The sequence below is a fragment of the Humulus lupulus genome, chromosome 4, assembly GCF_963169125.1.
Source record: "Humulus lupulus chromosome 4, drHumLupu1.1, whole genome shotgun sequence".
NCBI classification, from domain to species: domain Eukaryota; kingdom Viridiplantae; phylum Streptophyta; class Magnoliopsida; order Rosales; family Cannabaceae; genus Humulus; species Humulus lupulus.
This window is the reverse complement of record NC_084796.1, coordinates 156,421,400-156,493,488: the sequence shown is the minus strand read 5'-3', so window position 1 is coordinate 156,493,488 and position 72,089 is coordinate 156,421,400. Positions and strand designations below refer to the sequence as shown.

The 72,089-nt window shown below is 45.1% G+C and overlaps 1 protein-coding gene and 1 pseudogene across 1 annotated transcript; both read right to left on the bottom strand.

Annotated features, from left to right (window-relative positions):
- Positions 1–50,187: 50,187 nt before the first annotated feature.
- LOC133829232 (putative 3,4-dihydroxy-2-butanone kinase) lies at positions 50,188–53,174 on the bottom strand. Its single transcript, XM_062259080.1, has 7 exons — positions 53,068–53,174; positions 52,206–52,289; positions 52,027–52,100; positions 51,845–51,957; positions 51,677–51,772; positions 50,467–50,951; positions 50,188–50,270 (listed from the first exon to the last, which is right to left on the bottom strand). Exons 1-6 carry the CDS (start codon positions 53,106–53,108, stop codon positions 50,826–50,828), a joined length of 534 nt encoding a protein of 177 aa, XP_062115064.1. The 5' UTR covers positions 53,109–53,174; the 3' UTR covers positions 50,188–50,270; positions 50,467–50,825.
- An 81-nt stretch (positions 53,175–53,255) lies between these two features.
- Positions 53,256–55,173, bottom strand: LOC133832617 (serine/threonine-protein kinase BSK5-like; annotated as a pseudogene).
- Between the last annotated feature and the right edge of the window lie 16,916 nt (positions 55,174–72,089).

Below are 72,089 nucleotides of genomic sequence, written 5' to 3'. Positions count from 1 at the left end.
TCATGCATGCTCGAAACGACTGGAGAAACAACATGTATGTCTTTATAAATATCCCCATATCTGTGGTTGTAGTTGAAACCGTGTGCAAATAGCCCTATTTTTAAGGGATCTTAATTTAAATTAATACATTTAATTGTATTTTGTGATATTTGGTTGTATTTTCAAATCAGATACATTGTAACTTCCCTAAAATTAGAAGAAGAGTATTGTAAACCAAGTCTATAAATAGTCTGGACCATAGTCATTTAGGACTTACGCACAAATTTGTGCTGAGAAGTTCTGTGAAATTGCTCTCAGAATCTTTAATGCAGAAGATTTAACTACTGAAGCACGTAAAAATCTCTCGTTCTTTCTTTTCTTCCTATTTTGTTTATAGATGCTTAATCGCTCCTATTTCTTTTTAGTTGACGAAAAACGTGGTCAACAACAAGTGGTTAATCTAGGCCCATTGGGCCGACTTAAGTGTACTAGAGCCTTACAGCTACCCTTTGTACGTTGGCATAGACTGATCCGCGTAGGCTACCAGGAGGATCCTAGGGACAGGGTCTATTAGAGTAGTGGTTGTACCATTTCCTAGGAACATTGTACGTTCCATGCGTACCCCATTCTGCAGGTTAGTTAGGGAGATAAACAACCGAATTTCTTGGGGACAAGTCAACTATAAGAAGGACTGGGCTTGTTCTACCCGGATATGTGGTCTAGGTTCATTTACCACAACCCGAGTTCATTTACTAGGGCGGACATCAGAATACGATAATAGATCGAAGGACATCCTAGTGACGGGTTAGAGAATTTGTGATGGACCCAGAGACTTCACCTGGATCCCACTCGATAGGATCTGTCTCCTAGAATGGATTGTGCATCACCATAATATAAATCCTGGAAGATAAAGATTGGGTACACCCTGGAAGGTGGTTTGAGCCTGCATATCAATTCCAACCCCCTTACTATGCTTGTGCTACTCGCTAGTTATTGGGATCGGCATGGTCTGGGCCGATAGGGTTCGGTTGCTCATTGTTCACTGGGCCCTGGTTGGTCTCGGGCCTCTCCTAAAATCCCATGTAACCTGTCTGGCCATGCCATGTGTCCAAGGGGGAAAATATGGATAACATTTACCCCCAAGTCTTCATCCATGTCCGCACGATGGAGACTTGTCTTCTTCATCTCGAATCAAACACATGTATCCCGGTTCATTTACCAAGACTTAGGTTGATTCACCTAAGTCCAGGTTCATGTACTTGGGGGCCAACTGACTAATCCTAGTCCTTTCGAATTCCCATTTTCCTAGACACGTGTCTCTAGGTAGATGGTACGTCTGTGTCACTTGCACCCAAATAGTCTGGGGAAAAACCTTTGATGTCCTAGGCAACTGATGGATGTCAACGCATTTCCCGAAGCATCCCGTCTATACGAAAAGGTGCTTTGAGCACCCGAGTATGCTATTTAATGCTTCTGCATTATCTGGAGCCGTCAGATGGGGACTGTCTTGGGATTTTTGATGTAGACCGTTGGATGAGGGAAGTGTGGATCGTGGATTGAAAAATCCAAGATTTAGCACTTGATTGGGCTAGTTAAAGCCTTCGCGCCGTCTAGGACCGTCAGATGAGGATTGCTTTGGGATTCTCACTATGGACCATTGGATTGAATAGGAACTTTTCTTCCTATAAATACCTCAGTAGGCTCCCTTTCACACTTTTACTGATCCCAAATTTTCAAACTAAATAGCAGAAAGCTAAAACCCTGAATGTCCGAAGTTGCAAACAAACTTTTCTAACGGATATTGCATTTTTGTGCCCATCTGTTTCTGACGAAGCCCTTTTTCATTTATCAAGAAGACAAATTTGTCTCGGCCAACCCGTCTGAGAGCGTTGACGAACTACTGTATCACCTCCTCAGGTTCAAGGCTAAATTTCTACTGGCATTGTCGTTTGTACCTCAACAAATTCTAGATCCACGTTTACTCAGTAAGTTTTTTGGTCATTTCATTATTTCCTTTCGTCATTTTTATTACCACGTTGTTTCTGCGACCGTGTAGCCGTTAGGGTTGCGACCACCATGTAGGGTGATTCTAGGTTGTGGTAGTGGTATAGATGAACAGTAGGAAACTTTCTAGGTGATACTCCATTCTATAGATAACTTGATTGATGGAGCGGGCTGGATTGCTCTGAATCAATGAACCTGGACGTATCAAAATTGTCCGGGTGAATTAATTTCCTTTTGCACCAATATTTAGCCTTTAGTTCCTGACTCATGCTTCTGGGACCTTAATTGTTCTCGGATCTGTGTCCGGAGGGGACCTCTCCAAGCAGTTTTAGGAGAATCCCCATACCTTAACTAGTTTTCTTTGGTTTTGGTGCTAACTGCTTGGTTCTCGCTTTTCTTGTTGTCTCCAGGTCTTTGATTATGGGTCGTGGCGTCACCCTCTATGCAGAAGATGTAGTGAATGCGAGCCTGTCGTCCTAAAGGGGCACAAGCTTCCCACTAGCAACATGTGGGAATGGACCGGAAGCAAACGAGTTTCAGAACTACCAGATGATGAACGTTCTAGAAAAATCCTTCGGGATAGAATCGACTCCAGAGCTCTTCTACAATAGGCTGGCCTGGAAAGAAGAGAAGGCTCACACTGGAGTGGGCATATTCGGGGCCTGGAGCATAGGCCATATCAGTGTGGGAGCCATTCTCCCGCTTCATGAATTTTTCGCGTGAGTCCTCAAGTTTGCGGGGATCGCGCCGTTCCATCTCATACCCCAGGTCTACAAGTTGTTGGCAGGGTGGCGTATATTTTTTTCCTCGCAGGAGATCGCGATACCCACCCTTGCAGAGGTGTTGTACTATTATCGATTGGAGTCGCAGGTGAACTCCAAAGATAAGATGCGGGATAGATTTTATCGGTCGAAAAGTCGTGGTGTCATTCTGGCTCCGTACAACTCTTGGAAACATCACCCATATGTTAGACACTACTGGTTCATGACATCCGGGTTCCTTCAAGAGAACAACGCCACTTTGGTGCTGGACTTTCAGCGTGTGGGTAAGTTATCCTTCTTCATCCTTTGTCACATCCTTTGTTTTGTTGATCAGATACTCACGTTCCTGTGAACAGGCTCGTACGCATGAACTCGACTCACTAAGTCAATCCTGGACCATAAAAAGTTTTATGCCACCCTCAGTGCCGAGGATCTGGACGTTGGGGGGGGGGGGATTCGTGACTATGGAGAACCTTCGATTGGTCAGACTGATTGTCGGCCATCAATCAATAGATGCCCGTAGCCTTCGAGGACTACAATGTTAGAGGGACCTTTCTCTGAGAGAGGAGTTGGCCCTCATTCATATTGAGGTAGTGAAGTTCACAGTCAAGGCAGACATAGAGAAACTGAAAAGACGGAGCAGACGCGTCGTGCGGAGCGGGCCAAATCTGAAGAGCTAGAAGCCCTTCTCAAGGGGAGGCAGTCCAACATTGGAGGTCCCGGGGCCAGCATCTCGGGGCAAGGTAAAATGCCTCTGATTTTAACTTACACCCCTCATACTAAGGGCTTTGTTAGGAATAGGCAACAACACCAAGATTATTTGACCAGGACTGTTAGCAATGTGAGGCTTCCTTGCCCCATTCCCGTGGACACGCTGACCCTTATGCATTCATCCTAGTTCCTTTAGTTGGTAGCTTTTTGGACCTGGATGACATGGGGGATCAAATTCATGCTTTTGTACTAAGAGAATTAAGTCAGTCCCATTCTGTAGATGAGGGTCTGTCCCGAACGACATAGACTTGCATGTTTCCTTTGTATTTGTCTCTCAATCCCATTTCATTATGTTACTAATCTATTTTTTATTCCTATCTCAGGTGAACTGGACATGTCTAATCCCGTGGCCAAGATGAAAGAAATGATTGAGGCCAGGCCTGCTGCAGCCAAGGCCTCAGCAAAGAAAGTCGCAACTGGACCGACCAAGACGAAGATCATTGATATGATACTCGGGGACTCAGAATCGGACCCGAGGGCTTCTGAGGGAGTTCAAACTGTAGCCTCGGCCCCAATGGCGCTTGTTGAGCAGCATCTATCTTGTTTTTCTCATCTCCAAATCATTAACTTGGAGCAGGAGCCTTCGGAAGGAGGGGGACGAATAAAAGGAAGGCAGACTCTATTGCCGCAGAGTCCGCAGAGCGAGCCAAGAAGGCCAAGACAAAGGATTTTGCTATGACCAAGGAACATTCCTATGGCGAAAGTCTTATTGTTACGCTGGATCTCTCGGATGCTCCAAAGCTTCCCATCAACCCGACCCTTCCTGAGGAAGAGGAATCAATCATCTTGGAGGAGATGATGAATATGGCGTCTCGGGCTTGGGACAAGGGGCGTGATAAATAGGATGAGGTGGCTCGGTCCTTGATCATTCATTGGAAAGTGGAGTTTTCTGGACGTCCAGAGGCCTTCAATGCCCCCAGCAAATCGTGGATCGGCTGGCAGCCGAGATTGGATTTCGGCCTAAGTTGGGGCAGGGCGCGACCCCTCTTGCTGTGGACTTGCTAGCTCGGGTGGGGATGTCCATGTCTACCCTTCAGCTCAAATTCTATGCCACCTTGGCTAGCAAAGATGCCCTCTTCATCTCCTAGGCTATCTGTCATCAGGCCATTGCAGTAAGCCACTTGCCTGTCTCGTTTCTTTATTATCGTTATCTTTTGTGTTATTTCTAACTCTGCTTTGTTCTAGGATGCCTTGTTGGGTCACAGAAACGTGGACTTGGTGGTCGAGATGACCATGAAGCTAGAGATGGCCTAGATGGAGCTGGAGGGGGCCGTCATCCAGCGAGAAGCTGCTAAGGACTGCCTTGGTTTAGGCTTAGCATGAGGAAGCTCTGTCTAGGAAAGATGTTGACCACAAGAAGTTGGTGGACAACCTGGAGGCGGAGCTGTCCCATGCTCTCGACTCAGAAGCTTTGACCAAGGCACTCTTAGAGGCGACTGAGGCCCAAATTTGTCAAGAGCGAGAAAAGGTGGCATCTTTTGGGGCTTGAATCCAGGATTTGGAGGCCATGGTCCAGCTAGAGATGAAACGGAGCGAGGAGGCTCGCAAGGAGAAGGAGCAGGCTGATGAATTGTTGGCGGCCACTTTTGACAAGGCCATTTACATGGCTCGGCTCCAAGACAAGAATATGAATCTTCTCTTCTATCCGGATTCAGCTATAAAGAGAGCCAAGTTTGAGGCTAAGGAGAAAGAGGACATGGAGCTTCTTGCTGGGGATTAGCAGGATGAAAACGCTCCAGGCGTCCCGGATCAGAACGAAGCCCAGGCCTGAACCTTTGGGGATTCCTCTCTCCTTTTATTTTTTTGTAAACATATTTTTTATGGGCGTGGATGCGCTTAAGACAACTGCTTATCTTACTATATTGCTATTATATTGGTTTTTACCCTTGCACAATGATTTCCTGCTTTATATTCCTTTTTCTTTTTTTTCTCAAAAATCCACTAAGTGTTTTACCACTATGCATGAATAAGAATTAAATGTGGAATCTTGGTTCCAATGGCCAAGACCATTAGGGGAAAGATTGTATAAGGTAATTAATTTGTCTCAAAACCAAGGTTCAGGACCGTTATGGACTTTTTAGACATGACTTAATTTTAACGCCCTGGACCATTAAAGATATGATAAGTAGAAATTAGTTGATTAAACCTAAGATTCAAGTTCCAATGGTCCTGGACCATTATAGGGAAACAAAAGATAAGGAATAGACTATCCTGGACCATGTTAGGTCTGGACCAATCTTTTGGGACTTGGGTTTTGAACCCCCCCTACTGATTAGGACTGGGCTTTGAGCCTTGTGTCCTTTTTGGGGAGTTGGGTTTTGGACCCCCAATCTATATAAATCTGGATTAAGATTAGGCTTTGAACCTTGCATCCTCTTTTGATTTTAATCATGGATTGTATAGATGGTCCTACCCCCCAAGTGACCAAAGAGTGTAGTATTAGGTCACTTGTTCGTGTAAAAATTAAAGACGGACATGAACTTTTTCTTTCCTTAAACATTCCTCTTGGTATTTTGTTCACACCATTTTCATTAAATAAGAAATGGCCCTGGGGCGTACATTACTTTAAAGTAAAAATGTTAGAAAAAAAACAAGGTTAAATCCTCTCGACTACTGATAGTACCGGCATAAGTGTTATGCGTTCCAGGCCCTTGGGACCTCTGTTCCGTCTACCCGCTTTAAGCGATATGTTCTCGGACATACCTTGTTTTGGATTTCATAGGGTCTTTCCCAGTTAGGTCCTAGAACCCCCACTCTTGGATCTTGAGATGCAGGGAAGAATCTTCTCTAGACTAGATCATCAGTTCCGAACCTTCGACTCTTAACTTTTGAGTTAAAATGCCTTGCGATCTTTCCCTGATACATCTTTAGCTGCACTTGTGATTCTTCTCAGATCTCTTCAATGAGATCTAGGGATTCCTATAGTAAGGTTTGATTCCAGACGGGGTCGTACATATCTCGTCTATCAGATGGGAACGCAATCTCTACTGGGAAGAGTACTTCGCATCCGTATACCATTGAATAGGGAGTATGTCTAGTCGATGTTCTTCTTGTGGTCTGGTAGGCCCATAGGACGCGGGGCAACTTTTTCGGCCACTTGCTCTTGCAAGCTTGTAGCTTTTTCTTTAGTGCCCCCTTCAAAATCTTATTCACGACCTCCGTTTTCCCATTTCCTTGAGGCATTACGACTGCGGAGAAGCTTTTGATGATTCCATGTCTTTCATAGAAGTCGATGAAGTGGATGCTATCAAATTTCTTTCCATTGTCGGACACAATTTTGTGACGGAGGTCGTATCGGCACACAATATTGTTGATGACGAAATCCAGGGCCTTTTTGGAGGTAATGATGCTCATTGGTTCCAATTCGACCCACTTGGTGTAATAGTCGACGGCTACAATGGCATATTTTACTCCACCCTTACCGGTCAAGAGGGATTCTACCAAATAAATTTCCCGAACTGCAAAAGGCCAGGGATTGGTCATTAGGGTTATCACTGTGGGAGGAGCACGCGAGATTTTCGTGTACCATTGGCATTGTTCGCACTTGCAGACATAATCTATACAGTCCTTCTTCATGGTTGGGCAGAAATATCCTTGCCTTAGGATCTTCTTGGACAAGCTGAGTCTGGCTGTGTGATCTCCGCAAAAGCCTTCGTGCACTTCGTACATGATTGCACTCATTTTAGTCCCAGATATACATCAAAGATAGAGCATGGATAACCCCCTGTGATAGAGCTTGTCATCCATCATGACGTATATGGGGTCCTGGTACTGAAGCTTCCTAGCGGCAACCCTATCCATGGGCAATTCCCCAGTGGTTAGATACTGGATGAGATGCCCCATCCAAGACATTGTGTAACCGATGGCTTTGATGATTGCGCATGCATGAATACTAGGTGCGGGTAGATGGTCGATTGGGACTACCCCAGAGAGTTCTGCTTCAACATCCATGGCCAATTTTGTCAGTGTGTCTGCAAACAAGTTCTATTCCATGGGGATCTGGTGGATGAAGTATCTTTTGAAATATTGGAGTAACTCCCAAGTTCGCATCACGTAGGTGGCAGTCTTCTCCCCCTTAGTTTGGTATTCTCCCAAAATCTGTCTTACCACCAATTGGGAATCGCTGTGGACTTCAATGTTCTCAACCCCCATTTCCCGAGCTAAGTGTAATCCAGCCAGCATGACCTTGTGTTCAGCCTCATTGTTTGATGCTTGGAACTGGAAGCGTAAGGCACTTTGCAATTGGTGACTCTGGGGGGATATTAGAATGATCCCAGCCCCGACCCCGTTCTCATTGGAGGCTCTGTCAACAAAGATTTTCCAAAAGCCACTACAGAGTCAATAGGCTCTTTGTCCTCAGCAATCCCAGTGCATTCTGCGATGAAGTCGGCCAGGGCCTGTCCCTTGATGATTCGGGTTTATGTAACACTTGTCGTAGGGCATGGTTCGTTAGTACCTTGATGGCATGGGCCTTAAAGTAAGGTCTTAACTTCCTGGAAGCGGTCAGTAAGCAAAATGTCAACTTCTCGATCAATGGATGTCTGGACTCCGCGCTCAACAACCTCTTGCGTACGTAATAGATCAAGAATTGGACCTTTCCCTCTTCTCGCACTAAGGCAGCGCTTATGGCATGTTCTGACACTGCCAAGTATAGGTACAGCGGCTCCCCATCCACCAGCTTCAACAAGATTAGTGCTTGGGCTAGATGCTCCTTCAATTTTTGAAAAGCCTCTTCACACTCGATTGTCCACTCAAACCTTTGGTTCCCATGAAGTATGTTGAAAAGCGGGATGCACTTGTTCGTGGACTTCAACACAAAGCGACTCAAAGCTGCTATTCTTCCCGTCAGGCTTTGAACATCTTTGTGTTTCTATGGCAATGGCATGTCGATCATTGCTCTGATCTTATCCAGGTTGGCTTCTATCCCACTTGATCTTACTATGAAGCCCGGAAACTTCCCGGACGCCACGCTAAAAGTGCACTTATTGGGATTTAACTTCATCATGTACTTTCGGATAATGGCGAATACTTCCGCCAGGTCGTCTGTGTGTTGGGCCAATGTCTTGGACTTGACCAATATGTCGTCTAGGTAGACGTCCATTTTCTTCCCGAGTAGGTTCTGGAATATTCTGTTGACCAGTCTTTGGTAGGTGGCTCCGGCAATCTTGAGCCCAAAGGGCATGACAATGTAGCAGTATACACCCTTGTACGTCTGGAAGATGGGGTGTTCTTGGTCTGCCATATGCATCGAAATCTAGTTGTAGCCGGAGTAGGCATCCTTGAAGCTTAGCAACTCATACCCAGATGTAGCATCCACCATCTGGTCTATCTAGGGGAGAAGGAAGAAATCCTTCGGGCATGCCTAGTTAAGGCCCATGAAGTCGATGCAAGTCCTCCACATCCCGTTTGGTTTTGGCACCAACACCGAATTCGCCAGCCAAACTGAATACAAGGCTTCTCGGATGAAGTTAATCGAGGATACCTTCTCAATTTCTAATTTGAGGTCCTCTGCCCTTTCCGCACCCAGTGGCCTTCGCTTCTGCCAGATGGGAGTTGCATTCTTGTCAATGTTTAGGGCATGAAATATGACGTTGCTGTCAATCCCGATCATATCCAAGTGGGACCAGCCCAGGACGGCCTGGTTTTCTTTTACTCGGGCAATTATGGCAGTCCCGACGTCCGGATTCAAATTTCTTCCAACCCGGATTACTCTGGTCGGATTAGTGTCACTGATGCACACCTTCTCAACCTCCTCCATGGGCTCTAATGCCCTGTCCGCCTCTATTCGGGGATCCAATTTGTCGTCTTCCCGGACCACCCTCCGTACTGGCTGTGGTAGTGGGATTGGTCGATGTTTTCCTCATCGAGAGTGTAACACCCTAGATAACCAAGACCGTTAGACTGTGTGTTTAAATTATTGCTTAACCTATTAAGCAAGTTGTTTGAACTTCAAATGTGTAATTAAAAAAAAATAAGTCAAGGTTAAGTAATAAAAGATTTGGTCAACAAAATGGTTATTTTTCATTAAAATATTAAGTTCATACACGAGATCCCAAAAACTAGTTTACAGGTTAAAAAAGACAAACAGATACAATTTAGTCGTTCTAAGCAGCAAAAACAGGGTTTAACCCTAGTTCCTCCCAAGCTACCCCAACCGTGGCGATCAGGCAGGACGCATATGTACACACTGCCCCTGAAGCTCTCCAACTCATGGCTGGTCCAGTAATCAACTCCCTTACCTGCACCACGTAGCACCCATGAGCCAAAGCCCAGCAAGAAAACTTTAAATAGCATAACATCATCAATAATGATAATTAAATAATTCACAAGACAGTTAAACAGATATTCAGCAGGCCATAGCAGACACATAATCAATAATGACAGTCAATATATTACCTGTCATTCATTCAGATATTCAACAAGCCATAAGTATCAGATTAACAACATTAACCATATCTATATTAGATAGTTTATCACAATCGTCATACAATACTCAGGGTCGATGCCCTTAGGCCGCACCCTTTGTTCAACCAACTGACTCTGGCTCGCTTAGGCTGAGTCCAGTGTTTATCTACCTTACCCCAGCTCTTAGTGGCTGAGTCGCGTCCTGTGCACAAATGATCAGCCCCGGCTCTCTTAGGTCATATATTTTATGCTCACATGGCATTATCATAGTCATACAACATATGTATTCAAATACAGGGAATCTCAGTCCCGGCACAGTCACTCAAGGGTGCAGTTTTCTTAGCTTTAATTCCGAGCGGAGAAAATGAAATGGTTCCGAGCATGATCCTCAGCCTCGAGCCTTGGCGATAAACCTAGTCCCAAAGGCCAATGGGTATCCATCAACTTCCAATACAAATAAATATTTAGGAGATAAAAACCAGCCTCTGAGACCTCAATTTCTACTAAACCGGGTAGTAGAAATTGTCCCGAGCCCCTAGGTTCGAACCCCTTAGCCTTACCAATTCTAGAAACCATTCTAAGGCTAAAATCCCTAGGCGGGTCGCAACTTGGCTTAGTGAGTTGCGACTTGCCCCCATGTCAGAGAGCAACCACCCAAGCCAAAGAGGAGGCAGGTCGCGACTTGACCTAGTGGGTCGCGGCGCGCCCCTAAGTCAGAGGCCATCCCAGGCCAAAAAGGCCACACGCGTCGCGGCGCCCTTGGGCTGGGTCGCAGAGCGCCCTCCACGAACTTGGAAAATCTTGGCTTTTCTCCTCGTTCATCCCAACCAAGAATCTCAACACTTAACCCAGAATTTTTACCAAAACAAACCTCACCAACCACAACCAAACTAGCTACGAATTCAAGATTAATTTACCCATTTTAGACACCAAACCTTAGCTATTATACTTTAATCACTGCTTCAATTCAACCAGAATCACTCAATACATACCCAAGAACCCATAATTTGACCTACTCTAAGCTTCAAGATTGCTCAGCTCAATTCTACTCAAATAAACTAAATTCATCAACAAATTAAGAGACCAAAACTTACCTCAACTATGTCTGAATCCACACAAGTTCCAGCTTAATTCCTCGCTTGAATCCTCTCCAATTTCCTTCTATTTTCCTTCGATTCCCAATTGAACTCCCTGTCTTCCAAGCCCCAGTTCAATCTTCCCTTCCCTTCCCTTCAATTTTGCTTCCAAGAATTCCCAGATTAAGCCTAAGTTCCCTGCTCTTTCTTTCTTAGCTTCAAAGCACACCAAGTGAGTGAGAGAGATGAGAGAAAATGTGAGTGAGAAGAGAGAGAGAGAGAGCCTAAGTTGTTTCCACATATTTATGCCTTAATCCTAAATAATTATGAGCATATCCCTTTTATGAAAACACTGTTATGCCCTCCCATATAATACTTAGTCCTTCAATTAATCTAAGGGTAAAATGGTCATTTTCCTCCGTTCCTACTAATTCCTCAAATGTTCCTAATATTTACCAATTAATCTTTTCATCCAATTAATTACCAATTATTTATTTAATATCTACTAATTCCCAACATATTCTCTAAATTCCCAAAAATACCCCAGGCTCCCCCAGGCCAGGTATTAATTCCTGTTGTGACTATTTTGCCAATCCACTCAATAGGACCGTCTCGAGCCATATACTACAAATATATCCACATAATGATGTGGTCTCAACAATTTATCACATATAATTACATTTAAGCCCTTAACGAGCCAAAATTACAAATATGTCCTTATAAGCTATAAAGGGCCCACATGCATATTTAATACTCATAAACATGCATATAATATATTCATATAGTCATACCAATCGTGCATGCCACATAATCATGCATTTAACCATTTAAACATATATATATATGAATCAATTATGCCCTCCCGGCACGGTGATCAAGGCCTAAGCCTTATTAGCAACTTTTGGTCGGTACAACTATCCCCTCCTTATTGTAATTTCGTCCTCAAAATTTATTCAAACACTTTGAGTATCAAATCTTGTACCTATGACCGTAGCCTGGCATTCATCACTGTGAATATTTCATCATGGTACCATATTTGTCTTAATGTCCCAAACACTTGCACATTCAATGCATAATTCTTTAAAATAACCATTAATTCTTCAGATTGCCATTATGTCTGAAGATAACCAATAATTCTAGGTTTCAATTTTATTCCCTTCATTTTCTATTTCCTTTCTAGAACTTGGAAAATAAAGGGTCTCAACCCGACACTATCAAATACCATGTTACGTCACCCGTTCACACAAACCAAAGTGTATTAACTCGATCTGTTGAGTCGCAACCTTCCATGTCCAATCATTTTACTTGCCGTCTAATGTGGCCCAGTCTTATGATCCACCACTATACCAGTTTATTTTCCAATATACGAATTTTAGATCTTAACATCCATTTAAACTTCATGGTTACAATATGCCTAAGGAGGTAGTACAATGTTCATCTAGGATCTCCATTTCAATACCAGGTTCCATCGGATCACTCATCCGATCATCATATCTTAATTCAGACTACGATGATAGGATTCTTAACCATTTTCACAAGATCCTCTTTCTGAATTTCATTGTCCATAAAGATATACATTTGTCCACAACCAATCGCAGGTTATATCAATCTTAATTGTTACCTTGTCTGACCTTACGGTAATCTATGGCGTCTTATCCAACTGAGACAGATCTTCCCAAGTTAGGAGGTCAGCTTCGATATTATTTTCCCCTTGTGCAATTAAGGGTTTCCAATATAAATCACCCATTAATTCCCACTACGTCTTGGTCTCAGGGTTATTCCTCTGCAAATGACCAAACGCTCAAATTCCTTACGCTATGCCTTCACTTCTAACCCGTGGATGCCTACACTGTACTTTAATCGTGGCTATCAAGCATCACCATCAACTTAATGTTCCATGTATCCCAATCATGTTCTCATTCTTTAACCTACCGCGAAGCACAATCCACCATCCCTTCAGTGTATATCTGGACGCGTCTCAACCTTTGACGCATCGCATTACAACTTCATGTCTTAAACAAAGATAATGTACTTCACGTTACCCTTCCGTATCCATCCATTACACACGGATTCCAATACCCTAGGGTGCTACAATCATAATTATTCCTTCTGAATATCTGATACAAAAGTATCCATTCAGTCTAACTTTAGGTTTTTGTGTCATCCCAATATCGGGTGTAGCTGTCTTCGAAGATACTTCAACTAATAGAAGACGTGTCCACCGATCTCACTATACTTCTCACCCCTCAGGCGCTCTATTCCTTTGTAACTTCTGATTGAATCTCTTCATGCTTGATCCCTTCTCTTCCTAAAGCGTGACCTTGAATACCCTTGGATAAATCGAAGCTGACACCTTCTCGAGCCTTACTTGAGACCTTGCTTCTTCAGTCTTAGTATCATCAATATAGTAGTCAATCACATTCTCCTTCTATTTGGGAAGTAGTCCAACACATCCCTAACGAACCTGGATGTGACTCATTCATGTCGTTCCTGTACTCTCTGCTTGTCGAACTTACCTGTGTTGTTTGAAGCATAAGTCAGTTAAGAAGCTTCACTGGTAATCCATCGCATCCCACTTGGTACAAGTAATGATTCCTAAAATGTCTCTTTCCTTGATCCTCAGCTAGTAATAACCAGATCAAAGATCAATTCCTGAAGACATTGTTCAGTCTTGTAACCGGGCATTTAAACTCTTCATCCTTAACAAGCGATGTCAACAAATCCCACGATATGATGCTCTGTCTAATCTATCCCTAAGTTTAATACTTCTTCAACTAAACTGTTATTTCTTTCCACTAAGCTAATATCATTCTTCATGATCTCCCTGATAATGGGTCTATCAATACCCAAAGCCTGAAAAGTACCCAACAACTCCTTGCGTGCCCATCTGAAACCCTACTGGCCAACCCAGTTTCCATTCAGTCCAACAAATATACTTTAAGTGATGTCCCCTACAATCCATGGTTGTCCTTTATCTAACAAATTAGCTCCCACTCAGGCTCATATCAAGGCTCTCATATGACGAGCTCAATCACTTTCACTACAAACCCCTTTACTACTTGTATTCCAATTCTTCTTTTAGAAATTGCTAACTCTCCCCCAACAGGCACTAATATCTCAAGCCCCTATGTATAACAACCTTGAGGCATGTACTTCATATCTTAATCTTTCTTGGGAGATATGCAACACTGAACTCTTCCAACTCATTATATAATCAAGAGCGAGGACTACCAAGTCAACCGGTCACCTCCAAGGAGCTAGCCTTGGGCTCTGAATGTAACATGGCATTCTAGTCTTCCCTTCTCTAATCTCGGGCAATCCGCCCTAATGTACTGAACCATTCTATGTAGAAAACATTCCCTTACCTGGCGTCTTCCTAGATGGTGTCTCCCGCCTCTAGCGCACACTAAATAACTTCACCAAACTTCATCACCGCCCACGTGGTTAACCTGTAAACTATACCCCTTCCTGCCAGAACAAGAACAAGGAGTAGTAGAGCTATCAAGGGTCCTTCTTTTCTGGTTACTGGGCATCTGCCCCTACTTAATCCTACAAATAGTAATACCATCATCTGCATTTCTTGTCCTACGACATTCACGCTCCATACCTCATCTCTTATGTCTTTAATAACATGGCCCTCCCTGCTACCCAAGCACAGATGAAAATCTCATGCATTGGAGCGACCCTGATGCTCTGGGCCATCCTAGAGTTTAATCCTTAAATGAATCATCATTTCTGACTACATCCGCTTGTATCAACTTCCAAAGCAGATTAACCAACCCACCAAACTTATTGACATACCTTGTCGTTGTCTTACCATTCTAAACCGAGTTCATAAACTCATTAGTCTCCGCAGTTCAAACTACATCATAGTAATCTCTTTTATCAAATCACTATCTGAATTCCTCCCAACCCATCATGACAACATTTTGGTTCTGAGTTACACTTCCGAGAATTTTTCTGTCGCATATGCATGGCGCAACTACTCTGATCACGACCTTCCATCTTCATAATATCAAGGACGGAATTAGCTATGCCCATCCACTAATAAATTCTTGAGCAAGCCCAAACCTTTCTCAAAACTAGAGGATAATGCTTCTAAAGCCTTCCCTACAATAATTCTTATTTGTGTCCACCCTCAGGTTAAACCAACATTGGTGCCCTTACTGTCAAAATATACAAAGCAACTTTTCCCCCAGCGAAACCCGCTGTTTCAACCATCTAATCTACTCTATCTAACTTCACAACTTTACTCGCACACCAACAAACGTATTCTACGAATTCCAAGGGCAGATGGAGGATTCCAACCCTAGCTATCATCTACAACCCTCACTATAACAATACCAGGTCCACTTAACCATTTTGAGCCCATACAATTTGAATTAGTCTGCAATCAATGACTAAACCCCTTAGCCTTGATGTTCATATCCAGAACCATCCCATGGGCAGGTCCAAACAACCACAATAATCATACACACATTCAATATCAAACACCAATCTACATTACTAGCATTAGTTATCAAATTTCACTACAACCAAATATACTCATACACATCATGCTTTCCATGTACCAACAAGAAGATAAGGCATATAAATTCAATTTAAACAATTAATCACATAATCATGTCATTAGATACCTAACTGTGAGTCGACCTTATCTTTAGCGGTGAATGTACACACCCAGCCAGTCTTCAGGAACCCTTAAACCTAGACAGCTCTGATACCAAGTTGTAATGCCCTGGATAACCAAGACTGTTACATTGTGTGTTTAACCTGTTAAGCAAGTCGTTTGAACTTCAAATGTGTAATTAAAAAAACTAAGTCAAGGTTAACTAATAAAATATTTGGTCAACAAAATGGTTATTTTTCATTAAAATATTAAGTTCGTTCACGGGATCCCAAAAACCAGTTTACAAGTTAATAAAAGACAAACAAATACAATTTAGCCGTTCTAAGCAGCAAAAACAGGGTTTAACCGTAGTTCCTCCCAAGCTACCCCAACTGTGGCGATTGGGTAGGTCGCATATGTACACACTACCCCTGAAGCTCTCCAACTCATGGCTGGTCCAGCAATCAATTCCCTTACCTGCACCACGTAGCACCCATGAGCCAAAGCCCAGCAAGAAAACTTTGAATAGCATAACATCATCAATAATGATAATTAAATAATTCACAAGACAGTTAACCAGATATTCAGCAGGCCATAGCAGACACGTAATCAATAATGACAATCAATCAATCACCAGTCATTCATTCAGATATTCAACAAGCCATAAGTATCAGATTAACAACATTAACCATATCTATATTAGATAGTTTTATCACAATCATCATACAATACTCAGGGTCGATGCCCTTAGGCCACACCCTTTGTTCAACCAACTGACTCCGGCTCGCTTAGGCTGAGTCCAGTGTTTATCTACCTTACCCCAGCTCTTAGTGGCTGAGTCGCGTCCTGTGCACAAATGATCAGCCCCGGCTCTCTTAGGCCGTATATTTTATGCTCACATGGCATTATCATATTCATACAACATATGTATTCAAATACAGGGAATCTCAGTCCCGGCACAGTCACACAAGGGTGTAGTTTTCTTAGCTTTAATTCTGAGTGGAGAAAATGAAATGGTTCCGAGCATGATCCTTAGCCTCGAGCCTTGGCGATAAACCTAGTCACAAAGGCCAATGGGTATCCATCAACTTAAAATACAAATAAATATTTAGGAGATAAAAACCAGTCTCCGAGACCTCAATTTCTACTAAACATTGTAGTAGATATTGTCCCGAGCCCCTAGGCTCGAACCCCCGAGCCTTACCAATTCTAGAAACCATTCTAAGGCTAAAATCCCTAAGCGGGTCACGACTTGGCTTAGTGGATCGCAACTTGCCCCCAAGTCAGAGAACAACCACCCAAGCCAAAGGGGAGGTGGGCCGCGACTTGACCTAGTGAGTCACAGTGCGCCCCCAAGTCAGAGGCCATCCCAGGCCAAAAATGCCACAAGCACCGCGGTGCCCCAGGGCTGGGTCGTGGCGCGCCCTCCACGAACCTAGAAAATCTGGGTTTTTCTCCTCATTCTTCCCAGCCAAGAACCTCAACACTTAACCCTGAATTTTGACCAAAACAAATCTCACCAACCACAACCAAACTAGCTACGAATTCAAGATTGATTTACCCATTTTAGACACCAAAACCTTATATTTTATACTTCAATTCAACAAGAATTCATCACTCAATACATACCCAAGAACCCAGAATTTGACCTACTCTAAGCTTCAAGATTTCCCAGCTCAATTCTACTTAATTAAACTAAATTCATCAACAAATTAAGAGACCAAAACTTACCTCAACTATGTCTGAATCCACACAAGTTCCAGCTTAATTCCTAGCTTGAATCCTCCCTAATTTCCTTATGTTTTCCTTCAATTCCCAGTTGAACTCCCTATCTTCCAAGCCCCAATTCAATCTTCCTTTCCCTTCAATTTTGCTTCCAAGAATTCCCAGATTAAGCCTAAGTTCCCTGCTCTTTCATTCTTAGCTTCAAAGCACACCAAGTGAGTGAGAGAGATGAGAGAAAACGTGAGTGAGATGAGAGAGAGAGAGAGAGAGCCTAAGTTGTTTGCACATCTTTCTGCATTAATCCTAAATAATTCTGAGCATATCCCTTTTATTAAAAGACTATTTTTCCCTCCCATATAATACTTTGTCCTTTAATTAATCTAAGGGTAAAATGGTCATTTTCCCCCATTCCCGCTAATTCCTCAAATTTTCCTAATATTTACCAATTAATCTCGTCATCCAATTAATTACCATTTATTTATTCATTATCTACTAATTCCCCACATATTCTCTAAATTCCCGAAAATACCCCCAGGCCAGGTATTAATCTCCGATGTGACTATTTTGCCAATCCGCTCACTAATACCGTCTCGAGCCATATAATGCAAATATATCCACATAATAATGTGGTCTCAACAATTTATCACATATAATTACATTTATGCCCTCAACGGGCCAAAATTACAAATATGCCCTTATAAGCTATATAGGGCCTACATGCATATCTAATACTCATAAACATGCATATAATATATCCATATAGTCATACCAATCGTTCATGCCACATAATAATGCATTTAACCATTTAAACATATATATATATAAAAACCAATTATGCCTTCCCAACTGTAACACCCCAATTTTCTAATAAGGTTTAGGACCTTGATTAGCGTGTGTAACGACCCCAAATTCGCTATTAAGGCTTAAGGGCTTGGAGTAGTGTGCCTGGAGGGCATAATGGGATTCTGTGCGTGACTTTTATGAATTTAATGCATGATTATGATTTAATGCACGTTATATGACTATGTGATTAATTGTGATGCATGACTATGTGAATTAGTATGCATGTAGACCTGATTGAGCATATTTGTAATCTGGCCATGTTGGGCATGACTATGTTGATACCTGTGATCTATGACTCGAGACGATCCTAGAATGAGCGGGTTGGCGGAAAGTCAAGCGGGAACCTGTACCCGGCTTGGGTTACGCCTGGGGAGTTTAATTGAGAATCTGGGAATATATTTGATGATTAATCGGGTATTGGGTAGCGAGCGAGAATTATTAGGAACACTTGAGGAATTAGTGGGAATTTGGGTAATACGACGAAAATGCCCCTTTATGGACATAAAGGTTTAGAATTAGTAAGGGAGGGCATTTTGGTCATTAGGATTGCAAGAGATAAAATAAAGAAGGGCTTTTTATACTTAGTGGATTTAGTAGAGAAAAGTTATAGGCTGAAAAGAAAGAAAGAAAGAAGAGAAAAGAAAAGAGAGGGAAAGCTGAAGGGTTTGGTTTTGAAGATTCGGTTTGTGGCTCTCCCAACCATTTCCCTTGATTTTTCTTGAGGTTAAGCTCAGTGGAAAGCTAGGGTTAGCTGAGCATCAAGGATCCTAAGCTAGGCTTGAGGATTGGCAAGGGGTTAGCAAGATCACATTTGAATTTGAGGTAAGTTCTTGGGAATTTCTGTTTTAGGGTTTTTCTGGTTTTGAGCTGTGTTTTTGAGCTAAATGGATGGGGTTTTGGGGGAAAACAGGTCAAGGTTGTGAAGGTGCAAGCCAAGGAGGCCTAGGGTTCAGTTCAAGGTCGAAATTCCACCCACGGTATGATTTCTAAGACCCTATCCTTGTTGTTTGAGTGGATTTCTGGTTTTTGGGTTGTTTGTGTTAGATTTTGAGTTTTGGGTTGCTTGAGCTTGGGATTGGGTTCTTGGGATGCTTGGCATGAGTGTGTGGTGTGTATAAGTTTTTTTTTGGGCTTGGGAAAGAGTTGGACAAGTTTGGGGTTGAAATGGGAGAAGAAAATCGCAAGATGCGATTTTTGGTTTTGGTCTGCTGCAACTAGCGCTGCACTGTTCACAGAGGGGATTTTTGGGCTTTTGTGAAGGGATTTTGACCTAGGGTTCGGGGCTTGATTCCGCCACTTTGTTTTGGGGATCTAGGACTTCCCGGGGGCTCAGGATTAGTCCCGAGGCTAGGTTTTGGGCTTGAGGATTGGTGATGATTTTGACTTGTGGATTTTGCTTAGGTAAGCGCTAGGGCTCGGGTAAGATCGTGCTCAAGGAGTCAGGTTGATCAAGGCTACTGAATCTAAAGGTAAGAAAACTGTAACACCCGAGACTAGGGCATGGCCCCACTGTGTGATTGTAGGGCATGGCCCTAGATTGTATTATGTGCAAATGTTTAACCTTAAATGAATCATGATGTGTGTGAATGATTATTTCGAATGTACTATATGTGTGATTATAATGAAATGAACGGCAAGGGCCAAGTGCGGCGTAGGCCGGGTACGGCCGTGGGGCCGAAAGTAACACTCAGCACATGGGATGCTTATAGTCAGGGTGGGACCCAAAGGATACATGAGTTATCCTCGCGATGAGAACCGAAACCCCAGGCTTGGTAAGGCCTCTAGGGCGGCATGGCCGTACTTGTTTATTATGATGGTTTTCCTATTTATCAGTGAATTATGCTAGCTATATGATTTGCATATGTTATGTACTATTTGGGTTTTCTTGCTGGGCTTCGGCTCACGGGTGCTCCGTGTGGCAGGTAAAAACAAGGAGTCAGTCAACCGGCCATGAGTATGGAGAGCATGGGGGCGGCGCGTACATGTTCGGCCTGCCCGACTGCTTTGGTTGGGGGCATTTTGTATATGGCTGTATTAAACCATTCTTTTGATATCTGATCAAGTGTAAATCTATTTTTGAGTTGTAAATATTTTGTAAACCTTATTTTGGGATCCCAGATGTTTTACATTTAACGTTTTCAATGAAGTTAAACATTTTAAAGGAGTACAGCCTTAAATTCTGATTTATCCACACTTTTGGTTTTAGAAACCACTTATAGTCAGTCAAAAGCACGATTTCTATTTTAAACTCACTAAGTAACGGCTCTAAGGTAGTAGGGCGTTACAGCGTGCCTGGAGGGCAATAAGTGAATTAATATGATAATATGTGAATTTGAAAGAATATGTGATTAGAATGCATGTTTAGGTGGTATAAATATGTATGTGGACCCCGTTTGCATGATAGGGGTAAATTGGTAATCTTAGCCTGCTGAGGGCATAAACTTGTTAAAGGTATTATGTGATTTGTACCACGTGAGTGTGGTGTTATTAATGTGATGCACGTGCCGAGACGGTCCTAGAGAGCTAGTTAACTTAAAAGTCACAACGGGATTTTATACCCGGCTCGGGAGGAGCCTATGGGTATTTTGGGAATTTCATAAGTTGAATTGAGAATTAGTGGTTAATGGTTATTGGTGATTGAGTAACCTGAGTAACCATTAGTAACTGCTGAGACTAACAAGTTGTAATGGGAAGTGGTAGAATAGTAATAGAAATGAAATGACAAAAAGGGCCTTGAGGTTTAGTTAGGAAAGGATTACTATGAGGGGTAAGATGGTTATTTGGCTAAGGGTAGATAAGCTTCAGCTGAAGGGATAATGATTCACGTATAACAATTAGCTAGAATTGGGTTTATGCTGAATTTGGAGAAAGGGCTAAAAAGGAAGGGAAGCAAGAAGGCAGGTGAATTCTTGAAACCTAGGAGGGAATTAAGGGAGTTTGAGGCAACCAAATTCGAATTTAAGCAAGGATTGATCAAAGGTAAGAATTTGTGCTCTGTCTTTGTTGAAATTAAGCTTGAATTTACAGAGATTAAGTGTGGGAACCTAAAAGAAATATGGCTGGTTTTACTTGGAAATTCAGTAGGATAATCAAAAGAAAAGGGGGCTTGAAGTTGGAATTGAGAAGAGTTCAAGCTGAGTTTTGATTGAGGTATGAATCCTTAGCATGTTTAAATTTCGTACCTAGTGTGGTTTAAGATTTTAGAAGTGTGGTTTGCAGTGCGGCACTTGCAGACTCTTCAAGCTAGCAAGTCAGCCTACAACACACACCTACAGGCAAACAAACTCAGCGGTTAGCCACATACACATCTCGGACATGCAACGGGCAATAACGAAGTATGAGCAAGCACAAAGCAAGTCATTCCTAGGAACGTCCACACAACACAAAGCACACAACAAGGCAAGTGGCACACAAAGGCCCAACGAAGGTAACAAACAAGTAACACATAAGCAACAAGGAAGTACACAGGGGCAAGTATGGATAAATGTTATTTCATTAATATATAGCCTTGATAGGGCAAGGGAGTACACAGCTTTGGCCCCTATCTGCTGATGGCCATGGTGCTTCCCTAAGTCACCAGGTCACCTCCCCCTAAGGAGCCTTCTAGGGAAATAAAGTCTTCCCAGGAACATATATGATTTTTGTCTGGGAGACATATGCAATATTACAAAACTGCCACTACCCTATCCCATGAGGTTGCTTGGTGCAAGACTTGACTAATGATCAAGCACCAAGGCATGCTCATTACAAAATGGCCCCATGTGGGTGTGCCAAAGGGGCAGCACGCCACACTCTCCCCCACTTAATCTTTCGGCGCCCTCGACGAAGTAGCTTGTAGATCTTCAATCTTCTGCGTGAGCTTCTTCAAGTCTTCCGCCCTTTCCCAGCTGATTTCGTCATCAGCGAGCCCTTTCCATTTTACCAGATATTCCTTATGCTTTTTACGGTCAGTGGTGACCGTTCTTTCCGCCAGGATTTCTTCAGGTTGACGCTTGCTCCTTGGCTGAACACTGACTCCTCCTCTGGTTGACTGGTTGCGCTCTGGATTGGCTGGATCTTCATGATACGGCTTCAAGTTGCTGACGTGAAGGACCGGGTGTATCTTCATCCAAGCGGGTAGGTCGACTTTGTATGAAGTTAGGCCAACTTTTGAGATGACTGAGACTGGACCCTCGTACTTGCGGACGAGTCTGATGTCTTTGTCCCCTCGGAATCTCAACTGTTCGGGCCGCAACTTGATTAACACTAAGTCACCTGCTTTGAACTCCAGTGGTCTGCGCTTCTGATCTGCCCACTTCTTCATTCTTCTTGAGGCTTTCTCTAGATAAGCTCGGGCAATCTCTGTTGTCTTCTTCCAGTCTTTGGTGAAGTGAAAGGCTCGCGGGTTCCGACCGCGATATTCGTCCACTGTGTGGGGTAACAGTGGTTGCTGTCCATTAACAACTTCAAAAGGGCTCTTATTCGACGAAGAACTCTTTTGAGAGTTGAAACAAAATTGAGCTACATCGAGTAGTTGCGGCCAATTCTTCTGATTGGCATTGACAAAGTGGCGCAAGTACTCTTCCAACATCCCGTTGAATCTTTCTGTCTGCCCATCTGTCTGCGGATGGTAGCTCGAGGAAATATTCAGTTGTGACCCCAAGAGATTGAATAATTCGGACCAAAACGTCCCCGTGAATCTTCCATCTCGGTCACTGACTATGTTCTGGGGCACTACCCAATATTTGACAATATGTTTGAAAAATTGTCTGGCTTTCTCTTCTGCCGAACAGTACTTCGACACTGGGATGAAAGTTGCATACTTCGAGAATCTATCCACGACCACCAAGATCGCACTTAAATCTCCTGTCTTCAGAAGACTGGTGATAAAGTCAAGCGACACGCTCTCCCACGGTCGGCTTGGGACTCGCAAGGGCTCCAACAACCTAGGTGTCTTGTTCCTATCGACCTTGTCTTGCTGGCAGACCAGACAGGTCTTGGTGTACTCCACTACACCGTCCCGCATTTGTGGCCAGTAGTAACCCTGCTTCAAGAGGGCATGGGTTCTCTGCCACCCTGGATGACCTGCCCACAGAGTGTCATGACACTCGCTTAGTAATGTCCTTCGCAAATCTCCAGCTTTTGGAACATACAAGCGCCCCCCTTTAGCCCACAGAAGGTCATCCTCCACCCAGAACTGGCGAGTCTTGCCTTCTTTTACGAGCTTCAGGATGGTCCTGACAACTGGGTCTTTTTCTAGGTTTTCTTTAATGCGTTTGTTATCCAGATTTCCGGATAGCGTTTAGATTGATGGCCTCAGGGAAGCAGAATTATCGATGTCTTTCACGATAGGTGACCAGAGCTCGCGGATATACAGAAAGGCTTCACCTCTCCCGCTTGGTGTCCGGATTACTCTTCCAAGCAAACACAATACGGAAACTCGTCAACTCTCCCGGACTCCCGAAGGGGTATCCTTCGGGGAAGCTCCTTCCAGGAGAAGCTCTTCGAGTGGTCTCCGCGGAAGCAGTTCCGTGCCTCGCACGGAACAAAGCCAAACGGTCGAGTCCTGGAGGAGGCATATTTGGAATGATATCCGCCTGACACAGGATCCCGCCTGACACGCCCGTCAGGTCAAAGCCGCACACATCCCAGCACGCCTAAGGGTACCTTTTCGCCTACTGTTCCGCTGACAACTTGGAAAAGACGGCTGACTTTGTGTGTTCCCCATACTTTCACGTAAATATACCCACATAGAGTCTTGTAGCCATGCTACTACAGTAATTGTATCCCTATTTATGGCTGGTGTAATTAAGACTCATGTACGTAGAGAAAAACCCTAATCCAAAACCCTAGCTATAAAGACCCCTTCATTTTACAAGAAGAGAAAGAAATCAGATAGCAAAAACTCTACTAAAATCTCTCTAGCTTCATCTTCTTCAAGAGAACCCGAGAGAAACATTGTGAGTGTGTGAAGTTCTTATGCACCAGCCATCTTACTGTAATCTTTTCCAAGTATAATAACATCGACTCGTGGACTAGGGCTTGTTAACGCCTGAACCACGTAAAAACACTGTTTGTTTAGTTACATTTCAGTATTTCTACAGTTCTTATCTTTTTATTATTCTGTTAGTTATTCGTTTCCGAAAAACTCGGTAAACATTTTGGTGCTTTCATTGAGAGCTGTAGGAAGTTGTTAGTCAGCTCTTTTTCTGTGTACGTTTTTTGTATTCACTTCGTGCTAAAGAGATGGTGACTACGAGAAAATCCGCTGTTGACAAAAATGCTACGGTCAACCCCGATACCGTGATGGAAGATGTGGTGCAAAGCGAACCCTTAGACTACCAAGGGGAAGACCCGACATCCCGCCAGGATCAGGTCAGTACCGAAGATACAACATACTTAGAAGACGAAGAAGAGTATGTCCAAGACGGTTATTACAAGGACGGCTGCTACTATGAGAAGGACCCAGAACTGGTCCAAGTAGCCGAAGAACTGGTGGCCACTAAGGCCAAGCTTGCTGAGCAGGAGCGCGTCTCCGAAAGAATGCAACGCATGATGGAACGCCTCCAAAGTAAGTTCGGAGATCTAGGCGACTCGGACGAGGATACCTCTGTTCGAGGTGGTGCTGATGCCCCCATGCCGGATCCAGCCGCTGCTGGACCATCCAAAGCCGCCCCTAACAAGGGCAAAGAAAAAGTTGGAGAGCCTGTGCGCGCTGACGCCCCTGCACCTCCTAAAGGCGTGAATCACCAGGCCGACTGCCCCCCCCGCGCGCAGAAGGTCTCTGGCGCTCCTAAGCCCAGACGCCCTTCAGCCCCAAGGGGGCACTCTGTGCCTAAAGGGCCCGGTGCTAAGGCACCCAGGCCTAGGGGAAGGAACAACCGCCCCAGTGATTCCGTCAATCAGGACGGTCGGGCTGCGAACTCGCACTCCGAAGATAGCTGGTCCACGGTGGACCTAAGAAGAAGGTTGGAGGCCAAGTATGAGAAGGCCAAAGGGGAAAAAGCCCGGCCTCGCGGAGATGACCTCCGAAATCATATTAATGACAAGCTCCGGGGACGTGACCTCCCGGAAAGTGATACGAAGAGGCTCGAGGAACAGATTGCTGCCTTGACCAAGCTGGTCCGGAAGCAAAGTGGGGCCCTGTCAGATTCTGAGGAGGAAGACCCGGAACCATGTATTAGGAGGATCGCGGAAACGTCCCTCCCGGATAACTTCAAAATGCCTCACATAGAATTATATGATGGGAGGACAGACCCGCGTACCCACCTAGCTAAATACAATAAAATGATGCAAGTGGCGCGCGTCAGTGAGGACGCCAAATGCATGTGCTTCTCACTCACCCTTACCAAGTCTGCGGAGGACTGGTGGAAAAGATTAGCTCCCGGATCAATCCACAGTTGGAAGGAGCTACAGTCCGCGTTTAGGAGGCAGTTTATTGCTGCCCGCGACCACGACATGGAGGTTGGTTCCTTAACCAACATCAAACAGCAACCCACTGAGAACCTCAAAGCTTTCATTCAGAGAATGATGGAAGCTGCTGCAAAAACCAAGGTCAGCGATGACATGAAGCTGATCGCCCTTCAATCGGGCCTTACTGTCGGCTCCCTGCTATGGGGGGAAATGCAAAGGAGACGGGCAGAAACCCTGTCCGAATTCATGTCAAAAGCTCAGGGAATCATCAACCTTGAGGATGCCTACCAGCAAGCCTTTGGAGTTCCCCCGGCTCCAACCCCTTCCGTGACTGCGCCGAGCTTTGCTTCGCAAGCTCCCGCACCAGCCCTCACGTTTCCAGGAGCCCGATTCACTCCAAGTGTGTATGGGCCTTCCGCGCCTGCTCAGACGCCGAGTCAAACCCATTTCTCTGGGTACGGAGCAGTACAAACCGGATGTAGTATCGCTCCTGGCATGCCGCAGCCGCAAGCGGAAGCCCCAGAACGAAATTTGAGCCAATCGCGGAGCAAACGAAGCGGAAGAAACTCCAACCGGGGAGACCATTCAAAGAAACCCCGAAAGGACTATGAGCCCAAGTTCACGGAATATACCAGTTTGATAGACTCGCGAGAGAATGTCTATCGGGCGACCTGTAATATGGTCAACTACAGGAAGCCCCCGAAAGTGTCTCACGGAGGAAGGCGTCCGCGAGACTCCAATAAGAGGTGTGAGTTTCACGGAGACGTGGGGCACACCACGAATGAGTGCCTTCAGCTGAAGGATGAGATCGAGTCCCTGGCAAGAGCGGGACACCTCGGTCAGTGGGTGAGGATACCCATTATCTATCCCGGACAGGGGGTAGTTCACGGAGCTGCATATTCCCCGGGACAGAGGGGGGCCGCTAGCGCTCCTGGAGCCGGTCACCCCCAAGCTCCCGGGTCTCAGTTCCCAGCACTTCCTGCTCCACCCGCTCCGGCGCCCATTGCCTTGTTGGCTCCAGGACCAGGCAACCCATATCCGCCCGGCCTTGCTCCGCCACCCGTTGACGGACACGTCGCCACCATTTCCGGAGGACCACACCTTGCCGGAAGTACCCGCAACTCCCAGAAGAGGTACTTGAAGGAGTTAGAGCACGCCGAGGAGATGTGCGCTTTGGTCCAATCACCTGCTCAACGTCCCCGAATGATGGATCTTCCCATCACCTTCACGGAGGACGATGCTCGACATGTGCACTTCCCCCACAACGATCCCCTCGTAGTGGAAGCCCAGATTGCCAATAAGAAGGTCTCACGGATCTTGATCGATAACGGAAGCTCCGTGAACATCCTCTTCAAAGCGGCCTTCCACGCGATCGGATTGACCGAGACGGACCTGGCCCCATGCCCCATCCAGCTTCAAGGTTTCAATGGGGACGCACTCATGCCATTAGGCAAAATTCAACTTCCAGTCACCCTCAGAGGAGAAAGCGACGCTTGTGCCTTCAAGCATAGCACATTCGTGGTGGTCGACTGCCCCACGGCGTATAATGCCATCTTAGGCCGACCAGTCCTGATCGATTGTGGGGCCATAACCTCGATACGCCACTTATGTTTGAAGTTTCCATGCGACGATGGGCGTATTGGCACCCTCCGAGGAGACCAAAGAAGTGCACGGAGCTGTTATAACGTCTCCGTCCGAGCCGTCTACACGGTCCGAGAGACGTTTGCTGCCATTCCTTTGGCGGAAGTATTGCCAGAAACTAGGGATGCTCAGGAGGCATACTTTGACGAACTCGACCCAAGAGTGGGAATCGAGAAAGCAATAGAGCCGATGGAGGAAGTCGAAGAGGTGATCCTCAATCCGGGAGAACCCACCAAGGTCATTCAGGTGGGGAAAAACCTGCCGTCGGCCGTTCGAGATAAGATCGTGGCCACTGTGAAGGATAACCAGGATATCCTGGCATGGTGCCACGCTGATATGACGGGGATTAATCCCAATGTTGCGTGCCACGCACTCAACATAGACCCATCTGCAACTCCAATTCGCCAAAAGAAGAGGCCGCTAGAACCAGTGAGAGCCGAAGCCGTCAAAGCTGAAGTGGACAAATTGATGTCCATAGGCTTTCTCCAGGAGTCGCACTATCCTGTGTGGTTGGCCAACCCAGTTCTGGTCCCGAAACCCGATGGGTCCTGGAGAATGTGCATTGACTTCACGGACCTAAACAGGGCCTGCCCGAAAGATTGTTTCCCTCTCCCGCGAATCGATCAGATGGTGGACGCTACTTCCGGGTACGAACTCTTATCCTTCATGGATGCGTACTCCGGATACAACCAGATCAAGATGCATGTCGCGGACCAGGAACACACCAGCTTCCTCACGGATAAGGGTGTCTACTGTTACGTGGTCATGCCTTTCGGTTTGAAGAATGCTGGGGCGACTTACCAGCGTCTGGTAAACAGAATGTTCAAGGACCAACTGGGGAGGAACATGGAGGTGTACGTGGACGACATGTTGGTAAAGTCCAAGACCTCCGAGGACCACAGTAACGACCTTGAGGAAGCTTTCGCCGTGATCCGAAAGTACGGGATGAAACTAAATCCAAAGAAATGTACTTTCGGGGTCTCGTCTGGGAAGTTCCTCGGTTTTATTGTCAGCTCCCGCGGCGTGGAAGCCAACCCTGAAAAAATAAAGGCGTTCATAGATATGCCTTCCCCCCGGAAGCATAAGGATGTCCAGAGCGTTACCGGAAGGATAGCTGCTCTCAGTCGCTTCGTATCCAAGGCCACCGACAAGTGTATCCCCTTCTTCAATGTTCTGCGAGGGAACAAGAAGTTCGAGTGGACCCCCGAATGCGAAGCGGCCTTCCAACACCTCAAAGAACATTTAACCCGAGCCCCCATTCTGTCCAAGCCGGTCGAAGGAGAGGCGTTGTTCTTATACCTAGCTGTGACTGAGCACGCAGTAAGTGCCGCTCTCGTCCGGGAAGATGGCCGTATCCAGCTCCCTGTGTATTACGTAAGCAAGAGGTTATTGGACGCCGAGTCCAGATATTCGATGATCGAGAAACTCTCCCTCTGCTTGCTGATCGCTTCACGGAAGCTGAGGCCATATTTCCAGGCGCACACCATCAAAGTACTCACCAACCACCCTCTCCGACAAGTCCTGCAGAAGCCCGAGTCTTCTGGCAGATTGCTTAAGTGGGCCATGGAACTAAGCCAGTTCGACGTCCACTACCAACCGCGTGTTTCCATAAAAGGTCAAGCTCTCGCGGACTTTATTGTGGAGTGCTCGGGAATGAATGACCTCCCAGAAGATCCTGTCCCGGAACTTCCCACCTGGAAGGTCTACGTAGACGGAGCCTCAAATGAAAAAGGAGCTGGAGCGGGGGTTATCCTAATATCTCCCCAAGGGCATCAGCTCCAGAGCGCCATCCGTTTCGCATTCCCAGCATCCAACAACGAGGCAGAACACGAAGCCATGTTAGCTGGGTTACGACTGGCCAGAGAAGTCGGAGCCCAAAAAATCGAAGTGTACAGCGACTCCCTACTTGTGGTAAACCAAATATCCGGGGAATACCAGACGAAAGGCGAAAGGATGGCTGCCTACGTGTCTCTCTCCCGCGACCTACTGCAGCATTTCAAAGGCTACAAAATCCGCCAGGTCCCCCGGGACCAGAACTCACTTGCGGACACGCTGGCCAAGCTTGCAACGGACCCGGAGATTGAACAGTATGGCTTAGTCCCCATCGGGCACTTAGAAGCCCCCAGTACTGAGACACGAAGGATAAACGCCATCATCGACCATTCCCACTCCTGGATAGGACCCATCCTCAGATTTCTCACCACCGGAGAGCTCCCCACTGATAAAGCTGACGCAAGGAAGCTCCAATATCAAGCTCCCCGATACGTGGTTATGGATGGAAAGCTTTACCGCAGGGGGTTGTCCATACCCTTCCTTAGGTGTGTTGCCGGAACCGAAGTCAGCACCATCATCCATGAGATTCACGGAGGCTTCTGTGGCGATCATACCTCCGGGCTGAGCCTCTCCAAAAAGATCCTTCGACAAGGATACTTCTGGCCCACCATGAAGAAGGATTGTGTGGATTATGTCAGGAAATGTGAGCAGTGCCAGAGGTACGCCAAGGTTCCGCGAGCGCCGCCTACAGAAATTACCCTAATGACCAGCCCCTGGCCGTTCGCCGTTTGGGGCATTGACCTAGTAGGTTCCCTCCCAACTGGAAAAGGTGGAGTGAAGTACGCCATAGTCGCGGTAGACTACTTCACCAAATGGGCTGAAGCTGAACCTATGAACACGGTCACATCAAAAAAAGCACTGGATTTTGTCATCAGGAATATAGTGTGTCGTTTTGGGCTTCCACGGAAAATTGTGTCCGACAACGGAAGGCAGTTTGACAGTGAACACTTCACGAACTTCTGTGCTTCGCATGGAATTATCAAAAGCTTTTCCGCAGTCGCCAGACCCCAGGCTAATGGACAAGTGGAAGCTGTAAACAAAATATTAAAGACCACGTTGAAGAAAAAACTCCAAGCCTGCAAGGCTCACTGGCCGGAAGAACTTCCGCGAGTACTTTGGGCTTATCGCACAACAGAGAGAACTTCGACGGGGCACACGCCTTATTCCATGACCTTCGGTTGCGAGGCCGTCATCCCAGTAGAAGCTATGATCCCCTCTCACAGGCAAGACACCTACGATCCTACCCGGAACCATGCCCTCCTCCAGGAGTCCTTAGACATGATCGAAGAGCTCCGGGAGCAGTCGCAGGTCCAACTAAAAATGTACCAAGGCAAGATAGCCCGACACTTTAACACGAGAGTCCAGAGCCGTGCATTCGAAGTTGGGGACCTTGTCCTACGGAGAGTATTTCCTGCTACGCAGGACCCGGGAGTAGGAGTCCTCGGACCCAACTGGGAAGGCCCCTACGAAGTCCAAGAAAAAGTGGGCCATGGGACGTATCACTTAAAGAGACTCGACGGATCTAAAGTCCCGCGCGCCTGGAACGCGGAGCACCTCCGCCGTTACTACCAGTAGGCCCCGGACCATCCAGTCGGAAGTCCTTGGTGAAAATAACAAAAGTGAAAAATGTGGAAATAATCCTCCCTGTTGTAAAACTCACGCCTAGCAGGCTAATTCAATGAAACACGGAGAGATTCACTCCGCTTTTACTGCACTTTTTATCCCTGTGTTCAAAGCTGCGTTTTAACAAGTGACCACGCGGTCCGGAGACGTCCGGACCCCACGCTCACTTGGGGGGTATACATGGCTAAGGCATAACCATACGCCCCTTGAACAAAACGTACACAGAACACCACTTATGTGCTAGCATTGTGTTTGAAATTTTTAAATTGTTTGAAATGTTTAAATTGTTGAGCTTAGGTTTATTTGTTGCCATGAACATGCTTGCATTACGTGTCATATGTGCTTATGTGAAAATTGCCATGGAAATGCCTGCCATTATGTATCATAAGTATTATCTCCTGTGTAGCCCAGCGATGGACGGGACTGGGGGTTGAGGCACGTTCATAGAGCTACGCCAAAACACCCCCAACTCCCTGACAAGTCCTTTGCAGAATTCTCCGCGAGCGCTGTAGAGCTTTGCTTCGCAAAGCTCCAGCTCCGGATCCCACAAGGCGAAAGATGGCAAGATCCGCGAGCGCTGTAGAGCTTTGCTTCGCAAGCTCCAGCTCCGGATCCCGCAAGGCGAAAGATGGCAAGATCCGCGAGCGCTGTAGAGCTTTGCTTCGCAAGCTCCAGCTCCGGGTCCCGCAAGGCGAAAGTTGGCAAGATCCGCGAGCGCTGTAGAGCGTTGCTTCGCAAGCTCCAGCTCCGGGTCCAGCGAGGCGAAAGATGGCAAGATCCGCGACCGTTGTAAGCCTTGCTTCGCAGGCTCCAACTCCGGATCTCACAAAATAATGCATGGCAAGCTCCATGGCCATTGCAAGTTTCAGCTCCAGAAGCAGACATGCTTGATCCCCCCACTCACAGCCGGCTTTGCTTCGCAAAGCCCCTGCTCCAGGATCACACCTGGTGGGCGTGGCGATTTCCCCAACAGCAATAAGCCTTGCCTCGCAGGGCTCCATGCCAGGTCCCTGAAGTCAGCCACAATGAGGTTCGCAACAACAGTTAGTTTTGCTTCGCAAAGATCTAACCTTAAGTCTAGCGACGCTCACCAAAAGAACTCCCGTTCCAAACAATGGAACGACTCACCTTAGCAATCCCAGCGAACAGTATAACTACAAGTCCCGGGATTGGCTATTTGCCTCAGGAAAGATAAAGTACGGTGAAAGGAGCCTGGCCGTTGGAACCAGAAAACCTTCGTAACCTAGAAACTACGTGGGGAAAGACATCATCCGTTAAAGCTTCAACTGGGAAGTGCATAAGTTTTGGCCGTTGGAACCAAAACCCCATACGCCCCTACAACAGTTTCTACCGTATAAATGTCTACCCTAAGCGCAAAGATAAATAAAGAACTCGGCAGAAAAAGAAAGGAGAATGCTATGATTATGGCAAAATTGTCCGCAATGAAAAACTCAAAATGAAAAACAATTAAAGATAAAACCCCTTCAAGCATTGGGGGTAACTACAGCGTCCACGACCGCAGCTTCGGGGGCATCTGTTTCAGCTGAGGCTGACGGAGTCGGCTCATTGGAAGGAGGAAGTTGGTCATGAGAAGGTTCAGAGGTCCCCGCCTCTCCGGGATCTCCCGCCTCAGGAGCTTCAGCACAATCGTCAATGTTATAAGTTTGGACGTACGCCTCTGGGCCCTGATCCCACACGAGTAGCTTCTCCCTCATGGCTTCGGCATCATCTCCCAGATAGCCTAACACCTCCGGGTTCACTTTCCAGAGTTGATGCATGAGGACCACATGCGATATATTAATAGTCCTGTTCAGTATCACCTCAGCATCCTCCTTCTCCTTCAACCGCTCCGCCTCGGAGGTTGCCAGCTGTGCTTCCGCGGCAGTTAGTTGGGCCCTCAATTTTTCCATTTCAGCCTTGGAGGCATCCCGCTCCCCCTTAAGAGAATCAATCGCCTTGCGCTGCTCCCTATTTTGGTTCAGCATGGATTGCTTCTCGGTCACATGCCCCCTGGCAGTGAATTGCAAAGCCCCGATCTCTTTATCCTTCTCGGCGAGCCCCAACTGAAGCATAGACACGAGATCCCTGCTCCTCTTATGGAGTTGCTCCTCGTCGTGCAGCTTACTCTGAAGAGTGGAATATTCCTCTTGCCGCTTAAGGAGGAGATCGTTCTTTGATTGCAAGCGGGCTTCCAGGGTATCTTTCTCCACCTTGGCTTGGGACAGCTCTTCCCGGAGCTTGGAGTTTTCGGTCTTAATCCCATCCGACCGCTGTCTAAACTCATTCTCTGCCTTGGCCCGGTACTCTTGATATTTGGCAAGATATTTCTTCTCCGCCTCTTCTTCAGCCGTGCGCCGGGCCTGATCAATCTTCTCCGAAGCCCCCAAGGCCTGTTGGGTCAGTTTCTGTTTCTCCGCTTCCAAGGCCTGGCGAGCCAGTTGGCTCTCCTCCAGCTGAACCAGAGCTGCACCAACCTCCCGGAACGAGCGTTCCGCGATCATAGAGGCCTGCAAGGAAAGACAACAGAATGAGCTAAAGCAGGACCAAAAGACAGATGGTCCCAAAAAAAAAAAAAAATAATAATAATAATAATAACAACTGACGGCTTACCCCGGACAGTTGCTGCTTCACAGCGTGTGTCAGCAACAGCGGATCCTTGCTGCTGCTGATGGCCCATTTCTCAGAATTGAGCTCGCATAAGCTCAGGGCCATGTCCTCCATCATCTCAGCTCCGAACGGCGCCAATGCACGTCCGAGCCTAGGCACCAGCCTCTTCTCCAAGGCTGGACCATCCAGAACCGCTCCGGCCGGGTGAGGAGATCTCACCCCCTCGGCCAGCTCAGCCCTCTTCACGGCAGACAAGTTATCTGCCCTTCCCTGAGTAACGGCCTTCTCCGCCTCTAGCCGCCTCTTCAAAAAACTATCGGCCCGTCTTACACCCTCCAGGAGGGCAGCGGGAAAACTGGTCGGCTTCCGCGGAAAGTGGAACTTCAGGCCAGGCAGGGGAAGATTGGTTGTCTGAGAAGACGGAGACCCCGGAAGGGTGGACCCCCGTTGGGCTGGAGGAGGAGGCAGCCGGGGTATTAAGGCCCCGGTCTGTTGCTTTTGCTGCTGCGGTAGCAGAAGTAATTGCCCTTGTTGCTGCTGCTGGTTTGGATGTTGCTGTTGCTGCTGCTGCGGCGTTGGTGATTGTCTCTCTTGTTCCTGTTGCTGCTGTTGTTGTAGTTGTGATTGCTGTCGTTGCTGTTGTTGTTGCCTTCGACCGGGAGAAGAGTGTCTAAGGCGTTTGTTCTTAGCACCCTCAGCATCTCCTCCGGGACGCTTGCTCACCCCAGTTGTCCTCACGGGGAACACAAGCCCTTCCCCGTCGCTACTGCTACTCGAGACCATCATAGTCTCGGAAGGCCCTTCAGCAGGGGACTTCTCTACCCTCGGAGACGCTTGCGCCTCGCCACTTGTCTTCTTGGGGGAGGCAGCCTTACCTCCCCTACCAGCCTTGGTCTTCCGTCCTTTCCCCGTGGGCGGGTCTTGGCTGGTGGCAGCCTTCTTAATAAGCAAAGTAACCCTCCCCAACATCTTGGCTTCGGGATACTCTGCAAGAAACGTACAAAGCAAGGTTAACGAACCAACAAGAAATGAGAAAGAAGATAAGCGGAAGACAAGACAATCAGCAACATAAAAGTACAAGCAAGCCCGCCAGCAGGGAACAAGAAACAAGAAAAAGAAAAGTTTGAAAGGGACGACCATGCACGAGAAACGTGGATGGCCTTCCCCGAGCAAAACAAAACATCACTTCCTGCTCCAGGAAGCTCCCGTACTCCTTGAAGTCCGGGAAGAACATGCTGAGGGAAGAAGGGTCAACCATGATGACACCTTCTGGCAGACTACCATCACTCAGACACCAGAGGAGCTCATCTACCCTATCACAGTACCTGTGGAAAGGTATCCTACGCGGATCTAGCCTAAGGAAACGAGGATCAAACCCCATCTGAGAGGTTTGGGAAACTTCAGACAGGCTGGGGGTGTGGATCAATCGAAAACTAGTCTTACCTCTCCCGGAGGAACTAGCCCCCTGAGCCCCTTCGTTAGGGTAAGCCGCGGCGTGGCGAGCCTCGATCTCCTCTCCCTCCGGCTGGGGGTCGGGGAACCTCTCCGCCCAACTAGGAGATAGAGTATTTTCGTCCCGAGCGGCTTGGGTGATCACCTTAGACAGCTCCAGGGCAATCTGCTCCCGGATGTCAGCCGACACCTGAGTCTGCCCCCTACCACTTACTGGCTCGATATTTTGGAAGGAGGCGAGTAACCCATACTCCCTCAACGATTCGGAGGTCACAAGTCCCTCCACTCTCAACTCTTCCTCGGAAAGCCCTTCGTAGAACTTGGACCTCCTTATCATCTCCGCGCAGCGAGGTGTCCGCGGAACGACTTCTGCAAAAATCAAATACAAGCGTTAGAGATCCTCCCAAAAGGCAAATCAAACACAAAGAAACAAAGTTGAAAAGGAAAAGAGGAAACACTTACCAGGGATTTTGAAATCCAAAGATAGAGCTGGCACCCTCTTCAGCGGGAAGCCAGTCGTCAGGAACCAGTATTCCCGGAGGTCTGGAACCCTCGCGGTATGACAAGTGGGGCACATCACATCCGGGTGCCTTTCTAGCCTGTAAAACCCCACCTTGTCTGAGTGACCCCTCATAGGCTGAGACTTCAACCCATAAAAGTACAGCACCTCCTCCGGGGTAGGAGCTTCCAGTCTCCGGGACTTGCAAAAGATGAACCACCCCGCTAAGAGCTTGTAGCTGGGAGGAATTAACTGGAAGGGGGCAATCCCCGCCTTCACACAGAAATTGGCGAAGTAACTCCTTAGGGGCAAGTGCGCTCCGCACACTATGTGTGCCCAACTCCAGGCACCAAAGCCCTCGTGGCTCTGGCTAGCTGACTCGCCCAGCACCGACAGACGGTGCCACATCAGACCTGGGATGTTCTTCAGGCCTGCCTCAGAGGAATACAGCTCCAGCATGCCATAATTCCTGAAAAGGTTCGGTTTTTGGTCCATCTCCCAGATGGAACTATTGGAGGTTGGTGGGCTAGCCGCGACCGCTTTCGCCTTTCCTTTCCCCTTTCCACCAGCGACAGGAGAGCCCTTCTCTTGGGCAGAATCAGCCTCCCCCGCAGCAAGGAGTTGTTCCTTCGAGATGTTCGTCACTGGACAAAAGAAAAGAAAGAAGAAAACACTCTAAGCAGTCAGCACCCTTGTCATACCCTAGTGGTATCAAAGGCGTCGGGGAGACCCTCCTCGAAAACTGCTTGGAGAGGCTCCCACCGAGCTTACCGAGGGATTGGCACCATGCCACCCGAAGGACAGCAAGGAACCAGACTCAGACCCCGAGCCTAAGCCCACCAAAAGAAGTGTTTTTCCAGAGAAAGACACCCTAAAGGCGTTCATGCTTATGCCCTAAAACAGCAAAACAAGGGACGACTTTCCAAACGCAAATCGCCAAAACATGCAGAAAAGGCTACTTATCGACTCACAATCAATCACGTGCCTACCAAAGCCCTATTCACAAATGCACATAAGCAATAATGGCAGAAACCTCTACTCTAACAACTACCAACAACCTAAGGTTTGGGAGGAAAGAGCAAAGTAGAAATACTTACTGATATTCGGGTAGTTGGAGGTTGAAGGAGTAACTGGATCACTGCACAGCACGATCGCGAGAAGTAAAAGCTGCAAAGACGAACGGCGATTCAAACCAGGAACTTCGGGGAATAAACCCACTGCCAAATCAAAAAGAAAAGTTTCCAGATACTTACCAAAAGAAATGGCAAGTTCGGGGGAACGTAAGCTGGGAAGCCTGAGAGTTCGAAGGTTTGGAAATCTGAAAATCCTAAAGATGGAGAATCTGAAAGCGTAAAGAGGAAGAAAGGTCCTTTCCCTCGTTTTTATAGCAGGGAAGAGGCCGTTTCGAATTCCTCAAGTGGACGGTCCCGATCTTCCCATTCCGTGTGCATCAGATCCAACGGCTGGAGAGGAAGCGACGATCCTATTTATGACTCCTCGGATGGGAATAAAGTATTTATTTCCCATCATTACACCACCTCGGGCCCGGAGTACCATTAAAAACCGTCAAATCATTAGATGACTGACGCACGCATACTCAACCAGTCGCCTCACGCACACGTCTTGGTCGCAGAACCATTCCCAGAATGACACGTGGTCCTTGCCGCACTTGAGTACTTGATCTCAAACAGAAGAAATTCTCTTTCTTTTCCATACTAATACTCAGGCGGGAAAAAGGAACCCTTCCGGGAACACAGAAGGTGCCCCCTCGCCTAATCTAAGAAACCGATTGTACAAGCTCCCGGATCCCTCAAAGCTCCGTGACCTTGGGGGGTAAATGTTATCCAGATTTCCGGATAGCGTTTAGATTGATGGCCTCAGGGAAGCAGAATTATCGATGTCTTTCACGATAGGTGACCAGAGCTCGCGGATATACAGAAAGGCTTCACCTCTCCCGCTTGGTGTCCGGATTACTCTTCCAAGCAAACACAATACGGAAACTCGTCAACTCTCCCGGACTCCCGAAGGGGTATCCTTCGGGGAAGCTCCTTCCAGGAGAAGCTCTTCGAGTGGTCTCCGCGGAAGCAGTTCCGTGCCTCGCACGGAACAAAGCCAAACGGTCGAGTCCTGGAGGAGGCATATTTGGAATGATATCCGCCTGACACAGGATCCCGCCTGACACGCCCGTCAGGTCAAAGCCGCACACATCCCAGCACGCCTAAGGGTACCTTTTCGCCTACTGTTCCGCTGACAACTTGGAAAAGACGGCTGACTTTGTGTGTTCCCCATACTTTCACGTAAATATACCCACATAGAGTCTTGTAGCCATGCTACTACAGTAATTGTATCCCTATTTATGGCTGGTGTAATTAAGACTCATGTACGTAGAGAAAAACCCTAATCCAAAACCCTAGCTATAAAGACCCCTTCATTTTACAAGAAGAGAAAGAAATCAGATAGCAAAAACTCTACTAAAATCTCTCTAGCTTCATCTTCTTCAAGAGAACCCGAGAGAAACATTGTGAGTGTGTGAAGTTCTTATGCACCAGCCATCTTACTGTAATCTTTTCCAAGTATAATAACATCGACTCGTGGACTAAGGCTTGTTAACGCCTGAACCACGTAAAAACACTGTTTGTTTAGTTACATTTCAGTATTTCTACAGTTCTTATCTTTTTATTATTCTGTTAGTTATTCGTTTCCGAAAAACTCGGTAAACAGCGTTCCTTGAGTGGAGTGTTCACCACGCTAGCCGATAAACTAGCCATGATCTTTAGAGTCGCCAACTCCGCTTTACGACTCAAGGCGTCAGCTGCCTGGTTCAAGCGTCCTGCCCTGTGCTCAAAACGGAAGTCGAATTCCGCCACAAACTCCTGCCATCGAGCCTGCTTAGGGGTCAGCTTCGGCTGAGTAAGGAAATGACTCACAGCTGCATTATCCGTCTTCACCACGAACTATGACCCCAGCAAGTAATGCCTCCACACTCGCAAGCAATGTATAACTGCGAGGAGCTCCTTCTCCTGGGCAGTATACCTCCTCTCAGCTTCAGACAGCTTGCGACTTTCGTATGCGACTGGGTGGTCCTCTTGTACTAGTACCCCTCCCAGAGCATAATCTGATGCATCTGTCTGTACTTCGAAGGGCTTGCTAATAGTTGGCAAGGAAAGAACAGGATCCTTCATCATGGCTTCTTTCAAACTTCTGAACGCTTCAGCACACTTGTCAGTCCACGCCCAAATCACACCCTTTTTCAGAAGCTCGGTCAAGGGTGTCGCCCTTCCTGAGTAGCTGTCCACAAATCTTCTAGAGTAGTTGGCTAGGCCCAAGAAGGAGCGGAGTTCTTTCACGTTTGTGGGGGCTTTCCATTCCTGGATTGCCCTCACCTTCTCCAGATCCATACGAATACGGCCACGTTCCACCACGTGGCCTAAGAACTTGATGCTCTCCTGTGCAAACGAGCATTTCTCTCGCTTCACATATAGCTGGTTCTCTCTCAACTTCTGAAACACTTGAGCCAAGTGTTCTTGATGCTCTTCTATCGTGGCGCTATAAACCACGATGTCATCCAAGTACACCACCACGAACTTATCTAGATACTCGTGGAATACTTGGTTCATTAGTGTACAGAAGGTAGCAGGTGCATTTGTCAACCCAAACGGCATTACTCGAAACTCAAATGCTCCATATCGAGTAACACACGTAGTCTTTGGTTCATCCCCATCTGCAATCCTCACCTGATAATAGCCCGATCTCAAGTCCAACTTTGTGAAGTATTTAGCTCCACTTAGCTGGTCGAACAAATCAGCGATTAGAGGAATGGGGTATGTGTTGCGAACTGTCACCTTATTGAGATCCCTATAGTCGATGCACAGTCTCAAGCTCCCATCGTACTTCTTCTGGAATAGCACCGGTGCGCCATATGGCGCCTTCGACGGTCTGATGAAGCCTGCCTCCAATAGCTCTTTTAATTGCTTCCTCAATTCTTCTAGCTCAGGGGGTGCCATTCTGTATGGCGCTTTTGTTGGAGGTTTCGCTCCAGGAACCAGCTCTATCTGGTGATCAATCCCCCTCTTTGGTGGCAAGGCTTTGGGGAGTTTATCTGGCATCACATCCCCATACACCTTCAAGACCCTCGTAATTTCTAGTGGAAAAATTTCTTCCACTACTTCTTCGAACACGGTGGGCACAGCTACATAAGTCGGATCCTGCTTCCTCACACCCTTCTTGAACTGTAAAGCTGATAGAAGCTTCACAGCAGGGGATGGCTTCACCTTTGCAGGTACCATTGAAGGAGTCTCTCCCATTATGAGTAAGCTTCCAGTGGCAGGAATTGGAATGGCACCTTTCTCGGTTAGAAAGTCCATTCCCAAAACTACATCGAAGTCGTCCATATGGACGACCACCAAATCAGTCTGCCCTTCCCACGTGTCGATCTTCACTTTTACCCCTTTAGCCACGCCAGATGTGGCCAAGGCTTTGGAGTTGACCGCCTTCATGCGGCCTGCATCTTTCTCCAGCTTTAGTCCCAGTCGCTTTGCTTCGAGTTCAGAGATGAAGTTGTGGGTGGCGCCAGTATCAATCATCACGCTTTTGGCAGGCTTGCCATTGATAGCGGCATCCACGAACATTAGCCCTTTCCCCAGGGTCTTCTTCCCTTTCTCGCCATGCTTCTTGAGAGCGTTCAACAGGCGGACAGCGCCCATGTGCGCGTACTCTTCTTCTTCTCCTTCACCTTGTTGTTCTTGGCCAATGAGGGCATTTATCTGGCCCCGTAATTTGCATACTGCCGACTTGTGTGGGCCTTTGCAAATCCAACAAGCTAACGGCTTCTTCCCTACAGCAGCATCTGTCCCACTTGAAGAATTGGACTCAGCTGTCCTCTTCTCTCCCCCACTCTTGCCCTGCCAGGACTTCCCAAACTTCTTACTCCCGACGCTACTTGAGCTGGCTGGAGGGGTAGCCTTTTTCGGCAGGCTACTCTCCGGAGTGTAGTCTGCTAAGCGTTCGACAGCAGCTTGAGCGGTGGCTAGATCAGTCACCCGCTGTCTTTGAAGTTCTTGCTTGGCCCACGGTTTCAGTCCCTCGAGGAAGCAGAAGAGCCTGTCCACTTCGGACATGTCTTTAATATCGAGCATCAGTCCCGAAAATCTCTTTACATACTCTCGGACTGTCCCGACTTGTTTAAGCTCTCGTAACTGGCGACGAGCTATGTAAGCTACATTTTCTGGCAGAAACTGCGTCTTTAATTCCCTCTTCAGGTCCGCCCAAGATGTGATGGTACACCTGCCATTCTCTATATCATCATATTTGGTCCTCCACCACACTTTGGCATCCCCCGACAAATACATGGTAGCCATGGCGACCTTTCCATCTTCTGAATCGGCCCGCACGACTCTAAAGTAATGTTCCATGTCAAAGAGGAAATTCTCCAAATCCTTTGCATCTCTGGCCCCATTATAGGGCCTCGGCTCGGGTACTTTGGCTCGGCCATATTCCATACCTATCGGCCCTGTTGCAGGGGCATTCCCAACCGCTCGCATGGTCAGGTTTACCTTGGCAGTTAGCTCAGCCATTTCTTCTCTGAGCACACCGACTGCCTCCCTGCAATCTTCCGTTGTGTCATTTATTGAAACTTCTTGTTCCTTTAGCATGCGCTCCACTGCCGCGATGCGCTCTTCCCACCGCGGGGAAACAGAAGTACTTGTTGGAGTGTTTCTTTTCTCCAACACGATAATTCTGGATAGAAGAACATCATTCTCCTTCTCCAACGCAGCTATGCGATTGTATGCATCAGACGAACCCGAGTCCTGACTTGCAAAGGAAAGATCCCTGACCCTCTCGTCCAGGCCATCCAGTTCCCCAACTCGCTTCTCAAGAGCTTCGATCCTCTGAGTGTGGTTCACCATAGTGTGTTTTTGCCAAGCGCTTTCTAACTTGGCTCTGATACCAACTGTCACGGGCCGGCTATTTGGGGATTCCAACTAGACGGAACGTGCGGCACTTGCAGACTCTTCAAGCTAGCAAGTCAGCCTACAACACACACCTACAGGCAAACAAACTCAGCGGTTAGCCACATACACATCTCGGACATGCAACGGGCAATAACGAAGTATGAGCAAGCACAAAGCAAGTCATTCCTAGGAACGTCCACACAACACAAAGCACACAACAAGGCAAGTGGCACACAAAGGCCCAACGAAGGTAACAAACAAGTAACACATAAGCAACAAGGAAGTACACAGGGGCAAGTATGGATAAATGTTATTTCATTAATATATAGCCTTGATAGGGCAAGGGAGTACACAGCTTTGGCCCCTATCTGCTGATGGCCATGGTGCTTCCCTAAGTCACCAGGTCACCTCCCCCTAAGGAGCCTTCTAGGGAAATAAAGTCTTCCCAGGAACATATATGATTTTTGTCTGGGAGACATATGCAATATTACAAAACTGCCACTACCCTATCCCATGAGGTTGCTTGGTGCAAGACTTGACTAATGATCAAGCACCAAGGCATGCTCATTACAAAATGGCCCCATGTGGGTGTGCCAAAGGGGCAGCACGCCACACTCTCCCCCACTTAATCTTTCGGCGCCCTCGACGAAGTAGCTTGTAGATCTTCAATCTTCTGCGTGAGCTTCTTCAAGTCTTCCGCCCTTTCCCAGCTGATTTCGTCATCAGCGAGCCCTTTCCATTTTACCAGATATTCCTTATGCTTTTTACGGTCAGTGGTGACCGTTCTTTCCGCCAGGATTTCTTCAGGTTGACGCTTGCTCCTTGGCTGAACACTGACTCCTCCTCTGGTTGACTGGTTGCGCTCTGGATTGGCTGGATCTTCATGATACGGCTTCAAGTTGCTGACGTGAAGGACCGGGTGTATCTTCATCCAAGCGGGTAGGTCGACTTTGTATGAAGTTAGGCCAACTTTTGAGATGACTGAGACTGGACCCTCGTACTTGCGGACGAGTCTGATGTCTTTGTCCCCTCGGAATCTCAACTGTTCGGGCCGCAACTTGATTAACACTAAGTCACCTGCTTTGAACTCCAGTGGTCTGCGCTTCTGATCTGCCCACTTCTTCATTCTTCTTGAGGCTTTCTCTAGATAAGCTCGGGCAATCTCTGTTGTCTTCTTCCAGTCTTTGGTGAAGTGAAAGGCTCGCGGGTTCCGACCGCGATATTCGTCCACTGTGTGGGGTAACAGTGGTTGCTGTCCATTAACAACTTCAAAAGGGCTCTTATTCGACGAAGAACTCTTTTGAGAGTTGAAACAAAATTGAGCTACATCGAGTAGTTGCGGCCAATTCTTCTGATTGGCATTGACAAAGTGGCGCAAGTACTCTTCCAACATCCCGTTGAATCTTTCTGTCTGCCCATCTGTCTGCGGATGGTAGCTCGAGGAAATATTCAGTTGTGACCCCAAGAGATTGAATAATTCGGACCAAAACGTCCCCGTGAATCTTCCATCTCGGTCACTGACTATGTTCTGGGGCACTCCCCAATATTTGACAATATGTTTGAAAAATTGTCTGGCGTTCTCTTCTGCCGAACAGTACTTCGACACTGGGATGAAAGTTGCATACTTCGAGAATCTATCCACGACCACCAAGATCGCACTTAAATCTCCTGTCTTCAGAAGACTGGTGATAAAGTCAAGCGACACGCTCTCCCACGGTCGGCTTGGGACTCGCAAGGGCTCCAACAACCTAGGTGTCTTGTTCCTATCGACCTTGTCTTGCTGGCAGACCAGACAGGTCTTGGTGTACTCCACTACACCGTCCCGCATTTGTGGCCAGTAGTAACCCTGCTTCAAGAGGGCATGGGTTCTCTGCCACCCTGGATGACCTGCCCACAGAGTGTCATGACACTCGCTTAGTAATGTCCTTCGCAAATCTCCAGCTTTTGGAACATACAAGCGCCCCCCTTTAGCCCACAGAAGGTCATCCTCCACCCAGAACTGGCGAGTCTTGCCTTCTTTTACGAGCTTCAGGATGGTCCTGACAACTGGGTCTTTTTCTAGGTTTTCTTTAATGCGTTCCTTGAGTGGAGTGTTCACCACGCTAGCCGATAAACTAGCCATGATCTTTAGAGTCGCCAACTCCGCTTTACGACTCAAGGCGTCAGCTGCCTGGTTCAAGCGTTCTGCCCTGTGCTCAAAACGGAAGTCGAATTCCGCCACAAACTCCTGCCATCGAGCCTGCTTAGGGGTCAGCTTCGGCTGAGTAAGGAAATGACTCACAGCTGCATTATCCGTCTTCACCACGAACTATGACCCCAGCAAGTAATGCCTCCACACTCGCAAGCAATGTATAACTGCGAGGAGCTCCTTCTCCTGGGCAGTATACCTCCTCTCAGCTTCAGACAGCTTGCGACTTTCGTATGCGACTGGGTGGTCCTCTTGTACTAGTACCCCTCCCAGAGCATAATCTGATGCATCTGTCTGTACTTCGAAGGGCTTGCTAATAGTTGGCAAGGAAAGAACAGGATCCTTCATCATGGCTTCTTTCAAACTTCTGAACGCTTCAGCACACTTGTCAGTCCACGCCCAAATCACACCCTTTTTCAGAAGCTCGGTCAAGGGTGTCGCCCTTCCTGAGTAGCTGTCCACAAATCTTCTAGAGTAGTTGGCTAGGCCCAAGAAGGAGCGGAGTTCTTTCACGTTTGTGGGGGCTTTCCATTCCTGGATTGCCCTCACCTTCTCCAGATCCATACGAATACGGCCACGTTCCACCACGTGGCCTAAGAACTTGATGCTCTCCTGTGCAAACGAGCATTTCTCTCGCTTTACATATAGCTGGTTCTCTCTCAACTTCTGAAACACTTGAGCCAAGTGTTCTTGATGCTCTTCTATCGTGGCGCTATAAACCACGATGTCATCCAAGTACACCACCACGAACTTATCTAGATACTCGTGGAATACTTGGTTCATTAGTGTACAGAAGGTAGCAGGTGCATTTGTCAACCCAAACGGCATTACTCGAAACTCAAATGCTCCATATCGAGTAACACACGTAGTCTTTGGTTCATCCCCATCTGCAATCCTCACCTGATAATAGCCCGATCTCAAGTCCAACTTTGTGAAGTATTTAGCTCCACTTAGCTGGTCGAACAAATCAGCGATTAGAGGAATGGGGTATGTGTTGCGAACTGTCACCTTATTGAGATCCCTATAGTCGATGCACAGTCTCAAGCTCCCATCGTACTTCTTCTGGAATAGCACCGGTGCGCCATATGGCGCCTTCGACGGTCTGATGAAGCCTGCCTCCAATAGCTCTTTTAATTGCTTCCTCAATTCTTCTAGCTCAGGGGGTGCCATTCTGTATGGCGCTTTTGTTGGAGGTTTCGCTCCAGGAACCAGCTCTATCTGGTGATCAATCCCCCTCTTTGGTGGCAAGGCTTTGGGGAGTTTATCTGGCATCACATCCCCATACACCTTCAAGACCCTCGTAATTTCTAGTGGAAAAATTTCTTCCACTACTTCTTCGAACACGGTGGGCACAGCTACATAAGTCGGATCCTGCTTCCTCACACCCTTCTTGAACTGTAAAGCTGATAGAAGCTTCACAGCAGGGGGTGGCTTCACCTTTGCAGGTACCATTGAAGGAGTCTCTCCCATTATGAGTAAGCTTCCAGTGGCAGGAATTGGAATGGCACCTTTCTCGGTTAGAAAGTCCATTCCCAAAACTACATCGAAGTCGTCCATATGGACGACCACCAAATCAGTCTGCCCTTCCCACGTGTCGATCTTCACTTTTACCCCTTTAGCCACGCCAGATGTGGCCAAGGCTTTGGAGTTGACCGCCTTCATGCGGCCTGCATCTTTCTCCAGCTTTAGTCCCAGTCGCTTTGCTTCGAGTTCAGAGATGAAGTTGTGGGTGGCGCCAGTATCAATCATCACGCTTTTGGCAGGCTTGCCATTGATAGCGGCATCCACGAACATTAGCCCTTTCCCCAGGGTCTTCTTCCCTTTCTCGCCATGCTTCTTGAGAGCGTTCAACAGGCGGACAGCGCCCATGTGCGCGTACTCTTCTTCTTCTCCTTCACCTTGTTGTTCTTGGCCAATGAGGGCATTTATCTGGCCCCGTAATTTGCATACTGCCGACTTGTGTGGGCCTTTGCAAATCCAACAAGCTAACGGCTTCTTCCCTACAGCAGCATCTGTCCCACTTGAAGAATTGGACTCAGCTGTCCTCTTCTCTCCCCCACTCTTGCCCTGCCAGGACTTCCCAAACTTCTTACTCCCGACGCTACTTGAGCTGGCTGGAGGGGTAGCCTTTTTCGGCAGGCTACTCTCCGGAGTGTAGTCTGCTAAGCGTTCGACAGCAGCTTGAGCGGTGGCTAGATCAGTCACCCGCTGTCTTTGAAGTTCTTGCTTGGCCCACGGTTTCAGTCCCTCGAGGAAGCAGAAGAGCCTGTCCACTTCGGACATGTCTTTAATATCGAGCATCAGTCCCGAAAATCTCTTTACATACTCTCGGACTGTCCCGACTTGTTTAAGCTCTCGTAACTGGCGACGAGCTATGTAAGCTACATTTTCTGGCAGAAACTGCGTCTTTAATTCCCTCTTCAGGTCCGCCCAAGATGTGATGGTACACCTGCCATTCTCTATATCATCATATTTGGTCCTCCACCACACTTTGGCATCCCCCGACAAATACATGGTAGCCATGGCGACCTTTCCATCTTCTGAATCGGCCCGCACGACTCTAAAGTAATGTTCCATGTCAAAGAGGAAATTCTCCAAATCCTTTGCATCTCTGGCCCCATTATAGGGCCTCGGCTCGGGTACTTTGGCTCGGCCATATTCCATACCTATCGGCCCTGTTGCAGGGGCATTCCCAACCGCTCGCATGGTCAGGTTTACCTTGGCAGTTAGCTCAGCCATTTCTTCTCTGAGCACACCGACTGCCTCCCTGCAATCTTCCGTTGTGTCATTTATTGAAACTTCTTGTTCCTTTAGCATGCGCTCCACTGCCGCGATGCGCTCTTCCCACCGCGGGGAAACAGAAGTACTTGTTGGAGTGTTTCTTTTCTCCAACACGATAATTCTGGATAGAAGAACATCATTCTCCTTCTCCAACGCAGCTATGCGATTGTATGCATCAGACGAACCCGAGTCCTGACTTGCAAAGGAAAGATCCCTGACCCTCTCGTCCAGGCCATCCAGTTCCCCAACTCGCTTCTCAAGAGCTTCGATCCTCTGAGTGTGGTTCACCATAGTGTGTTTTTGCCAAGCGCTTTCTAACTTGGCTCTGATACCAACTGTCACGGGCCGGCTATTTGGGGATTCCAACTAGACGGAACGTGCGGCACTTGCAGACTCTTCAAGCTAGCAAGTCAGCCTACAACACACACCTACAGGCAAACAAACTCAGCGGTTAGCCACATACACATCTCGGACATGCAACGGGCAATAACGAAGTATGAGCAAGCACAAAGCAAGTCATTCCTAGGAACGTCCACACAACACAAAGCACACAACAAGGCAAGTGGCACACAAAGGCCCAACGAAGGTAACAAACAAGTAACACATAAGCAACAAGGAAGTACACAGGGGCAAGTATGGATAAATGTTATTTCATTAATATATAGCCTTGATAGGGCAAGGGAGTACATAGCTTTGGCCCCTATCTGTTGATGGCCATGGTGCTTCCCTAAGTCACCAGGTCACCTCCCCCTAAGGAGCCTTCTAGGGAAATAAAGTCTTCCCAGGAACATATATGATTTTTGTCTGGGAGACATATGCAATATTACAAAACTGCCACTACCCTATCCCATGAGGTTGCTTGGTGCAAGACTTGACTAATGATCAAGCACCAAGGCATGCTCATTACAAAATGGCCCCATGTGGGTGTGCCAAAGGGGCAGCACGCCACACTGGGCGCTGCGGCCCTCAAGGGCAGTGCCGCAGCGCTAGGCTATTTTCAGAACAAGGAATTTTGCAATTTTGAGCTTTTGCTCCGGGGGTTCGGGGGATGTTTCCGATGTATTGTTTTAGGAATTTGGGGATTCCGAGAGTGTGGGATTGGTCCCGGGAAGTGGTTTTGGATTGGTTAGTATTAAGGGTGTTTTATATGTGTTGTGACTAGGTCTTCGGAGAGGCTCGGGTTAGAGGACCGTGCTCGTGGCCTTGGTGCATTGGAAAGCTCAGGATACAGGTAAGAAAACTGTAGCCACTACAAGAAAAAACAGTATTCATAACACTTAAAAACTGCTAACCGGGAGTATTGATAACGCTTCAGAAAATGCTAACATAGCCCCTGTTATTAAAAGTCCTGTCTTTTCTAAAACAGGATTCGAATGTTATGTTCGATGTTATCTTAAACTATTCAATAACACATTTTTAGTTGCTATAATATTCAAATAATAACATTTAGTTAGAGTATTTAGTTATAAATTTGAAGTTTAATCTTATACTTTTTGCATAAGACTTTTCAACTGTTACATTTGATTATTTTGATAACATTTTTAGTTTGTTATATTATATAAATCATAACGATTTGTTAAACTTATAATATGTTTTTAAATCGTAACATATAGTAATAAAATTTTGTTACTTTAGTGTGGATAAAATATTTTAAATTTTATTTTGATAAGTATACTTATATGGTTTTTTTTTAATTAAAAGATTTTCATTATTGTATTTTGATAAAAAAAAAATTAATCATAAAATATAATTCTCAATAGATTGATAAACCATAAGTATTACATTAAACAATAACTAATTCAAACCATGAATGTGTCTACTTCATGAGATCTTACTTCTAACTTAAGTTTGAAAGCCTAGCATAATAAAGTTTTTGAACATTTTTTACTTCAAAAATGAAAAACAGAAACATTACAAGATACACAAAAGTAAACCATGCATGAAACTTGCTCCATCCTTCAATTCATCATCCTTTGTGCACTTGTCTTTGTTGTGAGTCCATTTGCTTAGCTACAATAAAATTTAAATAATTAATACTAACTAATCAACCTACAAAACATTTACACTTAAACTTATCACAAGAAAATTTTAAAATATATACATATTTAAGGCAAGGAATACACAATTCATTTCAGGAAATGATAACACACAATATAATGTCTATAAGTATCGGATAGTAATGGGTTGGTCACAAAATTTCTATCATCACGCTAAGGGGATTTAGGGAAAGAAGAAGAAATAAAATAACTATTGTATTTATCTTTAATGACAAGGCAAACAAAGAAATTCTGTATATTTTGCCCAATGGGAAACTCTTAAAACAAAATGGTATCATTGTAAAACACAAACCAAATGATAAAACATAATGATAATAACAATTAACCACAACAAGAGAGCTAATCATATATAAGAAGATTGAGAAAATGTCTTTAACTAATATGGTTATATAACTAACACACTCTAGCTCTTGCGAAAATTATTTATTATACTTAAAAGCTGCTAGGTGATATAATACAACTAACTAAGGTGTAGTCATTAGAAAGGAAGCAAAGGAAGTTGAGCTATTTATATAAGACCAAAGCGCATTCCCCTGTATACCAGAATTGACTCAATATTACAAACTATAAATGCATTGTTTCATATAAATTTTGAATAGCACAAACAAAATGTTACACAGAAGGAAAGTAAAGTCAGATTAAAGATGAAATAAAACCTTGTCATGAAATGCTTGAGCAAACTCATCAAGGGTGAATGGGCAGACATCAATGACAAGAGAGTAAGTATAGAGGAAATGGAAAACCTGCCAACAGAAGTCAACACATATTTTAAGATTAATGCCAATGATAGGTAATTGTCTCAACTAAATGCCTTAATATATTTCCATTTCAAAACACATGGAGAAGAGAAATGGTGGGGTGGAGACCAGCATTTCACAATAGAGAAAAAAAATAGGATGATAAATCTTCTATCAGTCAGAAACAGTGTTATTGGCAAATAACATACAAAAGGTTCCAATGATGCAAGAAAACATTGTAATCAGTAAAATACACATCACATAAAGAAATTCAACCCCTGACCAAACCATGTTAACAACTTTTGTTTCCTCACATGAAAAAACAAAATGGGCAGAGTTGAGTGAATCAACAAAAATATGATGGAAGACATATAGGGCATCAGATATGCACAAACCTACACAGCCTACAGATAAAGATAGCTTGGAAGTTTTTTCACATCTAATTTCTAGAATGTCAGGGCCAACAAACACAAAAGAATGAGGCATGATCCAGGAACTATATAGAGCTAACAAAAAACGACACATTAGTAACTACAAACATTTGAAGAGAAAAATATTTTATTACAAGATTTTGTATCCATAATTAGACTTATTTGATTAATTTCTTCAATGATTTTATTGATTTTAAGCCACGTTGAACCATTATTTTATTACAGCTCTTGTATTTTACACACATACCAAGTGACAATAATAAGAACAATCTGCAAAATTAAATAGAGTCAGACTATCAGAAGGATTATAAAACAGTATTAACTAACACAACAATCTTTTTTCATGAGCATATTGATAATTATAAAGACGTCAAAACATGCAAAAAAAATAAAAAACCAAATGAGAGGATATCTAGCATCTACCAAATACATTGCATTATGCTTCTAACTGAGGACTTCATTAAATAAGGTAACAGCAAAATATTTGGTAAATTTGCACCTTAAAAAGCTTATTGACAATCTCTGGAAATGAGTCCCAAGGTTGCATTCTGAAAGGTTGCTTCATCTTTACAGAATTTGGTGGAAACTTTACCAACAGATCTGAAAGATGAAAACAAAGTCTACTTAGATATTTCATAATCATGATTCAAGAGAAAAAAAAAGTAAACAGACAGGTGAATATGTATCACACTACTGAACCCTAGCTTTATTTGTGGATTTTGTGAACCGGATTTTGAAATTGATGGTCCTATTTCTTCGCTGGCACAATTGATGTTGGTAGGATTATCTCCAGCATGAGGGTTAATTGCCCGCCATGCTATCATTAAACCTTTACCCATACCATGCTTCTTTGATGGTGCATTATTGCCATTACAAATCGTATTTATGACAGCATGCTTGGAAACCTAATTGAGATCATAGTGGACGTTAAAAAAAAGAGGAAAACTGGCACCAAATAAAGGAAGAAGTAAGGAGCACAAATGAATATTCAAAAGTTCAAGAGGTTCGTTTACTCCCAAGAGAAAACCTATGGCCTTAGCCAAATGTACAAACAAAAATAATCAAAAGAAAATGCTATCTGAAATTTATTTTCTCAGGTACCTTTGTCCTTTTAGCCGCTCTCTGGCTCTCTTTACAAGAAGAATGTAAAATTTCAGGATCTAAGAGAACAACAATAGAAGATCGAGATGCGTGTGAAAACATATCCAAAATCTAAAGGCATATTGAAATAAATAAATAAAATCAATACAAATAATCATTAAACCACATGAAGACATAATGACAAAGAGCAAAGAGCAAAGAAGAAAAGAAGAAAGCTTAAAATTGTTAAGACCATAAATTATAAATGACAAAGAGCAAAAATAAAAGAAGAAAAAGAAAAGGATTTTGTTGGTTGATCTGCAGCCAAAAAAGGAGCACGAATTGATCATCGACGCATAAGGGGCAGGGCGTATACATAATCACGAAGGCTGGCATTTATCCTTAATAGCTAAAGCTGCTGCTCTATACCATGATGCTGCAGCCATTGCTCCTGGATCTGGAACCGATGCAAGTATCTCCCCGGGCACATAGGTTGATCGGCCGGCCTACACAAACAATGGATTAGCTTAGGATCCATATGATAAAGCTTTCTTCAAGTGTGAAAAACTTGTTGACTATGAATATTGATAGATTTCTCACAACAAGACTATTATTTCGCTTTCTTAGTTACCTTACATGACCAACAAAAAAAATGAAATACAAGCAGAAAATGAAATAGCATAAGCTGAGAGAAGAAAATAGAGAACCCTGAGAACGTTTTCCTGATGTTTAAAATATGTGGTTTTTTTTCTTTTGAGCTCTCAATTTTTGCCAGCCTCTTATTGCTAAAAATCCAACAAGGAAATGTCTTCCCACTGTTTTCCTTTGTAGAATCCATGTTCCCTTAATCTTTGTTTGGATCTTAGATTTTAGGAAGGAAAAAAATTATGAATGCTAAACATTTTATTTTATTGTATTTGGATTCAAACAAGAAATTTTAAAAATGTTTTTTATTTTAGAAAAATAAAAGTTAAATGTAGTGTAATTTTATAATATTTAAAACAATATTAAATATATTTATAAAAGTCTAAAATATTTTCATCCATCTTTTCTCCTTCAAAGTTTTTCCTTAGTAAAATCGAAGATCCAAACAAAGAATTTGTATTGTTATTTTTGTTAGTAGAAGCCAAATCTCCAGGAGGGAAGGTAAATGATGCTAATGAAAGGAAAAACAAATTGCAATAGGCAAATACAAAAAAGGCAAAAGCAAAAGGATCAGAAATAGTTTTACCTGTGCCTGCATGTGTATGGTTGACTCAGCCCCAGCCAAAGCTGCTTCGGATGAAAGGAGAAAAGAAGTAACAGAGTCTTCCCCAGCATTTAACTTCTGTATGTGAAAAGGGTTATAAGCACAAAAAGCCACAAAATGAACCCGGAATTAAATAACAATAATAATGACCTCCTGGAGAACTGTTGAAGTTGGAATTAAGGCATCTAACAATGTGCGATAGCCAGCACTGGCTCCCCCATATTTACTAACTGCGGCAATAGCAGCTTCGAGTGCTTCAGCCCCTGGAATAAGAAAATGATAAGTCAAGATGAGCTAAGCCTAGTTACTATTGCAGTATGCAATCATCTCACATTTCTTTGCTGTGACATCTGACCGGGTGCTTGTTTTTAATTGTGCGTAAAATGCCTTACAAAATATACTATATCTAGTGAAAAAAACAAGCAAACAAGTCTTGGTAGTTAGTCAACTGAGACTAATCATATTAAGAAAGGAAAGCTAAATCAAGATAAAAATTAGGAGAAATAAGCACATGATCCCGCCTGTTCCTCCCATTATTCCTCCAATAGATGATCCGATTTCATTCACCGTTTCAGCAGCATCATTCAGAGGATAACTAAGAATAGAAACCAGAAACTAATTAGTTATCCCCTACCATTTAGTGTAAGATCTTTTCTATTTCTAAAATGAGGGGGAAAAATTATGTTAAAAAGAAAAAAATACAAGAAAGAGAACTACATCCTCCCAAATCTAAAAATAGAGCCCAAACACAAAAAAAAAATATATTACATATATAGTATATCTCCAACTCAACAAAAGAAAAGAAATTTAAATATCTTTCCAAACGTTGTAGTACTAATATTATTATGTTCTATAATATTATCATTCTTTTATGCCCAAAAACTCCCTAAGCCTGACTTGAGTGCAAAACTGGAACCCAACCAAATCCTGCATATTTTGGGAGTACATTTGAAATATCTATATCCACCATCTCATTGCAGCTCTTACAAAAAAAAAGTACATCGAAAACGGGTCTACACGGGGTAGAACAACCTCCTTTTCAATACATACAATTTATAAGAGTTAGAAGCCAAGCAAAAGCCTGAACTTTTTTTGGTAGAGACTTTGGCCTTCCATCCAGATATATTTAGTGGAAGAAAAAAGAGAAACCAAAGAATTATCTAACAGGAAAAGAACATAGGATTTACAAGGAAAAAAACCCAGAAATAGCCACTCTAATCTGGAATAATCCTTCAAAATATTAGATTAATAAATAAAGTCAAATTCTTCTCCTTCAAATTCCTAACAATTATATAAAACACAATAATATTATCTTTCTGTTCTAATATTTTCCTTTAATTTTAAGAAGAAGAAGAAAGTAAAATAAGACTCACGTTTCCAAGTCCTCTAATATCGCAGCTGCACCTTTATACATCTGCACATAAGAAAGTAAAATAAGAGTATAACAAGCAACATACCATGAACCCAACAATAAATAGCATAAGATAGTAGAGACAGATTGATAACACTCACTGTTGACCCATAGTCACCATCACCTGCTCTACTGTACCACTCATTCAAACTATCCACGATCTTGATTATTTGAAAAATTACCCTCTAGAGCAGAATCCATAAGCATCAGAAAATTCTTGCCATGAATTAGATCAAGTGCCTTCAAACAATATAAACCAACAATGTTGATCCAACTTATTATCCAGTTAAAAGCAGAGATATGTGCTTATGAACTGATGTACATATATTTACTAGTAGTAGTAAGAATAAAGTGTGAACTCACATGACTAGGGGTATATGTTTTCCACTCAGAAGATCCAACAACAACATTCCAAAGCTGTAAACCACACTTTCTGGTGTCACTCTACCTGTCAACAAAGAATTGAATCGTATCATGTATATATCATATTGCTACCAGACTAAATTCTCTCAGCTTCATAAAAAAAATATTTTATACTCGTCAGCCAAAGATATCATGAGGAAAGTAGTACAGCAATGCTTTTTCCATCAACATAATTTTTCTTGGAATTTCCATTACTAAAGTCATGAAGAACTGGCTCTTCAGTTGCAAATATCTAACATAGTGATGCCCGTTCAATGATAATCCACATTAAAAGAACACATTATTTCACTTATTCAAGCAAACAAAAATACCAGTTCTCAGGTACTCCGGAGGAGTGAATGCTAAGTTTGTACCGTAACTCTTACCGTCCCTGCTATTCTTCATGAGGCCAAAGCAAGATAGTCTGGGATTTCCATCCTGATAATTGATCACAGCCAACTCAATAGTAAATTATTTTAATTAAAAGTGTTAAATAAAAATAAAACTATATATCAAAGAAACCATTGTTACCTAATCAAATAAAACCCTGTAGGCATTGAGATCGGGATACAATGCACACCCTTTGCTGCTACAGTATTCCAGAGCTTGTGTCAAATGCAAAGCCACCCTCAATCTCATGGCCCATTTCACTGGTTGAGCATCCCCTATAACAGTGCAATCATAAGAAACAAACTATCCAAAAAAAATCACAAAATCATTCTTAGCTAAATTCAATTCAATTGAGTCGTGAATGAACATTAGAGGTTTATTTGAGAGAAGAAATATCAATTCATAAGCACTACTTTCCATCAATAGCATTTCCAAAATGATAAACAAGCAAGTACTTGGGCAATCAAGGCAATTAAATACCAATATTTCACTTTTAAGTCCCATGAAAAACCTTTTAATAACAAAGATCTTGAATGAAACATCAATTTTATTCAGTCTTAGTCATTTTGAACAAGTCAAAAACCTACAATGCATTTTTCAGCCAAACAATAACCAAATACATCTTCCCAGCTTCACTTTCAATTATTTTAGCTTTATTTAATAAATTATCACCCATAAAAAGGAAACGAAATTGAAGTATGTACAAACATATACATATACATATATATATATAAAGAAATAAAGTAACTTACAGTGAAAAAGATGCTTAGCGAGAGTTTCATGGGGAATAAAATCGGCCACCAGCAACCTCTCATCTCCTTCGCAGCAACACCCAATCAGATTGGCTAATCGCTCACTTCTAAGACTCCCAACTGACCTAGCTTCTTAAATAAAACATATGAGATGATTGAGAAAAAGAAACCCTTTACCACGCCACCTCACATGAACCCAATGGCCCAGAAAAATGGCACGACAGATGACCCTAATGTAAGACAGCACCTGTGAACACAAACTCCTCACCCACAGAGAGCAGGAACCCAAGGGCTGCAAATTGGAGGGCAGAGGGATGAATCATATGGTATCGTTCCTTAAAAAAGATGTAAGCCAAGGAGAGAAACAAACCTGAGATAGTGGGCGTGAGGCAGAGATAGATCTCTAAAAGGCGTGACTTCGTGAGGCGTGACTTCTTGAGGCAGAGAAAGAACTCGTGAGGCAGAGAAGCTCCATTCTGGAGCTTGACTTCATGAGGCGGAGAAAGAGCTCCACTCTGGAGCATGTCTTCGTGAGGTAGAGATGAGTTGAGAAGACTTCGTGAGGCGGAGAGACGAGACGAGAGTGAGAGATGGAGGCTGAGAGAAATTTTTCGGGTAACTTAGATTTAGGGAATTTGGCAGATGAGACTAAAAAAAAAATTCATTTTGGCGCCTGAGGTTTATTCATATGGCGCCAAAATATAACGTTCCGTGTGTTTTTAATCACCCACCATTAATAGCACTTCTAAATATATGCTATTTTTTAATGTAATATATACTACAAATTGTTGTAGTGAGCACCCGTAGAGCAGGGCTTGGGCCCATAGTATTGTTGCAGGGCGCGGCCCTAGTTTGTATCATTGCTAGAATGTAGCTTTAAATGAATGATTGTATATTTGATTGCTGTTTGAGAATGCTAAATGTGGTAATGGCAGAGTGAACGGCAAAGGGGCCAGGAACGGCGAAGGGCCGAGATCGGCAGTGGGGCTGGGAATACCACTTAGCACATGGTGTGCTTGTGGTTAGGGTGAGACCCCAATGGATACATGGGATATCCTTACGGTGTAGACCGAGATCCCAGGCTATGGTAACGCTTCTGGGATGGCATGGCCGTATATGTGTTTAAATCTTATGGACTGTCTGATTAGATATGAGTTATCTGCTATAGTGATCATATGATATGCATATATTATGTGCTGTATGAGTTTTCTTACTGGGATTCGGCTCACGGGTGCTCTGTGTTACAGGTAAGTGCAAAGAGAAAGTCAACCAGCCATGAGTACGGAGAGCGTGGGGGCGGCGCGTACATGTTTGGCCTACCCGACCGCTTTAGTTGGGGGCATTTTTGAGAAGTGGCTGTACTAAACTCTGTTTTTGGTAATTTGTCAACTGTAAATCTATTTTGAGTTGTAAATAGTTTACAAACCTCATTTTGGGATCCCAAATGTTAAACTATTGGAACTTTTAGTGAAATGGAGTACTTTTAAAGATTACAGCCTTGTCTTTTTGCTTAACCACACTTTTGTTCTAAAAACCTCGCTGAGCGAGTTAATTGCACATTTTAAACTCACTTAGTAACGGCTCTAAGGCAGTAGGGCGTTACACTAGCACACTGATCAAGGCCTAAGCGTTATTAGCAACTTTGGGTCATTACAGAGAGGCTCTTCACGGACCATGAAGATTGATCGGGTGGAGACGTGACAACATTTTTGGGCGCTCTTTTGATCTCTCCATACTATCACCACTCTGCCATTATCACACGAGAACATCTTGCATAGATGACGAATGGAGGTAATAGCACCGAAGTTGACAAGAGCATGGCGCCCAAAAATCACATTATACGCAGTGGGACAATCCACCACTACGAAGGTGCATTATTTAAACGAGCTCAGAACATCGTTCCCCAACGTAACAGGGAGTTGAATCTTTCCCATCGAGAGAAATGAATCTCTATTGAATTTGTAGATATGCGTTGGACACGATGCTAGGTCCGCTTCTGTTAGGCCAATCGCTATGAAGGCCGACTTAAATAAGACATTGACCGAACTCCCATTGTCCACCAACACTCAAATACTCTTTGGTTGGCGATTTGGGCGTCAATGACCAAGGGGTCATGATGCGGGAAGTTGAAATTTCAGGCATCCTCCTCCGTGAATGTTATTTGTAGATTCATCAACCTTGGATGTTGGGTCGAAGTCTAGACCAGTGCACACACCTCATGGTCGTGGTCGAGTTCACTTAGGTACCTCTTCAGGTCCTTCCAGGATGGTCCTCGTAGGTGCGGGCCTCCTAATATGGTGGCTATGTGGCCATCTACTCAAGGGGGCGTAGTTCTAGGCGGATACGACAATCTGGGTCTGGAGCCACAGGGCCTCCAGGAGATTGCACCACTGGGGCCCTCCGAGGGGTCGGTGCTCCCAAACTTGGAGCGTACCCACCCTGGGGAGTTCTGTATGCTACTTGTTCTCCTTGGGCCAAAGGTTGTTCGGGAGCCGTGAGTAGCCCTAGAACTCCAGTTGGCATCCTGACCCACTGGTGGAGTTGTCCCAGCTTGATCAAATTCTCATCTCATCTTTCAGCTGATGACACTCCTTAGTTGTATGGCGTACGTCCTTGTGATAGGCACATATTTTGCTCGTGTCCCTCGAGTACTTTCCCCCTTTAAACATGGGACTTGGTTTTCTGTAATGCACTATGTTGCCCGTTGCAAGGTAGATGTTCTCCCAGGCATCCACCAAGTTTCTATATACTGTGTATTGGGGCTCGTACCCCTTCTTTCCCTTCTTTGTGGGCTTGGACCAGCTCTGACTTTCGCCAGATCCCTTTCCCCTGGAGGGGTTTATCCTCGCCTCAGCTACTTCGGTTTGGGATGGTTTAACTGTTCCGTGAGCAGCACTATATCCAATTGGTGCCACTTCATACCCAGAGAAAGGGGCTGAAAAAGCTAGAACATATCCCAATGAAATGGGCCCATAGACGATTGGGGTCATGAACGGCATCCCGAGGGTTTCAGCGGGTCTGGGCATCGCTGGGAGAGCTTGATTGGGATTTTTTGAGTACTGCGCTCCATACCTGGGAAGGGACTGTGTTGGTTGTGGTGCTAGCTACCATCCAAAAGCTTGGATTTGAGCTTCTTCCCAAATGATGAAGCCTTGAGCCCTCCTTATAAATTCTTCAAGGGTGGCCACCATACTTCGTTGCATGTCATCCCAGAGAGGGGATCCAGCTCTGATTCCACACTGGAGGGCTACCAAGTGTTTCCCATCATCTACCTTAGCCTTTGAAGCTTTCTCCGTGAAGCGTTGGATGTAATCCCTAAGGGTTTAAGTGGAATTTTGCTTAATGTTCGCCAGCGCACTGAATTTCATGTATAGTTTTTGGGTGGCCACAATTTGTTCATAGAAAGATGATTGTAATTCTGACAAAGATTAATTCGATCCTGTCTTAAGCCTTTTCCACCACTCTTCGGTGGGCCCGACCAAGGTGATTGGAAAACACAAGCATTTTCCATTATCGCAGACATGAGCTACCATCATCAGGCGATTGTAGTAGGATAAATGGTCTCTTGGGTCTGTTCTTCCGATGTAGGCGGGTATGTTCGGCATCTTGAACCCTTTGGGTAACATGATATCTAGGATGTGTGTTTGTGCACGATTCCATCTCTTCATATTCAGAATTGGAACCTCCGCCTTCTTGCTTTCGAACCAAGCGGTCCATGACCTTTTTGAGAGTGATCAGTTATTCCATGAACTGCCTGGCCATTCCATCATCAAGGGGAACCCTTTCGTTCCTCCTATCATTATGGTTATTGATTTTGAAGCAAGTCCTCCACATCCCGTTTGGTTTTGGCACCAACACCGAATTTTCCAGCTAAACGAGATACAAGGCTTCCCGGATGAAGTTAATCGAGGATAACTTCTCAATTTCTAGTTTGAGGGCCTTTGCCCTTTCTGCGCCCAGTGGCCTTCGCTTCTACCAGATGGGAGTTGCATTCTCGTCGTTGTTTAGGGCATGACATATGACGTTGCAGTCAATTCTGATCATATCCAAGTGGGACCAGGCCAGGACGCCCTGGTTTTCTTTTACTCGGGAAATTATGGCAGTCTTGACCTCCGGATTCAAATTTCTTCCTACCCAGATTATTCTGGTTAGATCGGTGTCACGGATGCACACCTCCTCAACCTCCTCCATGGGCTCTAATGCCCTGTCTGCCTCTATTCGGGGATCTAATTTGTCATCTTCCCAAACCACCCTCCGTGTTGGATGTGGTAGTTGGACCAGATCGGCATTTTCCTCTTCGAGAGGCTCTTCGCGGACCATGGAGATTGGTCGAGCGAAGACGTGATAGCATTTTTAGGCGCTCTTTTGATCTCTTTGTACTATCCCAGCTCCACCGTTATCACACAGGAACTTCATGCATAGATACCAGATGGAGGTAATGGCACCAAAGTCGACTAGAGTGAGGTGCCCAAAAATAACGTTGTACGCAGTGGGACAATCCGCCACTACGAAGGTGAAGTATTTAAACGAGCTCTAAACATCATTCCCCAATGTGACAGGGAGTTGAATCTTTCCCATCGGGAGCAATGAATCCCCATTGAAGTCGTAGATCTACGTTGGTCATGATGCTAGGTCTGCTTCTGTTAGGCCAATTGATGTGAAGGCCAGCTTAAATAGAACATTGACAGAACTCCCATTGTCCACCAACACTCGGGATACTCTTTTGTTGGCGATTTGGGCGTCAATGACCAAGGGGTTGTGATGCGGGAAGTGGACATTTCGGGCATCCTCCTCTGTGAACATTATCAGCATATTCATCAGCCTTGGGTGCTGGGCCGGAGTCTGGACCAACGCACACACCTCATGGTCATGGTTGAGTTCACTGAGGTACCTCTTCTGGTCATTCTGGGATGGTCCTCCTAGGTGCAAGCCTCCTGATATGGTGGCTACGTGGCCATCTAATCGAGGGGGAGTGGTTCCAGTCAGATATGGCATTCTGTGTCTGAGAGCCATAGGGCCTCCAGGTGGTTGCACCACTAGGCCCCCCTGAGGGATTGGTGCCCCTAAACTTGGAGCGTACCCTCCCTGGGGAGTTCTGTATGGTACTTGTGCTCCCTAGGCCAAAGGTTGTTCAGGAGCTATGGGCAGTCCGAGAACTCCAGTTGGCATCCTGACCCACTGGTGGAGGTGTCTCAGCTTGATCAAATTCTAGATCTCATCTTTCAACTAATGACACTCCTTGGTTGTATGGCCTACATCCTTGTGATAGGCACATCTTTTGCTCGCGTCCCTCGAGTTCTTTCCCCCTTTAAACATGGGACTTGGTTTTCTGTAATGCACTATGTTTCCCATTGTAAGGTAAATGTTCTCCCGAGTATCCACCAAGTTTGTATATTCTGTGTATTGGGGCTCGTACCCCCTCTTTCCCTTCTTTGTGGGTTCGGACCGACTTGATTTTTTCTAGATCTCTTTCCCTAGGACGGGTTTATGCTCGCCTCAGCTGCTTCAGTTTGGGATGGTTTAGCAGCTCTAAGAGCGGCACTGTATCCAGTTGGTGCCACTCCATACCCAGAGAAAGGGGCTGAAGAAGCCAAAGCATATCCCGATGAAGTGGGCCCATAGATGGTTGGGGTCATGAACGGCATCCCGAGGGTTCCAACGGGTCTGGGCATCGCTGGGGGTGCCTGATAGGGATTTTTCGGGTACTTCGCTCCATACCCGAGAAGGGACTATGTTGGTTGTGGTGCTAGTTGCCATCCAAAAGCTTGGATTCGAGCTTCTTCCAAAATGATGAAGCCTTAAGCCTTCCTTATAAATTCTTTTCAAGGGTGGCCACCTTACTTCGTTGCATGTCATCCCAGAGAGGGAATCCAGCTCTGATTTTAGACTGGAGGGCTACCAAGTGTTGCCCATCATCTACCATAGTCTTTGAAGCTTCCTCCATGAAGCGTTGCATGTAAGCCCTAAGGGTTTAAATGGAATGTTGCTTAATGTTGTCCAGCGCACTGGCCTCCATGTCTAGTTTTTGGGCAACCGTGAATTGTTTACAAGAGTTGACTGCAATTCAGACCAAGATTGGATCGATCCTTTCTTGAGCCTTTTCCACCACTTTCCGGCGGGTCCGGCCAAGGTGATTGAAAAACACAGATATTTGCCATTGTCGCAGACATGAGCTACCATCATCAGGTGATTGTAGCGGGATAGATGGTCTCTTGGGTGGGTGCTTCCGGTGTAGGCAGGTATGTCTGGCATATTGAACCCTTTGGGTAACACGACGTCCAGGATGTGTTTTGCACACGATTCCTTCTCTTCATCTTTTCAAGCGGTCTGTGACCCTTTTGAGAGCGGCCAGTTCTTCCATGAACTGCTTGCCCATTCCATCATCAAGGGAACTCTTTCGTTCCTCCTGTTGATGAGGGCAGATCTTTTCTTTTTGGGCCTGCTCTTACCGAGCATTGAGGTTATTATCCCGAAAATTTGAAAATGATGACGTGGCAATAGAAATGACAAATGGCAAGGAATGGTTGGGTGACCTGGCTTAGGAGTGACCCGGTAAACCAATGAAGCATTTTGACTGGCCAGAGAAGTGTCATGACTGACCAGGCATGACCTTGTCCGACCAGTCACATGCTTGTCTGCCCAGGCATGACCTTGTCCGACCAGTCACATGCTTGTCTGCCCAGGCATGACCTTGTCCGTCCAGTCACATGTTTGTCTGCCCAGGCATGACCTTGGCCGACCAGGCATGACCTTGGCCGATCGGTCATGACCATGTCCGACCAGCCAAGTGCATGTCTGCCCAGGCAAGTGCATGTCTGCCCAGTCAAGTGCATGTCTGCCCAGTCAGGTGCGTGTCTGTCCAGTGAAGGTGTGGTCGACCAGCCTAAGTTTGATATGGATCGACTAGGCAAATCAGGGCTACGTAAGAGATCCCAGAAACGGCTTCAACAAGAATCGGTCTTGGCTTGAGCGGGAATCTCTCAGTTTATCCCTTGAATATAGTATACTGTTATATTTTGATTATTATTGTGAATTAAATATAATGAGAATAGCAAAATATCCCAATAATGGGGGGATATCATCTGTACGATCCTGAGCCTATAAATACAAGGCTTATGGCATCATAAAGGGGACTTTGGGAACTTTTGATTCGAATTCTTATTTTCTAGAGAGAGAGAGTACTTGTATTTGAGAGAATTCTTGTATTCTTGTAATCTGCACTGAAGAAACTCAGTTGACTCAGGTTCATCTGATCTTGAGTGCAGATCTATAATCATAACTCTAAGTGGATTAGGCTATTACCAACACATTGGGGCTGAACCACTATAAAAATCGTCTGTGTCGTTTATTTCTCTTGAAGGATTTTATCGTTTTTGACGTCTACACGTCGTTGGCCAAAAATGCGGTGAACATTTTGGTGCTTTCATTGAGAGCCTGAAGAGAAAGACAGACAGACCCTGAAGTATTATGGCACCTAAGAACACCAATGCGGCCTCCAAGAAGACAGGTTCCTCTAAAGAGCCTGCCAGATCAGAAGTGTTGGGGTTTTATGCCCTAATTAAAACCCAAATTCTTTGTAATCTCATTTTATTATCAATAAAAGAAAAGAAATCATTTTTTGACTTGGTCAATTACTTTGCTCACATGTTTTATTTTCATGATTATTTGCTTAATATAAACTTCTATTAAATCCTGAGCATATAGCTAATCTTATTTATAGTGACGTAATCCCAGTGGAATATAAATATGATTATATGTTCAAAATAAGTTAGTCCTAAGATTAGTCAGTGCACTGGATTTACACTAGCTTGCCAATCTACGATATGATCTACTTACACTTTATAGTGTTATGTTCTTTCCAGAACATTAGCAAAGTAGATAAGATCAGATGTATTTGTTACATCGGACAGGACCGATATTGACAGTTGATAAGATAAGTAAACATACCGTTATTATCTATTCTAGTCATATCATATAGTTGACCATAGGTCAATTCAATCTCAATTCTGAGTTGTTAGTATTCTAACTGATTGTATTATTTGAGTTCTTTGACTTGTTCGTTACTAGCTTACCCTACGGACTAGCCCATACTTACATCTTGGGAACTCGGTAGTATAATTGAGTGGGAGTGTTAATCATAGATATGAACATCTATAGCTTCTGATGAAGAAGTGAAATGATGGTTTCCTTTTAGTTTGGTTCAAGGTGTTAAATGATAGAGATCTCATTTCAGTAATTAAATTAGTTTACTGAAATATCATTTACAAGGGACTAAGTGTTTTAAGGATAAAATACAATGAGGGGTAAAACAGTATTTTAGTCCCATCTCATTGTAGACCGTCTATAAAGGATTGAGTGACAATTATGGTTGTAACAATGGATAATTAATAGCGTATCTATATTTGTTATAGAGCGTTCTATGAATTCAATAGTGCAATTCCAAGTCTATAGTGGAGTCACGAGGAATTAATAAGTTAGTAAATTTATTTGTTAGATTTATGATAACTTATTGGAGCTTGATTTCATAGGCCCATGGTCCCCATTGTACCTTGGATAAAATCATCTAGATAGTCTCAATTAATTGATTTAATCATCAATTAGAATTATCAAAGTTGACCAGGTCAATTTTGGATAGTTTCACAGAGTTGTGTAATTTTGAGAAAAAAAGAGAAATTATGGCAGATTTATTAATTAAGATAAATTGGTATCTAAATTAATAAATAAATTTAAATCAAGGTTCAAATTATAAATAATTAATTTTATAAAGGATTTAAATAATTATTTAATTAATTAAATCAATAGAAAATAATACAGGCCTTGATTTTAAGTCCAATGGGCTTATAATCAAATGGGAAATTTCACGGGCTTATAGCCCATAATAATTTTGACCTAGGGCTTCAAAATGGCTGTTATTTTATTGATTTTTTAATTAAATTAAATGGCCTAATTGTGTCTATAAAAGGAGTGCTTAGAGAGAAGATTTCAGAGATGATAGATAAGTCACAAGTCAGATTTTCTGATAGTTTTATATTCTCTCTAAACACAAGTCCTTTTCTAAGCCTCTTTGTTATTTTCTCTTCTTCTCTCTATATCTATCTCATGTGTTGAGAATTTCCCACACTAGTCTAGGTGGTTCTAAGGATACATTGGAAGATTGTGAAGAAAATAGAAGATCGGTTCAGTTTCTTGATAATACTCTGCGACAGAGAGGATACAAGAGTTAGAGAAACTAAAGGAAGGACTCTTTAATTCCGCTGTGTATACTGTAAGTATTCTATTCTTTGTTTCTCTTGAATTCAATTTTAGAAACATGTTTTAGGCTATCTCGTATTAATTTGTTTAATATTAGATATACATGAAAATAAATAAAGATCCTGTATAAGCTTTTTTCCAACAAAGAAGGTCTTAGCCCACAAGACCGTGAGACTGAGCCTAGAGTCATGATCGAGGACGTGACTCCAGAATTTGAAGAACTCCAGAAGGCCATGGGGGCCTTCTAGGAGGAGATGGCACAATTCAACACCAGACAGGAGGCGTTTGCTGAAGAAATGGTTAGGCAGAAAGCTGCATTCGAGCAGCAAAGACGGGAAATGGACGCCAGGAGTGAGGAGATCCGGCGACAGTAGGAGGAGGCCGATAGGCGACATCGCGAGGCTGCACTCACTCTGGAGGCAGCTACTCAACTGACCCGGGCCAATGCCCAGGCTGCAACAGGAATGGCAGCCACCCCAGGAGCAAGGGCCACAGAAGCTGGTCGTAAGAACACTGATAGAACCCATTCTCGAGGGCCAAACAGGAGTGGTAGTAACCCACCTGGTCGGGAGGAATATGGGGTCCGGTCGAACACTGCCTCAACTCAAAGGGGGAACTCCAGAACCCCCTCAAGGAGCCACTGATCAGAAACTTCTAGGTCTGGAAGTCATAAATCAGGTAGCAAGAAAACTCCACCTGAGCAGGAGCACAATAGAGCTCCTCGAGGTAAAGAAACTTCCCACTTCAAAGATGGGCATGGTCATGATGAAGCTGACAGTCATCACACTGACCAGTCAAAGGAGAAGAATGATAACAACCATCGAGGAGGAAAAGATCGCCCAGCTAAGACAGGAAGGCCACCACTGCATCCCAACCAGCGCAGTGGCAAGGAGCATGTTCCGCATAGCAAACCTTTCAAGTTTTTTGATCGATTAGGAAAGCACACCACTCAGAAGGATCTAAGATACGTCATTGCTGATAGGAGAAGGACCGTCCCGGTCGAAGGGCGAGTTCCAATCTGACCTACCAGTCAAGTAGAAATACCTGATGATGGTCTGCCGGATAGGAATGCCCGACCAGGCAGTCTCGAGAATGAGTCCCAAGCAGTGGCCCCAAGCATCCAAGCCCAGCTTGATGCTCTGACAGCAGTAGTTCAAGGTCTATCGAAACGACCCTCTGCGATTGATCTAGTAGACCACAGGAGTGGCAGCCCATTCTGTGCTCGAATTAGAGCAGCCCAGCCACCAGCAAAGTATAAAGCACTGATACTGCTAGTTTATACAGAAAAGGCAGATCTGATAAGGCACGTGGGGAAATTCAAAGATCAGATGGAGCTGCTCGGAGTGAGTGATGACTATCGGTGCAGATTCTTCCCTACTACATTGTCCGACACTGCCCAGGAGTGGTATTGGAAATTTAAGCCTAACTCTATCACTTCTTGGGAAAGTTTTAGAAATGAGTTTTGCAGGCAATTTAGTGCTGCTCGGACCCCTCCTGTTTATGCCAATCACTTGGCGGATATTAAACAAGGAAAGGATGAGTCTCTCAAGAACTACATACAAAGGTTCATGAGAGAAGCTAACCGAGCTACTGCAGTGGGAGATGAGGGGAAGATGGTGGCAATTTCTTCCGGCATTATCTATCGGAGTCCTTTGTGGGACAGCATTCATCGTAATCCAATTTCAACATTACAACAATTTCTGGACCGGGCGGACAAATACATGAAGTTGGATGATGCAATTGAGAAGGGAGAGAAGGGCCTAAACATTCCGAGCGGATCGACTGATCCTCCCAAGAGTGGTGGAAATGATCAAAATGGTGGTAAGAAACATGGGAATAACGGGTCTGACCGCCACAATGAAAAAAAGGCTATGTCGGGATCAAACGACAAGCCAACTAAGTATGAACCTCGGTTCATCAATTACACTACTCTTTCGGCGAGCCGAGCGGAGATATATTTGGCAAGTCATCAAGAGGTCCCCTACCAGAAACCCCCACCAATCAAGAAGGAGATGAGTAAGAGACATATGAACAAGTTCTGTCGCTTCCATGGGGACTATGGTCATGACACGAATGAGTGCAATCATCTCAAGGATGAGATAGAGTTTCTCCTCCGCTCGAGGAAACTGAAGAAGTATCGAGCAGAAAAGACCCAGAGAGAAGGAAGTAACAACAACCCTGGGTTCAAGCGGCAACGATCCCCACCTTTGCAACCTGAGCCTGTGGACTTCACTTTAGACACCATATGTGGAGGTCCACACCTGGCTGGGGATAGCAACAAGGCAAGGGAGAGATATGCTCGTACCCTTCGTCATGAGTTGGATGCAGCATCAACCTCCGAAGTTATGGCTGTGGAGGAGCGGCCACCGAAGAGCCCACGATACGAAAGTGAGTCCCTCACTTTCACTGAAGATGATGCTTGACACGTGAGATATCCTCACAATGACCCTCTCGTCGTGACAGTCCAAATTGCAACTATGAAGGTGAAGAGGTGTTTGATTGACACAGGGAGTTCAGTGAACATTATTTACAAGTCATCCTTTGAGAGGATGAAGCTATCTATCAATGACTTGAAGCCATGCTCTCAAGTCATTTATGAGTTCACTGGAGAAGGATTGTCACCAGCTGGAACAATCAAGTTGCCAGTCACAACGGGGGAGGCTCCCAAACATGAGACAGTGATGACCAAGTTTTTGATTTTCGACTGCCCGTACGCCTACAATGTTGTTATTGGTCGACCACTACTCACCACCTTGCATGTAGCAGTCTCTATATGGAACCTTTCCATGAAGTTCCCGACCAGTGCAGACATAGGCTGCGTCCGAGGAGACCAGAGAGAGGCTAGGGAATGCTATAATGCCTCGGTAGCTAAAGCAAGGAAGGGGGCCAAGGAGAGCAACATGATTGTGTGTGCTGAGAGAGAGGAGGTAGATGAGATGGATGTCGACCTAAGCTTTGCAGTTGTAACCGATCAGGAGGAGATGTTAGAAGAGTTTGGCCAAGAAAGTAGTCTTTGTTTAAAAGAACTAAAAGCCCCATCCGGTGATGAAGTCACCAAATAGGGCGTTGCCCAAAGCGAGGGAAGGGACTTTGATCCTCACTTTGGGGATTATGAAAGTGAGGTAGGACCGTCCAAGGAGTTAGAGGAGGTCCTAATAGATGAGAATGACCCGACCAGAGGGGTCAAGGTTGGAAAAAGTTGAAGGTGGAGGTGAGAGCAAAGCTGATAGAATTCTTGCAGAGGAATCAAGATGTCTTCGCCTGGTCTCACAAGGATATGGTGGGTATCTCACCAATTGTGATCAGCCATGTGCTTAATGTGGATGAAAGCTATCCAACAGTGCAGCAGAAGAGGAGATTGCTTGGCAAAGATCGAGCAAAGGATCTCAAGGAGGAGGTAGAACGGCTAAAGGAGAATGGGTTTATAAGGGAAGCATATTACGCCGCCTGGGTTTCAAACCCAGCGTTAGTGCCCAAACCCAATGGAAAATGGAGGACTTGTGTGGACGTTACCGACCTGAACAAGGCATGCCCAAAGGACTGCTTTCCTTTGCCAAGAATAGACCAGCTGGTGGATGCAACCTCTGGTCATGAAACATTGTCCTTCATGGATGCGTATTTGGGGTATAACCAGATTAGCATGCATCCTCCTAATGAAGAGCATACCAGCTTCCGAACGGACATAGGGCTATACTGCTACAAGGTCATGCCTTTGGATTGAAGAACGCCCGAGCTACCTACCAGCGTTTGGTGAATGGTATGTTCCGTGACTTAATCGGCAAGAGCATGGAGGTGTACGTAGACGATATGCTGGTGAAGTCAAAGGAAGCTGAAGGACATGTACGAGACTTGGAGGAGTGCTTTGCAATACTGAGAAAGTACAACATGAAGTTAAACCCCCTCAAGTGCTTATTTGGAGTGAGTTCTGGAAAATTTCTTGGGTTTATTGTGAACTCCCGAGGAATAGAGGCAAATCCAAAAAAGATAAGGGCTCTCACAAAAATGAAGTCTCCGGCCAGAATTAAGGATGTGCAAAGCTTGACTGGGCAGATTGCAGCTCTAAGCAGGTTCATCTCTAAATCAACGGACAAGTGTGTCTCATTTTTTAACCTGCTTAGAGGGAGCAAGAAGTTTGAATGGACAGCAGAATGTGAGTAGGCTTTCCAATCCATAAAGGAATACTTGGCCCAACCTCCTGTTCTTTCGAAGCCAGTTGATGGAGAAGACCTCTTTATGTACCTAGCAGTCACAGAGCACGCTATTAGTGCTGCCTTAGTACGAGAAGAAGATAAAGTGCAGCACCCGCTGTACTATGTTAGCAAGTGATTGATAGGAGCGGAATCTCGGTATCCCATGATCAAGAAGTTGGCTTATTGCTTGGTACTTGCATCACATAAGTTGCGGCCATACTTATAGGCACACCCCATTAAAGTCCTTACCGACCAGCCCCTACGTCAAGTCTTGCAGAAGCTGAAGTCATCTGGTCGGCTACTTAAATGGGCGGTTGAATTGGGCCAATTTGAAATTAAGTTCCAACCAAGATCTGTTATTAAGGGTCAGGCTTTGGCGGATTTCATTGCTGAATGTACTGGGATCGCTGATATTCCCGACCAGCAAGAGTGTGTAACTGGGCAGAAAGAGGATCTTCCTACTTGGCAACTTTTTGTTGATGGGTCATCAAACGAGCATCATTCAACAGCTGGAATTATATTGGTCACGCCAGAGAAGCACCGAATTCATTGTGCACTTAGATCTGGATTTAATGCATCTAACAATGAGGCGGAGTATGAAGCCCTCCTAACAGGCTTGCGCTTGGCTAGAGATGTACATGCCCGGTCGGTGGAAGTGAATAGTGATTCCCAATTGGTAGTCTACCAAGTCTTGGGGGAATATCAGGCAAAGGGCCTGTGCATGATGGCATACTTAAATAAGACCAAAGATCTGCTAGCACAATTCGAGGAGTACACCATTAAGTTGGTACCACGGGAGCAGAACTCTAACGCAGACGCTCTAGCAAAACTAGCTGAAACTCTGAACATAGTACCGGTGGAATACTTGGCAGAGCCGAGCATTAATGAACAAGAAGCCATGCCTATCACAATAGTTGACACTTGGATGACACCAATCATTGCTTACCTTGAGTAAGGAACCCTCCCAGAAGATCGTAATGAAGCAAATAAGATTATGAGGCAAGCTGCTATGCACATTATGATGGATGGGGTGCTATATAGAAGAGGGTACTCTTTGCCTCTACTCAAGTGCATAGCACCCGACCAGTCAAAAAACTTACTAGCTGAAGTGCACGAGGGGTTCTATGGAGATCATGCTGGGGGGCAAAGTCTATCTAAAAAGATTTTGCGGCAAGGATTTTTCTAGCCTACAATGAACGAGGATTCTATGGAGTACGTAAAGAGGTGTGATAAGTGCCAGATATTTTCTAAAGTGCCCAGGGCGCCTCCGAATGTCTTGAAGCAAATGCAGAGCCCATGGCCTTTTGCAGTGTGGGGCATTGATCTGATCAGGAAATTACCCAAAGGGAAAGGAGGAGTGCAGTTTGCAGTGGTTGCTGTGGATTATTGCACTAAGTGGACTGAAGCCGAACCACTAGCCACGATCACCACAAAGAAAGTGTTAGACTTTGTGGTTAAAAATATAATATGTCGCTATGGTCTGCCCAAGAAGATAGTGTCTGACAACGGCACTCAGTTCGACAGTGACATATTTACCGATTTTTGCACTCGGCATGGCATCACAAAAACTTTCTCCTCGGTAGCCCATCCACAAGCCAATGGGCAAGTTGAAGCCGTAAAGAAAACTCTGAAGGACACCTTAAAAAAGCGTCTAGAGTGAGCTAAGGGTGCTTGGGCGGAAGAATTGCTAGAAGTCCTTTAGTCATACAGGACTACTGCCCGGACAGCAACTAGTCATACCCCCTTCTCCTTGGCATATGGGTATGAGGCCATGTTACCTGTGGAAGTAGACCCACCATCTCATCGAAGGACCATGTACAACCAGGAGGAAAATCAGCAATTGTTAGCTGAATCTTTGCATTCCCTCGAGGAGAGACGAGAAAATGCAAACTTGAGGGTTGCTGCTCATCAGCAAAAGGTGGCGCGCTATTTTAATTCCAAATTCAGAGATCGAAAGTTCCAGGTCGGAGATTTGGTCCTCAGAATGGTGTTCATCAGAGACCCGGCGGCTGGAGTACTAGGACCAAACTGGGAGGGACCGTATCAAATTGAGCAAGTCTTGCCACCCGGCACTTACAAGCTTGCTCGGTTAAATGGAGAGCTGATCAGGAACTATTGGAATGGCGAGCACTTGAGGAAATATTATCAATGAATACTACTTATAGAGTAGTAGCTTTGTATCAAGTGCTTAACTTGTTATTTAAGTTTGTTTGCGAATTGGCTATTTGCTAATGTTGACGCGGTTCTTCGCCAACAGGTAATTAAGAAAAGAAGAGAAAGGGATTAGTACTAATGTTGAACCGTAACAGATATATGATCTTGGAAAAGTGAAATGGTGACTTAAGATACGTTTTTTAAGTGGTTCAAAGGTTAAAATCCTTCTACTCCACTAGTCAGTATTATTGCTATATACTAGATATTTGATTACAGGATATTTCTTACAAGAGATAATCCAACCCCTATTAACTCCCAGGGTCTCCATATTTATAGGAGAAGGCACCTGGGAGTTGGTAAGAAGGTCATCCCGTGACCTTCTTACCTATCGTATCAACTCTGTGAAATTCCTGATTAATTCCTAAACCTGACACATAAGTGTGGTCAAATCAATAGGTAAGGAGATAATTGGCCGCACGGCCCAACCCAGTCGTGGGTGTCTGAATACGCACGTTCCTACTGCGTGTCCGAGAAGTCAGGGGCACATCAGACACGTGATGTCTGATATGTGCACGTTTACCTTGCGTGTGTTGACTTTACAAAGAGTCATAGCCTCCATATCAAGCTCGTACCACGAGCTTGATACCTAACTCGACCTTCGGCCTTCAGAGTCTGGACTCAAGTTGTAACGCCCTGGATAGCCAGGACCGCTACACTGTGTGTTTATAAAGTGCCAGACTCGCTAATCAAGTCATTAAAGTAAAAACGTGTTATTGAAATAGTAGAGGAACTAGGGTTAAAAGCGTTTTGGTCTCAAAAGATACATTTTCACTGCTAAACATTGTTTATGTACATGGGATCCCAAAAATGACAGTTTAAAAGCCATACTACAAAAGTTACAAAGTTTATATACATTAACAGCCATACTAAGGCAAAATGAGCAGTTAGGTGATCTCCGTCCTGACACACTCCTCTATCATGATGATCGAGCGGCTGGCTATGTACATTTCACTTCGGAGCTCTCCACCTCAGGACTGGTCCAGCTTGCTCTTGCCTTTACCTGCACCACGTAGCACCCGTGAGCCAAGGCCCAGCAAGAACACATATCAACAATAGAACATGCACATTTAGCTGTCAAGTCAATCTCACATATGGCATCTCATAAACTTCAAGCATATCAATAGTAAAGTATTTCATATACAAAGCATATCAGCTCATACAACACAATGCACAAATGATAACTAGGGCTAGCGCTCGCAAGCTGCTCCCTCTGTTATCCTATTATTTCTGGCTCCCAGTGGCCAATTCGCGCCCCGTGCGCTAAAAATCATGAACGGTACTCTTAGACCGCTTATACGTGTCCCTTGGCATAATACCAACGATGACACAAAACAGTTCTCGGGAGCACTTAGTCCCATCACAATCATACACTCGGGTGCAGTGTTCTTACCTTTCAATTTACTGATTTCCGATGCCACGTAGCCACAAGCACGGTCCTCTACCCCGAGCCTCTCCAAATTCCTAATCAAAACACAAATATAATATTCTTTGTCATTAACCAATCCAAGACTACCTTCCCGGTACCTAATCCACACACTCTCGGAACCCCCAAAACCTTAGAATAACACCCCGGAGGCATCCCCCGAACCCCCAGAGCAAAGACCAAAAATTGCAAAATTTAACTCCCTGAAATTTGCCTTGTGCCGCGGCACCACATTCCTTGTGCCGCGGCACCCACCTCCAGAGACCCCTAGGCCGCGGCAAGCAAAAGCCATGCCGCGGCACACCATCGCAGACCCAGATTTCTGGGTTTCCCTTCGCATTTTCCCGAGCTCCAACCTCTC

Bases quoted from the DNA above. Each gene is read 5' to 3' on its own strand.
- LOC133829232 (XM_062259080.1), bottom strand. From the start codon at position 53,108: ATGTATAAAGGTGCAGCTGCGATATTAGAGGACTTGGAAAC. The intron at 52,101-52,205 runs GTGCTTATTTCT...TTTTTTCACTAG, and splicing joins GGAGGAACAGGCGGGATCAT to ATATAGTATATTTTGTAAGG. The intron at 51,958-52,026 runs GTGAGATGATTG...TTCTTATTCCAG, and splicing joins AGATGTCACAGCAAAGAAAT to GGGCTGAAGCACTCGAAGCT.